We start from the raw sequence: 71,900 nt of genomic DNA, 5'->3' as shown, positions 1-71,900 counted from the left end.
CTGCCGCCGCCGCCATTCCAATAAAAGAAAAAAAAACACGCCCCCATGATAGGCTACGTGACGATTAACGTAGCCTATCATGGCTAGATCTGCAAAGTCAGCCGTGATAGGCTACGTTAATTGTCACGTAGCCTATCACGGGTGACTTAAAAAAAAAAAAAAGCGCGTACGGATAATGGCAGCCCCCATAGGGAGCCGCCATTCCCATTCCTTATTTGGTCACTGTAGTCTACGTAAATCTTTACGTAGACTACGGTGAAAATAAGGGCAATGCTATTTGTGTTGCCCTTATTTTCGCCGTAGTCTACGTAAAGATTTATGTAGACTAAAGCGACCAAATAAGGAACGCGAATGGCGGCTCCCTATGGGGGCTGCCATTAGCGTACGCGCTTTTTTTTTTTTAAAGTCACCCGTGATAGGCTACGTGACGATTAACGTAGCCTATCACGGCTGACTTTGCAGATCTAGCCGTGATACGCTACGTGAATCGTCACGTAGCCTATCACGGAGGCTTTTTTTTTTAAACTTTGGAGTTCACGGCCGGGCGAGGCGGGAAGCCTCCTCCCCGGCCTGAATTTCGGCCGGGCGAGGCGGGAAGCCTCCCCTCCCGTCCTGAACTTCGCGGGGGGAGCAGCAAAGCGGCTCCCCACCACCGCGAACAAGCTTCGACGACAGGTAAGTGACTTTCGTCCACCCCTAGCATATTGTCATCCTGCTTATTTAACTTATATGCAGAGTACATCATGAGAAACGCCATGTTGGATGAATTAGAAGTCGGAATTAAGATTGCCGGGAGAATTATCAACAACCTCCGATATGCAGACGATACCACCCTAATGGCAGAAAGCAAAGAGGATCGAAAGAGCCTCTTGATGAGGGTGAAAGAGGAGAGTACAAAAGCTGGTTTGAAACTCAACATTAAAAAAACGAAGATCATGGCATCTGGCCCCATCACTTCCTGGCATATAGAAGGGGAAGAAATGGAAGCAGTGACAGATGTTATTTTCTTGGGCCCCAAAATCACCGCAGACGGTGACTGTAGCCATGAAATTAAAAGACGCTTGCTCCTGGGGAGGAAAGCTATGGCCAACCTAGACAGCATAGTAAGAAGCAGAGACATCACCTTGCCGACAAAGGTCTGTCTATTCAAAGCTATGGTTTTCCCAGTAGTAATGTATGGCTGTGAGAGCTGGAGTATAAGGAAGGCTGAGTGCCAAGAATTGATGCTTTCAAACTGTGGTGCTGTAGAAGACTCTTACGAGTCCCCTGGACTGCAAGCAGGTCAAATCAGTCCATCCTAAAGGAAATCAACCCTGACTGCTCATTGGAAGGACAGATACTGAAGCTGAAGCTCCAATATTTTGGCCACCTAATGCGAAGAGAAAACTCTCTGGAAAAGACCCTGATGCTGGGAAAGATTGAAGGCAAAAGGAGAAGGGGACAGCAGAGGATGAGATGGCTAGATAGCATCACGGATGCAATGAATATGGACTTGAGCACACTCCGGGAGAGAGCGCAGGACAGGAAGGCCTGGCGTGCTATGGTCCATGGGGTCACGAAGAGTCGGACACGACTGAACGACTGAACAACAACAACAACAACTAGTGTACAAAGCCCTCAACAGCTTGGGAGCAGGATACTTGAGAGAGCACCTTCTCCCTTACCGCCCTGCCTGGTCACTGAGGTTATCAGAGGGCAAGATCCTGGTGGTTCCACATGGACCTCTGGACCGAGTGGAGCCCACCAAGGGAAGAGCCTTCAGTGTCAAGGCCCCCTCTATGGCATTCCCTGCCACTGGAGTTCAGGCAGGTGCCAACATGATGCAGTTTCTGACTCCACATGAAAACGTCTTTATTTCTGGAAGCCTTCCTTGACTGACCAGACAAGGATTTACCAGAATTCTGCATCTTTTTAGAAATAGTAATTATTTTAAGGTGATATTTTATGCTTTTACCCTATTTGTCTTTGTATTCTTCACTGCTCCAGAATCGTCTGGATATAGAGCGGTATACACACGTTGCAAATACGTAGTTAAATAAACGTGTCATGAGACACCTAGCAACACCCATGCAATGGATGCTCACCACCACCATCCATGCCACAGCAGCAAATTCTTCTCACAAAGGCCACAGTTCGAAATCTGCTGCTCCATTTTCCCAATTGGTTGTCATCCTTGGGTGCTGATGTCAATATTGTTACACGTTTTTTTCGACCCTTGATATTTGACCCTTTACAATCAGTGCCTGGGCATGGTAATGGACTGGATTGTGGCCAATAAACTGTAATTCAGTCCAGACGAGATGGAGATACTGTTATTGGGGGTTCATCTGCCCAGCTAGGTGATGTTCAACCTGTTCTGGGGGGGTTGTACTCCCCCTAAAGGATCAGGTTCATGGTTTGGGGGTGCTCTTGGACCCAGAACTGTCACTCGAGGCACAAGTGAACTCAGTGGCATGGAGCACCTTTCATCATCTTAGGATGATATACCAACAAGCCATTATCTGGACAGAGATAGCCTAGCTACAGTTATCCATGTTCTGATAACCTCTTGTCTGGATTACTACAGAGTATTATACATGGGGCTGCCTTTGAAAATGGTCCAGAAACGTCAGCTATTTCAGAACAGGGCAGCAAGAATGTTACCAGGGACTGGCCAATGAGATCACATTACACCTGTACATTTCCAGCTGCACTGGCTGCCAGTCCATTTCTAGGCCTGATACTAAGTGCTCGTATCAACATTCAAAGCCCTTAGTGGCTTCGGACCAGTTTAACTGAAGGATCACGTCCTCCCATATGTGCCTGCCTAGATCCTAAAATCATCCTCAGGGGTCCTTCTCCAGGAGCCCCTACCAAAAGAAGTGAGGCAGTTGTCTTCCAGGAGGAGAGCCTTTGCTGCTGTGGCACCTCTCTGTGGAATGATCTCCCTAGAGAGGTTAACCTGGCTCCTTCATTGTACTCCTTCCGGCACCAGGTGAAGACCTTGTTATTCTCCGACTATTTTAGTATTCTGATGTTTTAAACCACTTATGTTTTAAAGCTGTATTTTAAAGCTGTATTTTAAATCTCTGCATTGCTGCTAGGTTTTATTCTGGTTGTACTGTTCTCTTGTGGTTTTAAGTAGGGCTGTGAACCACTTCGGTCCAAAGCCCAAATAACGAGTCAAAGTGTCATGTTTTGGAGGTGCCTCCATGTGTTACAAAGCAGAGCAGAATAGCAATGAAGCACCCTGGAGCGAAGCAGCTTGTAGACGAAGTGCCTTGTCTGACTCAGTGATTCATACTGAGCAACCCAGGCAACCTGCCTGGTGGGGGGTGGCTGAATCGGTCCGAGTAAAAGGGGTGCTGATTAGGAGCATCTGAAGTGGCATCCATAGTGAAGTGGGGGACCATGCACAGCCCTAGTCTCAAGCTTTCATATTTTATATTGTTTCATGCTGCGCTTTGTGTTTTTAATTTTGTGTACCACCCAGAGAGCTTCGGCTATTGGGCAGTATAGAAATAAATAAAACAAATGAAAGATATAAAATTTTACTGTAATTTTATTGTTATAATTTTAGGGTTATATGTTAACTGCTTTGATATTTCACTGGAAAACAGCATATAAACTTTGGTGGTAAAAACAACAACAACAACAACAACAACAACAACAACAACAACATGATTAAGGTGGCAAGGAGAAGCAAAAGAGGACAAAGGCTTATAGTAACCTGCATCAGAATGAGGGAATCCCAAGGACTTCACTTGGTTGATTAAAAAGAGTTGGAAAGATGTTATGGGCATCGACTGTGCTCAGGGCATAGCAGTGCCTATGGCCTCAGAAGTGGGAATCCACCATGTTCTGTGGTCACCGGGATCCTCTCCCAGTGACCATAGGATTGCTTTGTTAGTGTGATAAAATCCTCTGTCCCAGTTCAAGCCACAAGAGATAGAATTGAAGTTCTCAGTTAATTGTAACTTGGGGGCTCTTGTTCTACTCTCTGTCTGAAGTTTGCATGCTCCAGTATGGCCACTTCAATTCAGTGACAGAGTGAGAGGTGGGGGTGTTATTTCCGATGATGGGGAGACTGAATGGACACTCAGCCATTGTTAGGCAGCCTGGATCCACACAGGTCAGTTTGAAGACAGAGTTTTTTAACATTGTGATCCTTCAAATGGGGCTTCTCCTTAGATCCGGACCACACCAAAGGAAATAAATAAATATGGAGAGAGGGCAGGGGAACGTGAGTGTAGGAGGCTGGCAAAAAGGGAACAGCGCATGATTCAGGAGATTTGGAGTCAAAGAAGAGACAAAGATCAGCTCTTCACACAGACAAGTGGTGGGCTGGCTTCATTGCTGTCAGATGTTTACGTGGGGGGTGGCCGTCTTCTTCTTCCTCCCCCAGCCAGCTCTGCACTTGCTTTCAGCCTTTCCTAGCCCAGCTGGAAAACTCTCCTCCCAGCCCAGGTCGACAGGCCGACGTGCTGGAGGAGGGGAGGGGGGAGAACAGGTGTGATTCTCCTGTTCTTTGCAATGGCTTCTTCTTCCCGGGCTGTGGTTATTGCATAGCCACAAATTAAAACACAGCCATTAACATGGATTTACATTTAAAGAGTGGATTATCTCAGCAGATTTCTTCAGTGGGATAAAGATCAAATGCAGCTGGATGTGCCCTGGAGGTTGACTGAGTCATGGAAATGATCCAAAAACATCCTTGAGTGACCGATCACAAGTGCACTATAAATGCCTCAAATAACGACAGCCTTAGGCAAGCCTTAGGTTTCTTCAGGAAGTCTTCTTTTCTCCAAGACCTTCCTCGACACTGCTCAACCATGCTTTGGATGTGGTTCGATTAGATTGTATCTGTGTTATACACTGTAGCTGGGCTTCTCTTATTGTGGTTTTGAGTAAACTTTGGAGGGACCTAACCCTCTTGACCCCCATTTAACTTCTTGTTTTTACTCTTTCCCTCATGGTTGAGCAGTTGTTTTTTTTTTAAGTCAAATATATTGGACTTCATTTATCAAATGAGGTACCGGGCAGTACCACTGAATATTAAGTCCAGAGTCACGTCCCCTCTGGCCAGTGCTGTGACCAAAGGTTCTAGACCAGGGTCACTTAGGAAATGAAGAGATGCGACATCTTTGTCTTGAAAATAGCACACATTTCTCCAGTCTATGGGTGTCTCTACATTAGCAAAAAACCCCCACCCATAATCTTACCAGGGCTCTCTGCTTTTGGTTTCTTTGCAGGACTAGGATGGGCTGCTTTCCACAGCAGACATATTGTTTGAATCAAAGGAGCAGCTCCCTCCCTCCCTGGCATGTGTGAAAGAGTCTGAATTTCATTCCTCCACTTGTGGTATACTGTTTCTTTGCAGCCCCCAGGAAAACTACGACTTCCTTCTGAGTAGACATAAGATCGTGCTGTGTAAGTCCGCAACCCTCGGCACACTTACTTCGAAGGAAGCCTCACTGAACTCCATGGGATCAGTAGAGGATGCTGATTCTGAGCTTGGTGGGGTGGGGAATCAGATCTGTCTCCTTTCATGGCAGGGTGGCAGTTCCCTCATATCTCTCTAATTGAGAATTGTGCTCAAGCATTCCTGTTCTCGCGCCTGTGAAATCTGCTTGGGCCGCTTCAGTGCAAGGAATCCCTCCACCCGTTCTTCCTTCCTTGTCAAGAGGATACCCGCTCAGGATCTCCTGGGTGCAGCACACCATGCAGCCCATCCTCAATGACTTCGTCAGACTGACCGCACCCCCAATGACCGAAAATCAATGCCCACAGGGGCCCAGACACACCGGTTTCTTCAGATATAGGAGAATTTCACGGGGAGGTCATGGTGCCCCTGTTCCATGTGCTGGAAAAAATACCCGCACTTTATGGTTAAGAGAGCAGGCCTTGAACACAGCCTGGCAATTCACAGGCTGCCTGGAAGCTGCTTATGCCAGCTCAGTTATGTCATCCTGAAGGAAGAGATCACGGTGAATGACCTTGAGTCTCCCAGATGAGTGGGAAGATTCCCCCACCCCAAAGGCAAGCAGTGCCCCAGGCGAAACGTTTCGAGCAGCTTTTGGGGGAAGGGAGAAGCCCCCCTTCTCTTGTGTATGTGTCAGCCTGTTGGTGTGAGAGAGGGGGGGAGAGGCAGTGGTCATGGGCTAGAAAGAGGCATCTCACAGAGAAGCTTGTAAGATCCAGCTTGCTGGCTCCTTTGGTCGTGCTCTAAGGAGGAAAAGGCAAGCTACTGGCCTAGAGAATCTTGTGCTCCTGGGACCCAGACATACATTCAGGGTGTGGCAACTGCTTTGTCACCTGAAGGGAGGTGTGGATGGGGATGTCGGAGAATTCTGCCATGGATCTCAGTGAGGCCGAATGCCAGTGCATTCGGCCCCCCAAAATCCATGGCAGAACGAAGCCCCTGCCCCCCCAACCCATGAAAGGTGTGCGGGACGGAGTCCCCAACCCCCGAAAGGCGCGTGAAACGGAGCACTTCCCTGCTGCCGTCCACACTGATTTGCGAATGGCGGCCGCCCTGCGGCCACCATTCGCTTCTTCATCCTAGCTGTGATAGGGTACGTAAATACTTACATAGCCTATCACGGCTAATACAGGGACGCTGTCAGGGTGGACACTGAGCCCTTAGAATCCCAGAGTAGTTCTGATGCTGAGGAAGAGCAGTCGCTCCTGGGAGAGGAGCACGCTCCTCTTTCCCAGGACCAACAGCTGACAGAGATTCCTCCCACCCGCATTCCTAGTTTAGTTAGCAGTCCAGGGAGTGACCGAGCACAGATAGCAGAGTTAGTGGATGCGCGACGCAGAGAGCGGCACCAGATGGAGGGCGCGGAAAGGAGCGTAGGGCCCGGTTGGTGCGCACACAATGGCTGCACCCCGAGGATCGAAGGGAAAACGGGAGGGACTCTCCCTAGTCCTTACGTTCAGGGGTCTGCCAGTAATTCCCTTTCAAACGGGGATCAACTGTTCCAACTTAGGGCATAGGGATGCTGCTGCTCAGATCTAGTTGCTACCTGTAGAGTTGTTAAGTTGTAAAAGAAGAATAAAGCTTTGAAAAGATTCCCTTTGTCTGTGTCTGGACTTGGCTACTGCATGAGACTGAGAGAGGCCTCCAAGGAGCCCTTGACAGATGCCTTTTGCGTCCCTGCGGAGGCCATGATAGGCTACGTAAGAATTTACATAGCCTATCACGGCAAGCAAAAATTAAACAAAACCACGTACGCAAATGGCGGTGGCTACAGCAGCTGCCATTTGCATTCTTTCCCCCCCCCCTGTTTTAGCCTACATAAATATTTACGTAGGCTATTACGGTCAAAAAGAAAAGGGGAATGCAAATAGCGTAGTGGGCGTTATTTGCGTTCCTTTTCCCCCCCGCCGTAATAGCCTACGTAAATATTTACGTAGGCTAAAATGGCGAAAAAAAGGGAACGCAAATGGCGGCCACCATAGCTGCCACCATTTGTGAATGCGGTTGTTTTCTTCCTGCTGTGATAGGCTACGTAAATATTTACATAGCCTATCATGGTTAAATACAGGGACGCAAACGACGACGGCTACGGCAGCCGCCATTTGCATCCCTGCTGCCCAGCGGGCGGATGTCCAACTGTGGGCGGAGCCAGCTGGCGGCTCTGCGGAATCCTCGCAGAGTGGAACTGGCTGGGCAGGATTCTGGGGGGAGGGACGGAGCTCCTCCCACCCCACCGCGAAGCAGATCCGTGAAATGGTAACTCATCTTTTGCACACGTGGCTTGGTTGATCTTGACAACCAAAAGACTCTGAAGACTGGAACTGACAGGATCAGGACTCCAGATCAATTCAGCACACCCATTTATTTATTTTTTATTTTTATTCATTAAATTTATTAATCGCCCATCTGGCCAGTCACCCAGCCACTCTGGGCGATGTACAACAATAAAAACAGTTTACACAATAAAATTCAACATCAAAAACATCACATTTCTAAAATTACCCTAGCCCATCCCAAATGTCTGCCTGAACAACCATGTTTTTAATGCATGGCGGAAGCTCATTAAAGAAGGGGCATGGTGGAGTTCCCTAGGGAGGGAGTTCCACAGAGTGGGGGCCACCACAGAGAAGGCCCTCTCCCTTATCCTCACCAGCCTAGCTGTCCTGGCTGATGGGACAGAGAGAAGGCCATCCGAGGCTGATCTTGTTGAGCAGCCTATCTGGTGTTGCTGGAGGCGCTCCTTGAGATAGGCTGGGCCAGAGCCCTATAGGGTTTTAAAGGTCAAAACCAACACCTTGAATTTGGCCCAGAAATCAACTGGTAGCCAGTGCAGCTCCTTCAGCACCAAGTGATGTGATCTCGCCGGCGGCTGCCTTTAATCTGGTGAGCCACCACCACGTTCTGTACTAGCTGCAGCTTCCGCACCATCCTCAGGGGTAACCCCACGTAGAGCGCATTACAGTAGCCTAAACGAGAGGAGACCAGGGCATGTACTACCAATGGGAGCAGATGGTTGGGAAGGAAGGGGCGCAGCTGCCGTATCAGATGGAGTTGGTAAAGCACTGTCCGATTCACAGCTGACACCTGAGCCTCTAAGATGACCCCCAAGCCACGGACCTGGTCAAGGGTAACCGTACCCCATTCAACACCAGGTCAACAGCTTATTCTTGTCAGCTTATTCCTCCCCGTCCAGCAGCCACTCACCATCTCCAGACATTTGGACAGGGAATCTACAGCCAACCTTGGTGAAGATTTGAACGAGAGGTAGAGCTGTGTGTCATCCGCATACTGATGACATCACACCCCAAACCTCCTGATGATAGCCCCCAGCAGCTTCACATAGATGTTAAATAGCATTGGTGGGAGGATGGAACCCTGTGGCACCCCACAAGTGAGTGGCCATGGATCTGAAACCTCCTCTCCCAGTGCTACCCTCTTGTACCTGCTGGAGAGGAAGGACTGGAACCACCAAAATATGGTGTCTCCAATGCCCAACCCCTCCAGGTGGTCCAGGAAGATACCGTAGTCAATGGCATCAAAAGCCGCTGAGGGGTTGAGGAGAAGAAGGAAGAAGCATTCACCCCTATCCAGAGCCCTCCTCATATCATCCACGAAGGTGACCAAGGCTGTTTCTTTCCCATGCCCAGGCCTGAAGCCCCACTGAAATGGATCTAGATAACTGGCTTCTTCCAAGTGTGCCTTCAACTGCATCGCCACCACCCACTCAATCACCTTGTCCAAAAACGGCAGATTCGAGACTGGGCGAAAGTTGTTCAGAACTTGGGGATCCAAGGAAGGCTTTTAAAAGCGGTCTTATCACTGCCTCCTTGAGGGCTGATGGCATCACTCCCTCCTCAAGGGAGGTGTTCACCACCACCCTGATCCCCTCACCCAGTCTCTCTCTGCAGCTCATAATGAGCCAAGATGGGCAAGGATCAAGTAAGCAGGTGGTCGGCCTTACAGATGAAAGCACCTTGTCCACTTCATCAGAAGGAAGAAGCTGGAACCAATCCCACAAAACCAGTGTGCCACAGACCACCTCCTGCTCACTAACTGTATCCATAGCGCACGGAATAACACTCCTAATCTGATCAATTTTATCTGCCAAGTGCCTTGCCAAGGCCTCACAGGAGGCCTTAGAATGCTCCAGCGATTCCGGAGCAACTGGACCGACCAGGCTTTGGACCACTTGGAACAGCCTCCTGGGACAGCACTCTACAGATGCGATAGAGGCAGCATAATATTCCTTTTCTGCTGCCTTCACTGCCACGTGATAGGCTGAAGATACAGCTCTAGCCCGTGTCTGATCATCTTTGGAGCAATACTTCTGCCACCGGCACTCTAGCCGTCCCACCTCCTGTTTCAGAGCTCGTAACTGTGGATTGAACCATGGTGCAGTCCAAGCCCTGTTCAGGGGGAGAGGGCATTTCGGAGCCACCCAATCTAATGCCCCAGTGAATGCGGCATTCCAGCCATCCACCAGGATCTCGACTGAGTGGCTGTTGGCATGCCCCAGAGAATCCCCAAGCTCATTCAGGAATCCATTCGGATCCATAAGACACCTGGGGCGGACCATTTTAATGGGTCCTCCACCCCTGCGGAGGGGTTGTGGGTCTGAGAAGTCTAACGTCACCAGATAGTGATCTGACCATGACAAGGGGGTGGTGGATATACCCCCGACTTCCAGTTCACTCCCCGCTTCTCCAGAAACAAACACAAGCTCTGCTCACAAGTTGATCTCCCGGCCAGTAATAATGGATGGATCATCAGTGAAATCATTGCAGGTCAGCCGGCTTGCTCTACCTCCCTTCTGACTGCTCCTCTGAACTCGAGAGCCAGGTAACCAGAAGAAGGCCAAAGAATAAATTACCACCCACCCACCCCCACTAGGGATGGATGGAAGACTTACCTTCCATTCAGTTCTGTTTCTGCTGGGGGAAGGAGGCACTCTGTCCCTCCTCCCGGAATCCTCGACAGGGGGGGGGGAGGTGATCTGGTCCTCCTCCCCCGGAATCCTGCCTGGCCGGATCCACTCCGCAGCCAAGCCACGGTGCCGCCGGACGGCTCCAGCCACCCGCAGCCAGACATCCGGCTGCTGGGCAGCCCTGCAGGGACTCAAATGGCAGCTGTCGTAGCCGCTGCCATTTGTGTCCCTGTATTTAGCCATCATTGGCTACGTAAATATTTACGTAGCCTATCACGGCAGGGAGGAAAAAAAACCAGCGTATGGAAATGGCGGTAGCTGCCACCATTTGCGTACACTGGGTTCCCCCCCCCCCTGATGTGATAGGCTATGTAAATACTTTTGTAGCCTATCATGGCCTTGGCAGGGACCCAAATGGTGTCCCTGCATTAGCTGTGATAGGCTACGTAAGTATTTATGTAGCCTATCATGGTTATGAAGAGGAAGCTAATGGCGGCCGCAGGACGGCCGCCATTCGCAAAGCAGCGCAGATGGGAGCAGGTAAGTGCTCCATTTTGTGCGCCTTTTGTGGGTTGGGGGCAGCAGGGACTTCATCCCCTGTGCCATTCGTGAGTTGGGGGGGGCAGGGGCTTCATTCCACGATGGATTTTGGGGGGCCGAATAAGCTGGCATTTGGCCTCACCGAGATCCGTCACGGAATTCTCTGACATCCCTAACCCCCGCAAGACTGGTGCTGCAGGATCTTTACAACCACCGATGGTGCCCAGCTCTGGCTTCAGACTACGGGGAATCTGACTGAACCTCACACAGACAGAGTCACCTTAGCAGCCTGCCCTACAGCCCAAGCTCTCAGTGGTACTGAGATATTTGTGGCACCAAATGTTGCAGGCAAGAAGTTACCCCACATTTTCTTTGATTCTGAGGGTTATCTGAATGGTCTCAATTGCAGTCTCCAGAAGGATCTCTTGAGCTTTGGCAAGAATACGAATAAATTTATTTATTTATTTTTTATTTATTTACATTTATTAATCACCTATTTGGCTGGTCACCCAGCCGCTCTGGGCGATGTACAAGCATATAATAAAACAGTTTAAAACAATAAAATTCTACAATAAAAACATTTTTCTAAAATACCCTAACCCACTCCAAATGCCTGCCTGAACAACCACGTTTTTAATGCACTGCAGAAGCTCATTAAAGAGGGGGCATGGCAGAGTTCCCTAGGGAGGGAGTTCCACAGAGTGGGGGCCACCACAGAAAAGGCCCTTCCCTCATCCCCACCAGTCTAGCTGTCCTGGCTGATGGGAAAGAGAGAAGGCCATCCGAGGCTGATCTTCTAAGTGGCCTGTCTGGTGTTGCTGGAGGCGCTCTATAAATCACTATGATTTTAAGAATTCTCAGGGGAAGGAGTATTGCCCATGCCACTCTCTGCTGCTCCATTTTCCCAGTCTGTTGTCATCCTTGGGTGCAGATGACAATTTTTTGTATAGGGTTTCCCCCCCCCTTGATTATTTTATTGTAATTTTATTCATAGAATTTTATGGTTATGTGGTAAGCGCTTTGATATTTCACTAGAAAGCAGCATATCAAGTTTTGTAATAAATTAGTAAATGATTAAGGAGGCAAGGAGAAGGAATCGAGTCCAAGGGGTTCTAGTAACCTGGCATCAGAATGAGGGAATCCCAAGGACGTCACTTGCTTGATTAAAAAGAGAGAGAAAAAAGCTATGGCACAGGCTGTGCTCAGGGCATAGCAGTGTCTATGGCCTCAGAAGTGGGAATCCACCATGTTCTATGGTCCCTGAGATGCTTTCCCAGGGACCATAGGATTGAATTCTTACTATGAAAGAAGCCTCTATCCCAGTTCAAGCCACAAGAGATAGAGTTGAACTTCTCAATTAACTGAAACTCAGGGGTCTGTTGTTCTACTCTCCCTTTTTAAGTTTCCATGCTTCAATACAGCCACTTTAAGTCAGTGACAAAGAGTCCCGAGAGGCTGAGGTGTTCTCCCGCTAGTTTTCCAGCAATGAAATTCTGATGATGGGGAGACTGAATGGAGGCTTAGTCATCATTAGGGAGCCTGGATCCGCCACAATTCAGTTTAAAAGTAGTATTTAAAACACAGATCCTTAGAACGGGGCTTCTCCTTAGTTCTGGACCACACAAAAGGAAATAACAAACATCGATGGAGGCCACAGGGAAGAGAGGCAAGGAGGCTTGCCCAAAAGGAGCAGTGCGTGTTTCAGGAGATTTGGAGTCAATTTAGTGTGTCGTATTGTAGGAGGAAGGATAAGATCATTTGAAGGGATGTCTGCTTTAGAGGATATAGGCGGCGATGTTTTCGGATAAAATGCATGATACTTTGTGTGAAATATCAAGGAAGGACTTGGTGAGGCTCCCTTCCCGGGAACGTCAGTTCAGACAAAGGTATCTGTCCAACATCTTCTGCAGTACAAAGAGATGGAAAGACACTATTCAGCTTCCCTGCAAGCTCTTCATCCTCCCTTAGTCCTCCTTTTAATTCCCATCATTTAGGCAAGACTTCCAGTTTCTTCAGGAAGTCTACTTTTCTCTAATAGCTTCCTTGACACTGCTCAACCATTCTTTGCATGTGGGGTGACTTTATCTGTGGTATACATTGTAGCTGAGCTTCTCTTATTGTGGTTTTGAGGAACCTTTGGAAAGATTTAACCGCCTTAACCCCCTCCCAATTTCAACTTCTTTTTTGTATCATTTTCCCCATTTTAGAAGAGGTTTTTTTTCCCATTCGAAGTCAAAGATATTGGATTTCATTGGCAATTCTCCACTTCCTGTTCACTCTAGTGCAGATCTTGAGTGTCTCTACCTCGTGTTGAGTATCCGGGATGGATTAGGGATTCTGCTGGTGTACCACCCACCCCGCTGCCCATCAGACTCGCTGCCTGAGCTGATGGAGGTGGTCTCGGACTTGGGGTTGAGGACCCCTAGGACGATGTTCCTGGGGAAACCGGACTTCCATGCCAGAGCCACTGTATCCAGTGATGATCCTGATGGATTCCAGAGGGCTCTGGGGGATTTTCCTGCTGGTATGGCTTGTGATCCTGTCGAAGCCCAGGTCGCTCTGTGGAATGCAGAGATGACTCGGGCGGTTGACACGATCATGCCCAAGCACCCTCTCCATCTGAGCAGAGCCTCACCAGCTCCTTGGTGTACACCCGAGCTGAGGGCAAGGAAGCAAGAGGGGAGATGGCTAGAATGCAGGCAGAGGAAAACTCGTGCTGAGTCTGACCAAACACAGGTTAGAGCTATTATTGAGCCTAAACTGTGGCAGTGAGGGTGGCAAAGAGACAGTTCTTATCAACCAGCAGTGCATCTCCTCAGTGTCATCCAGCGGAGGTTTTCCGAGTTGTTCATGGCTGTTACATTCTGGGCCAAGGAGAGAGATTGTGGAACCCTCGGTAGCACACTGTGATGAGTTTGCATGACACTGTGAAAATAAAGCTGCTCAGATTCATCAGGAATTGGACACCACGATTCATGCATTTCCATGAGCAGAGGTGTCCAGAGCACCATCTGGTCCAGTTTTGGGGGATGAATTCCAGCTATTGAGGCCTAAGGATGCAGACAAGGTCCTTGGCCAAGTCCAGTCGATCACCTGCATGCTCAACCCTTGCCCTTCATGGCTTATGACATCAAACCAGGAGGGGATGTCTGGCTGGATCCCAGGAGGTTGTAAATTCCTCCTGGAGAGGGGGAGTGATGCCGGCCTCTTTGAAAGAGGCCGTAAACAGCACACACCTGAAAAACCCTACCTTGGACCTGGAGGACTTTAACAATTTTAGGCCAGTCCTGGGCAAGGTTTCAGAAGGTTTCAATTCCGATTCCAGAAGGTGTTGCTGGGGGATTATTGCTCTGTGCCTTGGCAACTATGCCATGGAGTTCCACGGGGCTCTATTTTGTCCCTCATGCTGTTCAACTTCTACATGAAACTACTGGGGGAAGGTTATCCAGAGGTGTGGGCTGAGCTGCCATCAATATGCAGATGACACCCAGCTCTACCTCTCTTTCTCATCAAACCCAGATGAGGCAGCGGCTGTTCTGAATCAGTGCCTGGGCATGGGAATGGACTGGATGAGGGCCAATAAACCGAGACTCATTCAGTCAAGACAGAGGTACTGTTAGTGCGTGGTTCATCAGCCCATTGAGGTGATGTTCAGCCTATTATGGAGGGGGTTGCACTCCCCCTAAAGGGTCAGGTTCGTAGTTTGGGGGTGCTCTTGGAACCAGAACTGTCACTTGAGGCACAGATGAACTCAGTGGCATGGGGCACTTTTGATCAGCTTAGGCTGGTATAGCAACTATGCCTTTATCTGCACAGAGATAGCGTCGCCACAGTTATCCATGCCCTGATAACCTCCCACCTGGATTACTGCAGTGCATTATATGTGGGTCTGGAAACTTCAGCTAGTCCAAAAGAGAGCAGCAAGATTGTTAACAGGGACTGGCCAATGAGATCACATTATGCCGCCGGTACTTTTCCAGCTGCACTGGCTACCACTCCATTTCTGGGCCTGATTCAAAGTGCTCGTATTAACATTCAAAGCCCTTAACAGCTTGTGGCCGGGTAATCTGAAGTATCGCCTCCTTCCATATGAGCCTGCCTGGACCCTAAGATCATCTTCCATGGTACTTCTCCATGAGCCCCTGCAAAAGGAAGTGAGGTGGGTGGCTACCAGGATCACAGTCTTTTCTGCTGTGACACCCCTGCTGTGGAATGAACTCCCTAGAGAGACTCGCCTGGCACCGACGTTGTACTCCTCCTGGCGCCAGGTGAAGACCTTTTTATTCTCCCAGTATTTAGGCTTTTAGCTTCATAGTCATTTAACTTTGGTGTTTTAAATCTGTATTTTAACATCTCTGCATTGCTGAAAGGTTTCATTCTGTTTGTACTGTTCCATTGTGGTTTCAAGCTTTCCTATTTTATATTGTTTCATGCTGCGCTTCGTGGTTTTAATTTTTGTGAACCGCCCAGAGAGCTTCAGCTATCGGGTGGCATAGAAATGAAATCAATAAGTACATCGAAGGCTTCTAGCACTGGCCTATGTAGTGAGCTGGTTAGTGAGCAGAAGATGTGGACTCCACAGAGTTCCCAACATGCCTAGAGCCCAGTGTAGTTTAACTGAACCAGTCGTTTATGATTAACAAAGCAGGTCTTGAACCCTGGCTGGCATTTCACAGGCTGCCTTGAAGTTGTATATGCCAGCTCAGTTATGTCAACCTCAAGGAAGAGGTCAGGGTGAGTCATCCTGAGTGTCACAGTAGGGTTGGGTGACCCCTCACCCCAAGGTCAATGAGATTCCCAGGCTCAATGTCTTGAGCACCTGTTGGGAAATGGAGAAGCCCCCCTACTCTTGTGTGTGTGTCAGCCTGGTGGTGTGAGAGCGGAGGGGAGAGGCGTTGCTCATGGGTAGAAGCAGGCATCTCACAGAGAAGCTTGTAAAATCCGGCTTGCTGGCTCTTTTGGTCGTGCTCTAAGGAGGAAGAGGCAAGCTACCGGCCGAGAGGAACTTGTGGTCCTGAAGAAGGGCCTTCATCTCACTTGGGGACCCAGACAGACATCCAGGGGTGGAAATGGCTTTGTCACCTGAAGGGAGGTGTGGACCTTTTATGTAGATACATCTTCTGCATCCATTTTCTATCCATGAACTGTCATCTTTGGCCCAGTGGCTTGTTTCAGCTTGATAGCCAAAAGACTCTGATGACTGGAACTGACAGGATCAGGACTCCAGATCAATACAGCCTAGAAACACTCATCCATTGTATCCCCCTCCAGAAGTGTCTTGTGGGTTCATTTTTTCCTAGGGCCCTTTGGATTTTTGTCTGGCCATCAGAGTTTACAGTCTGCTCATGCCCTGGAACAGCTAGGGCACTGCCGATGGGCAGAGTTCTTGTCCTCCACAGCCCTCTGGGCCCCCAAAGGCAGGATCCCTTCCCCCAGTAAAAGGAAACATTTCATGTGCTCATAATGGTCAGCAGCAACAATGGTGCTGTTTGTGCCCATTCATGTACAGATACATCCAAAAGTGTTGTCTTGATCCTGGTTCTTATGACTGCATCCTTACGACAATGTCAGTGTTGGCCTGACTTTGTCAAGTTCAAGTCAGACCATGCTCACTTTTCTCCCTGCTTGACCTCTGTCAGGTACTGGAGCTATCAGTCAGATCTCACAAACATGTTTTTCTCTTGCTCTCTTCCTGCACGAAAAGCCCTACAGAGAGAGTGGCACAGGCAATACTCCTCCCCTGAGAAGTTTCCAAATCATAGTGATTTATTTGTATTCTTGCCAAAGCTCCAGAGGTTTTTCTGGAGATTGCCTTGGAGACCATTATGATAAACATCAGAAGAGAGAAAACATGGGGTAACTTCTTGCCTGCAACATTTGGTGCCAATATATTTCTGGTCCCACTGAGAGCTTGGGCTTTGGGGCAGGCTGCTAAGGCAACTCTGCCTGTGAGAGGTTCAATGGAAGTCCCCTTAGGGTCCTTAGTCAGAGCTGGACCCCATCTCTATTTGTAAAGATCCTGCAGCTTCAGTCTTGCTGGGCAGGGGGTTAATTTCTTTCTTTCCCACCTTCTGGTTACCTGGCCCTCGAGCTCAGAGGAGCAGCCAGAAGGGAGATACAGCAAGTCGTCTGACCCGCAATGATATCACTGCTCCTGCTGCTGTGGCTGCCCTGTGCAGCCTGCGGGAGGCAGAAGGCAAAGTGCCCCTTGAACCTGATCAGAGATCAAGATGTACCGATAAATTATTACCGGCCCGGAGATCAGCTTTTGAGCGGAGTCGTTTCTGCACAATATGTACGTGACCAAGAGCCATACGTCTTTTGCAAACCACCATTCATCAGTAAGTAAAGATGTCTTCATAAGATGTCATGTTTCCCTACCTGCATTCTGATTGCTCCCATTTCCTGGAGACCACCCATACATCCTGGTACCACTGGTCATCCCAAGTAATTTGCTCTCCTTACTTTCCCCTGTTGTGCTTTATGAAAGTGGATTTGGAGTATTAGGAATATCAAGGCACCATTTATTTCATATGATGACATGTTGTTGTTCAGTCGTTCAGTCGTGTTCGACTCTTCGTGACCCCATGGACCATAGCACGCCAGGCCTTCCTGTCCTCCGCTCTCTCCTGGAGCGTGCTCAAGTTCATATTCATTGCATCCGTGATGCTGTCTAGCCATCTCATCCTCTGCCGTCCCCTTCTCCTTTTGCCTTCAGTCTTTCCCAGCATCAGGGTCTTTTCCAGGGAGTTTTCTCTTCGCATTAGGTGGCCAAAATATTGGAGCTTCAGCTTCATTATTTGTCCTTCCAATGAGCAGTCAGGGTTGATTTCCTTTAGGATGGACTGATTTGACCTGCTTGCAGTCCAGGGGACTCGAAAGAGTCTTCTCCAGCACCACAGTTCGAAAGCATCAATTCTTCGGCGCTCAGCCTTCCTTATAGTCCAGCTCTCACAACCATACATTACTACTGGGAAAACCATAGCTTTGATTAGACGGACCTTTGTCGGCAAGATGATGTCTCTGCTTCTTACTATGCTGTCTAGGTTTGCCATGGCTTTCCTCCCCAGTAGCAAGCCTCTTTTATTTTCATGGCTACAGTCACCGTCTGTGGTGATCTTGGAGCCCAAGAAAGTAAAATCTGTCACTGCTTCCATTTCTTCCCCTTCTATATGCCAGGAAGTGATGGGGCCAGATGCCATGATCTTCGTTTTTTGAATGTTGAGTTTCAAACCAGCTTTTGCACTCTCCTCTTTCACCCTCAACAAGAGGCTCTTTGGATCCTCTTCGCTTTCTGCCATTAGGGTGGTATCGTCTGCATATCGGAGGTTGTTGATAATTCTCCCAGCAATCTTAATTCCGACCTCTGATTCATCCAACCCGGCGTTTCTCATGATGTACTCTGCATATAAGTTAAATAAGCAGGGTGACAATATGCAGCCTTGTCGTACTCCTTTCCCAATTTTGAACCAATCGGTTGTTCCATGTCTGGTTCTGACTGTTGCTTCTTGACCCTCGTACAGGTTTCTCAGGAGACAGGTAAGGTGGTCTGGTACTCCCATCACTTTCAGAATTTGCCACAGTTTGTTGTGATCCACACAATCAAAGGCTTTAGCGTAGTCAATGAAGCAGAAATAGACGTTTTTCTGGAATTCTCTTGCTTTCTCCATGATGCAGCGAATGTTGGCGATTTGATTGGAACCATTGTTCCTCTGCCTCTTCGAAACCCAGCTTGTATTATGATGACATATGACTGGATAAATAAGCTTCCCTGTCATAGTTTCAAGCAAAAGAAGAAACAACTCTTTGCTTTTCAACTTTGTGATTAGACACAGGCTGCATTCTGTTGTTTCAGGTGTTCCTGATCCATTAGTGATGGATCTCCTCTGATTCCATGGCTGCTAAGTTTGCTTAGGAGTCTTTGGTGTGGGACTTTGTCAAAAGCCTTTTGGAAGTCCAAGTCAACCACGTCTACCACATCACCCCTGTCCACTTGGTTATTGACACTCTCAAAGAACTCTAAAACGATAGAGGGGCAGGACTAACCTTTGCGTAAGCCACATTGATTCTTTTTCAGTAGGGTTTCTCCTTCTACATGCATACTACAATTCATTCAGCTTCTCTGCCATCTCCTTGTCTTCCTCCAGTACTTCTTGAACTCCTTTATTATCCAGTGGTCCCACTGCCTCCCTAGCTGGTTTTCTGCTTCTGATATATTTAAAGAATTCTGTATTGTTGGCCTTGATGTTGTTAGCAATGTGCTCTTCACAATGCTTTTTTGCATCTCTTATTGCCTCCTTGAATCACCTTTGTACATGCTTGTGCTCCCTGTTGTTTTCCCCACGTGGGAAGATTTGCATTTTCTGAAGGAAGCTCTCTTTCTCTCATAGCTCCCATACGTAACACTTCTCATTAACCATGCTGGCCAACTTTTGGACTTTCCTAATCTACCTACTGTATCTACTGTTATTTCAAGAGTGTGGACTTCCCACTCATGGGATGGGGCATCTCCTCATGTCTTTTTAGTGTTAAATGAATATCCAACTTGTAAGAAGTTTTTGCTCCCCCACCCCATAATCTTCTGGTCCTCTGGTATAGAGGCTGATCTTAGAGACATGATGCATATTCTGGTTAGAAAATCAACTATGTCATCTTTAAGTTCTTTGAGAACTGTAGGATGGATACCAACTGGGCCTGGTGATTTATTAACTTCATCTTTTGTCACCACTATTTGCCTCAGTTTCTCATACTCACTCTCTGAAAACATCAGTTGAGGCACAGGTAGGGGTGGGCGGATCACTTACCTGGCTTCGTTTCCAGGATCCGCAGTGGTGGGGAGGTGATCCGTCCCTCCCCCCGGAATGCCCCCTGGCTGGCTCTGCTCCATGGCCGCCATTTGCATCCCTGCGTTGCCATGATAGGCAACATATATATTTACGTAGCCTATCACAAAAAGAGCAGGGATGCAAATGGCGTAGTGGATGCTATTTGTGTCACTGCTCTTTGCTGTGATAGGCTATGTAAATACTTATGTAGGCTATCTCGGCTAACGGAACAAGGGAAATGGCAGCTGCAGACCGGGGCCGCCATTCACACCCATGGCCAGCTGACAAAAGGTAGGTTCCGTCCCGGGGAGGTTTCGCAGTGTGGCAGGGGGGACTGTTCCATTCTGCCACAGACTCACTGGAGTCGATGGAGGAATTCCCCGCCATCCCTAGGCACAGGCATCTTTGCTGTATCGTCTGCAGTGAAGGCCACTGAGAAGAATTCATTCAGATTCTCTGCAATCTTCTGGTCCTCCTTTAATGCTCCTTTAATGACCTCCATTGTCATCCAACAGTCCAACTGCTTCCCTAGCTGTTTTTCTGCTTCTGAGAAGTGTAAAGCATCATAATTGTTGGCCTTGATAGTATTAGCGGCATGCTCTTTGAAATGCTTTTTTTTGTCTCTTATTGTCTCCTGGCATCACCTTTCTGCAAGTTTGTGCTCCCTCTTGTTTTCCTCAGTTGGGCAAGACTTCCATTTTCTGAAAGAAGACTTCTTTTCTCTAACAGCTTCCTTGACATTGGTCATTAGCCATATTTGTGACCTCTTGGACTTCGTGCTACATTTCCTGTATTATACATTCTAACTGAGCTTCTGTGATGGTGTTTTTCTGTAACTTCCAAGCATTTTGAAGGGATTTCACCCTCTTGTCTTCCCCTTTCAACTTCCTTCTTACCAGTTCCATCATTTGAGAGAAGTCAAGTGATGTGACTGTGTTGGACTTCCTTGGCAATTTCCCCCTTAAATATATGTTAAATCTGATAGCACTGTGGTCACTGTTGCCAGTTGAATCAGGAACGTTTATGTGTTGTACAAGGTCCTGGGCGACACCAGTTAGGATTCCATCTAGAGTCACCTCCCTTCTTGTCAATTCCATAACCAACTGTTCTAGAGCACAGTTGTTTCAGGCATCACGAAATTTAACCTCTTTCTCATTATTGGAACATGCACCTATTTATTTATTTATTTATTATTACATTTTTATACCACCCCATAGGTAAAGCTCCTTGAGCACTTTACAAAAGTTAAAGCATAAATACAATATACAAAGTTTAAACTCCATTTACATAAAATATATGGAGAATATATACAAACAACAAAAACTAAAAATATCTTTGACGTAAAAACATTTTTTTAAAAAATCCTGTAATAAAACACAGCTACAAACAACACTGCTTAGATAAGGGAGACAAAAGTCAGGAAAAGTAACAAGGGTCCTAAAAAGGGAAGGCCTGTTGGAATAATAGGGTCCTTAATGCCTGCATCAAACCTTCAACGAGGTCAATGGGCACAGGGCACATGACCTTGATTTATCCAGTCAACATGAGTGTTAAATGAAGTCACCCATTATTACAACACTTCCTTCTTCGATTTCACTCTTTGATTTCATTTTCCATTTCAAGATCACCCTGAGCATTCTGGTCTTGGGGATGAATCGATAGCATGTTCCTATTACGAAATTAGTTGTGGGCCCGGTATTTTCATCCGCACTACTTCTGTGGAAGAGACTGCTATGTACAAAAGCCAATTCAACCGGTAGTTGAATTTTCCTTTTACATTGACAATGGGAGAGCATCCTCCACCACAACCGAAGACAAAAGGCTAGCTTCAGGAGCGAAACCTGTGTCACCTATCCCACAGCTCTCTCTCCTCTAACCCCGTGCTGCCACCTCCCAGCATCAACCTTTGTAGTAAATAATTCCCCAACATTCATAGTTTAAGTCTGTGCTGTGTGAAGAGCAACTTCCTTTTGCCTGTCCTGAGTCTCCCACCCATCAGCTTCATGGGATGACCCCAGGTTCTAGCATCTCCACTCCATGTTTAATTTTATGCCCCTCTATGTTGTGATACTTGCACTTTTCTAAGCTAAACAGGGGATCAGGTCTTCTGAGGCCCTTAGATGTATAATGCAAAGAACACGACACTGTATTTTCATTGAACATCATCATCATCATCATCATCTTGCCCAACATCACCCTGGGCTACAACATCTGTAAGACCCTTTTCCATGGTAGAATGACCTGGGGACTCTCAGGCCCAGCCTAGCTAAAGAGGCTTTACCCATTCCTAATGTCCAACTCAGCCTGATCCAGGGGACTGTCAGACCCTGCAGGACACCCTAGACAATCAGGGAAGAAGGGGTTCAAACCACCACACCTGTCTCCAGGACTGAAAGTTTCAACAGTAGCAACAACCAAGAGGGACGCTCTGTACTTAGAACCAACGCTTTACTGGAACAAAACACACACATTCTATGGAGAGAGGTGGTACTTTATTTGCCAAATGGAAAGGGGAAAGGTACAACACACAGCAGAACAGAACAGTCTCTTTGGAGATGTCACTTCAAGGTAAAAATAAAATAACAAAGCTACCTGAGCCTGCGCTTTAACTAGACGTAGGCCTTCAAATTTGACATGGCCCAGTCTGATCCTGGGCATTACAGGGAGAAAGATTAACACACATCTCATACAATTAGCAGGAGCACTCTTTTGATTAGGGGAAAGGCTACCTTTGGCTCCAATGGGGGAAAGGACACAGCCTTTGGGATGCTTTCTTTTGGAAAGTGTCTAAGGTAAGGACCCCACAGCAGTTGCAGTGTACCTCTCTGAGCAACCTACTTATTTTATTTATTTATTTATTTATTTATTTATTTATTTCACTTCAGTACCTCCCAATAACTGAAGCTCTCTGGGAGGCTCACAAATTTAAAACGTACCTCTTTGAGCAACTCAGCCAAAGTGAAGGTACACTGCAAATGGTCCTTGAGATCTTTTGGCACCTCTCCTGTCCACTACATACATAACTAACCCATCGTAATGACCAGCCCTTGGCTGGATATTGAAAATGTCAGGCTGATAAGTATCTGAACTTTACGCTGAAAGCAAAACAAAACACCGGTCTCCTCCTTTCCTCACCAGTCTAGATCACTTATGGCTTTGCTGCTCATGTCCTGAATGCCAAAACTCAGTTCCCTTTTATCTAACGGATGGCCCCAAAGGAAAAAACTCAATACATGGGGGTTGTCCAACTGCTCCTGTATTTTAGATGGACATGGATCTCTTTGCACCAGACAATGACAATGGAGAGACGATCATCAGTGCTTTGACACCCCTGTTGCTCAGCCATGGGATTTGCGTTGCATTCTCCAGAAGAGTACGACAAAGGCATCTACTACAGCAAATATTTCAGCAGAATGTATCCTCTGTCTGGAGTACACAAGTCACTGTATGTCTTTACTATTGTGACTCATTCAACACACCTGTTCCAGTGATTGTACCATGACATTGGGACAAAGGTCTGGATCACAAAAGCTTCTCAGGATGTTAACAAGCACCTTACTTAAGACTCTCATTTGTTCAAGAACTTCCATGGCTCGTTCTCCTTTACAATGAAGACCAAAACAAGATTAAAATATGACTACCATCAACCATTTTCCTCTTCTCTTGGAGAGTTTTTTGGTAAAGCATTTCATTGTTTCTATTAGAAGCATGCTGCCTTGTCTGTAAAAACCTGGACAAAATGCATGGAGAGAGAAACTGGAGACCCAGGAGAAGACTGAGAGAGCCCTGTCTCAAGATGGCTACAGTAAATATGCAAGCTGTGGCCCATGCCTTAGATGCTGCATAATCCTTGAGATTGAAGTGGATGTTGAGGGTGGGTGGAGGAGACAGGCTGCAACTTCAAATGTTACAACCATGGCAGGTATTCCTCTTTATTTTCCCTGCACATCCACAGCAAATAGCCATCCGTTATCCAAGTCTGAAATCATTATCCTAGATCCAGACTCAAATATAGTCCTCACTACTCATCCCCAAATTTATTTATTTATTTAATTGCTATACTGGCCAACAGCCAAAGCTCTCTGTCTCTGCTGAGTCCCATTCCACAGGATCGCCCCACCACCACTTGAGGGAGGGCCCATCTTCACAGGAGTCTTCTAAGACATGAGAGCTCTCTCTGTCTCTACGTGTCCTGTTCTATCTCCTGGCTGAGGTTAACCTTGGGACAGAAGCCAGAGCTGTATTATATTATTTCTCATTTATTGAGTTCTGGCGCAAGTCTCCTCCTAGTAAATCCTGGAACTTCAGTTTGGATATCTGGGAAGCTACAACCCTCCCCACCCACAACACACCCACCCCCACGCACACATGCACACACACACACACACACACACACACCTGTAATGATGACACAACATATTTCTGCTGAAGCTTATCTCTCCTCTCTAGAACAGAAAGAGAACAGAATTTCTATAGAACTATAGAATAGTAGGGTTGGAAGGGCCTATAAAACCAGTGAGTCCAACCCCCTACTCAATGCAGGAATCTAAGTCAAAGCATGTCTGACAGATAGCTTTCCAACTTCTCCTGGAATGCCTCCAGTGTGGGAGAGCATCTCACCTGCCTAGGTCATTGGTTCCATTGTCGTATTGCTCTAACAGTCAGGAAGTTTTTCTGGCTTCCTGTCACATGAGCCCATTCTTCCATGTCCTGCACTCTGGGATGATTGAGAAGAGATCCTGGCCTTCCTCTTTGTGACAACCTTTCAGCTACTTGAAGAGTGCTATCCTGTCTCCCCTCAGTCTTCTCTTCTCAAAGCTAAATATGCCCAGTTCTTTCAGTCTCTCCTCAGAAGCTTTGTTTCCAGTCCCATGATCATCTTTGTGGACCTCTTGGACTTCCTACTACCTTTCCTAATATATGATGTGGTAGACATTAAGAGAGGAAAGATCTTAATGTCTTAATGTCCTTGATAGCCATGATAGTAATGTCCTTGATAGCCATGATAGTGCGGTCACTGAACTTGAGCCGGACATCCTCAAGAGTGAAGTCAAGTGGGCCTTAGGAAGCATTAGTAACAACAAAGCTAGCGGAGATGACAGTATTCCAGCTGAGCTATTTAAAATCCTAAAAGATGATGCTGTGAAAGTGCTGCATTCAATATGCCAACAAATTTGGAACACTCAACAATGGCCGCAAGACTGGAAAAGGTCAGTTTACATTCCAATTCCAAAGAAGGGCAACGCCAAGGAGGGTTCAAACTACCGCACAATTGCGCTCATTTCACATGCCAGCAAGGTGATGCTCAAAATCCTACAAGCTAGGCTTCAGCAGTATGCGAACCGAGAACTACCGGAAGTTCAAGCTGGGTTTCGAAGAGGCAGAGGAACTAGAGATCAAATCGCCAACATTCGCTGCATCATGGAGAAATCAAGAGAATTCCAGAAAAACGTCTATTTCTGCTTCATTGTCTACGCTAAAGCCTTTGATTGTGTGGATCACAACAAACTGTGGCAAATTCTTAAAGTGATGGGAGTACCAGACCACCTTACCTGTCTCCTGAGAAACCTGTACGAGGGTCAAGAAGCAACAGTCAGAACCAGAGATGGAACAACCGATTGGTTCAAAATTGGGAAAGGAGTACGACAAGGCTGCATATTGTCACCCTGCTTATTTAACTTATATGCAGAGTACATCATGAGAAACGCCGGGTTGGATGAATCACAGGTCGGAATTAAGATTGCTGGGAGAATTATCAACAACCTCCGATATGCAGACGATACCACCCTAATGGCAGAAAGCGAAGAGGATCCAAAGAGCCTCTTGTTGAGGGTGAAAGAGGAGAGTGCAAAAGCTGGTTTGAAACTCAACATTAACAAAACGAAGATCATGGCATCTGGCCCTATCACTTCCTGGCATATAGAAGGGGAAGAGATGGAAGCAGTGACAGATTTTAGTTTCTTGGGCTCCAAGATCACCGCAGACGGTGACTGTAGCCATGAAATTAAAAGACGCTTGCTCCTTGGGAGGAAAGCTATGGCACACCTAGACAGCACAGTAAGAAGCAGAGACATCACCTTGCCAACAAAGGTCCGTCTAATCAAAGCTATGGTTTTCCCAGTAGTAATGTATGGCTGTGAGAGCTGGACTATAAGGAAGGCTGAGCGCCGAAGAACTGATGCTTTCGAACTGTGGTGCTGGAGAAGACTCTTTCGAGTCCCCTGGACTGCAAGGAGGTCAAATCAGTCCATCCTAAAGGAAATCAACCCTGAGTGCTCCTTGGAAGGACAGATACTGAAGCTGAAGTTCAAATATTTGGGCCACCTAATGCGAAGAGAAAACTCTCTGGAAAAGACCCTGATGCTGGGAAAGACTGAAGGCAAAAGGAGAAGGGGACGGCAGAGGATGAGATGCCTAGATAGCAATGAATATGAACTTGAGCACGCTCCGGGAGAGTGCACAGGACAGGAAGGCCTGGCTTGCTATGGTCCATGGGGTCACGAAGAGTCGGACATGACTGAATGACTGAACAACAACAAAAGACATTCTAACTCAGCTTCTGTTATTGTGGTTTTGAGTAATTTCCAAACATTTTTAAGGGTTTTAATCCTCTTGTCCTCCCCTTTCAACTTCCTTTTTACCACTTCTGTCATTTTAGAGAAGTCCAATGATGTGGTTGTGTTGGACTTCCTTGGCAATTTCCCACTTAAATATATATTAAATCTAATAGCACTGTGGTCACTGTTGCCAATTAATTCAACAACATTTATATCTTGTACGAGGTCCTGGGTGACACCAGTTAGGATTCCATCTAGGGTCACCTCCCTTCTGTTGCTTTCCATGACCTTCTGTTCTAGAATGCAGTCATTTAGGGGATCAAGAAATTTAATCGCTTTGTCATGACTGGAACTAAAATAAATTTATCTATTTATTATTTATTTATTCATTACATTTCTATACCGCCCCATAGCCGAAGTACCTTGGGCAGTTTACAAAAGTAAAAACTGCCCAAGACACTATACAAAGTTTAAAAACCATTGACATAAAATCATACAAACATATGCAAACAACATATAATTAAAAAGAACTTTGAACTAAAAACAATTTTTAAAAAACACAACAATAAAACAGCTTAAAACAACACTGCTTAAAATCAGGATACAAAAGTCAGCTAAAGGAACCAGAGTACTAAAAAGGGAAGGCCTACAAGAATAACAGCCTCCTTACCACCTGCTTCAAAACCTTCAGTGATGTCAGTGGGCTCATGACCTCAATTTATCCAGTCAATATGAGGGTTAATTGCAGTCCCTCATAATTACAACACTTCCTTGTTTGATTTCACTCTTGGATTTCTCTTCTCCAGAAGAGACTGCTATGCACCAAAGCCAACTGGACTGGCAGTTGAATTTTCCTTTTACATTGGGAATGAGAGAGAGCATCCTCCATCACAACTGAAAGCAAAAGGCTAGCTTAGGGAGCGAAAGCTGGGCCACATGGCCCACAGCTCTCTCCTTTAACACCATGCTGCCACCTCCCAGCAACAACCTTTGTAGTATGTCCCCAACATTCATGAGTGGGGATCAGCTCTTCTGAGAGACGAATGGCCTGAGTGCCCACCACCCTCCCACTCATGTTCCCCAGCAACTGGTTTTTAGAGGCACCCTGCCTCTGACACAGAGGTAACTTATAGCCACAAGGAGTCGTAGCTAGGAATGGGCAGATTCCCTACCTTTCGTCCTGGCAAGGAATCTCCTCGAGGTGGCGGGCAGTGATCCGTCCTTCCCACCCGAATCCTCTTCTGCCGGCTCTGCTCCATGCTGATTCCATGGAGCCAGCCGCCAGCTGCGTATTGCTGGCGATACGGCTGGCTGCCATTGCCATGCCGTATCGCTGGCTGAATGAGGGCTGACTCCGGATGCAAATGGTGTCCGCTACCCCATTTGCGGCTGTAAAGCCCTCCGGTTAAGCTAATAGCAGCCACTTGCGTCTGGAGTCAGCCCTCACTCAGCAAGCGATCCAGGACAGCAATGGGGGCCGGCCGTATTGCCAGTGATATGGAGCCAGTGGTAGGCTCTGTGGGATCAACGAGGGCAGGATCTGACTGCGGGCAGTTCCAGAAGGAGGTGGAGGTGAGTGGTGCCATTCTGCCACAGACCTGAAGGACAGATTCTTTGGAATCTGGCCTCACTGGGGTCCATGGTGGAATTCTCCATCATCCCTATTCGTAGCCAAGGGCAGCCTTATCCTCCATGGATTTGACTAATCCCTGCTTTAAATCCAAGCTGACTGCTGTCATGACAACTCACAACAACTTTGTCATGCCAGCAAATGCCATAGTTTCACTCTGTGCTGTGTGAAGAGGTTCTAGCATTTCCTCTCCATGTATAATTTTATACACCTCTATCATGTCTTACCTGCACTTTTCTAAGCTAAACAGAGGATCAGGTCTTCTGAGGCCCTTAGATGTATAATGCAAAGAACATGACACTGTATTTTTATTGAACATCATCATCACCTGCAGTGTAGGAGGTTTCAGATACTGGCACATCCTGTCCTTCCTGTTTGCCATTCATGAGATCAATCAGAATCCCGGGCTCCTGCCGAATATCACCCTGGGCTACAATATCTATGAGACCCATTTCCATGGGAGAATGACCTCGGATGCCATGCTAGACCTGCTTGCTGGTGGAGCAATCAACGTTCCAAACTACAGCTGCGGAGGACAGAATAACCTGCTGGCCATTCTGGAAGGGGCTGAATCTGACACCTCCACCCAGATTTCAACCATGTCGGCTGTCTACAAGATCCCACAGGTATGTCAGGAGGAAGTAGGTCAACAAACAACCTCCAGGAAGAAGAGCTGGGACCATCCTGGTCTCTGCTGGTGGTGACAGAGTGGGTCTCCCTAAAGCACTAGTGGGAAGGGAGGGTGGAAGTTGTTCTACAACCCAGCAGTGAAGGGGGGAATGAGAGGTTTGTCATGCTGAACACTAGCCTAGCTAAAGAGGTTGCCCCCATCCCTTATGTCCACTTTAGCCTGAGCCAGGGGACTCTCAGGCCCTGCAGGACACCCTTGAGGCTCAGGGAATAAGGGGTTCAAGCCAACACATCCTGTCTCCAAACCTGAAATTTTAAACTGTAGCAACAACTGAGAGGAAAGCTCTGGAATCTTAACTGGAATGGAGCATATGCGTTCTGTGGAGAGAGGTGATAGTTTATTGCCAAAGGGAAAGGGGAAAGGAACAACGCACAGCAAAACACAACAGTCTTTGGAAACAACACTTTGAGGTAAACAAACAAATAAATAAATAAATAACAACGCTACCTGAACCTGCCCTTTACCGAAGCATGGGTCTTCAAATAGGTCAGGGCCCAGTCGGATCCAGGCCGTTACAAGGATCCCACAGGGGTTGCAACGTCCTTATTTTATTTATTTCATTTCCATACCTCCCTATAGCCGAAGATCTCTGGGAGGCTCACCCACTTAAAACTCTGGCAAATCAGCCAAAGGGTAGCTACATTGCAAATGGACCTTGAGATGTTCTGGTACCTCTCCTTCACAATTTCAGGCTAATAAGTATCTGGATTTTACACTGAAAACAAAACAAAGCACCGGTCTCCTCCTTTCCTCACTAGATCAGTTATGGCTTTGCTGCTCATGTTCTGAAGGCCAGAACTCAGTTCCCGTTTATCTACCGGATGGCCCCAAAGGAAGAAGCCCAGTACGAGGGGGTTGTCCAACTGCTCCTGTATTTTGGATGGACCTGGATCAGTCTCTTTGCTCCAGACAGTGACAATGGAGAGAGGTTCTTGAGTGCTTTGACACCCCTGTTACTCAGCAGTGGGATTTGCATTGCCTTCTCAAGAAGAGTACCACCAAGGCCCCCACCGGAAATGTTCCATCAGGAAGTATTCTCTGTCTGGAGTACAAAAGTCACTGTATTTCTTTACTATACTGACTCATTCAATTCACCTGTTCCACTGATTGTACCACATGACATTGGGACAAAGGTCTGGATCACAACAACTTGTCAGGACATTAACATGCACCTTACTTATGACTCTCATTTGTTCAAGAACTTCCACGGCTCATTCGCCTTTGCAATAAAGACCAAAAGAAAATTAAAATATGACTACCATCAACCATTTTCCTCTTCTCTTGGAGAGTTTTTTGGTAAAGCATTTCATTGTTTCTATTCCAAGCATGCCTTGTCCGTAAAAGCCTGGACAAAATGCATAGAGATAGAGAAACTGGAGACGCTGCCCCAGGAGGAGACTGAGAGAGCCCTGACTCAAGATGGCTACAGTACATACAACAGTGTGCAAGCTGTGGCCCATGCCTTAGATGCTGCATATTCCTCGAGATCGAAGCGGATGTTGAGGGTTCGTGGAGGAGACAGGCTGCAACTTCAAATGCTGCAACCATGGCAGGTATTCCTCTTTATTTTCACTGCACGTCCACAGCATATAGCAGCCCATGGTTGAACTCTGAAATCATTATCCTGGATCCAGACTCAAATACAGGAGTGAGGTCAAATTTTGCCCAATTCTGAGGGAAATCTGGTTTGTGGGCTCCTGGTGGAGGTCTATAATTTTGCGCACTACGGTGACATCAGAACAATCCCCCATGCAGTGGTTGATCCTTTGTGCCCTGAGAGAGATCCATCCTTCTTAGTTGTAGTTGGACTTGGCTCATTCCCAAATCTGTCTCTGCTGTGTCCTATTCCACAGGATCGCCACGCCCCCACTTCAGGGAGGGCCCAACTTCACAGGAGTCCTCTCAGACAGGGGAGCTCTCTCTGTCTCTGCCTATCCTGTTCTATCTGCTGGCTCAGATAACCCTTGGGACAGAAGCCAGAACTGTGTTATATTATTGCTCTGTTGTTGAGAGGCCCAAGTCTCTGCCTAGAAAAAACTGGGGCCTCAGTCTGGATGTCTGGGTCGCTGCACAATTGCCCGCCCTTAACACACAAATGCCTATTATGATGAAGCAATGTATTTTGGCTAATTTTATCTCTCCTTGCTAGAACACCAAGAGAACAGAACTGTTCTGGTACATGTCTTTGTGTTTGGATTTATTTATTTTGGATTGCAACGATTTTACCATCCCTTTATTCTTCCTGTACTGAGCCTTACACAGCCTCCTTGTGTAGTTTGGATCAGTGCTTGCTACTTCTTTGGGAGAGTTTATTGCCCCCTGATCAAAATGGTTTGTTGCAACATTTAGCTGATTCAGTGTGGTGCGACACTTGGGTCCTTCGTGATGGATGAACGCCAATCTGCAGCAACCCTGCTGCCTCCCTGTGGAAAAGGCACATTTTAGGTAGAGATGTCAGAGAATTCTGCCATGGATCTCAGTGAGGCCGAATGCCGGTGCATTCGCCCCCCCCAAATCCGTGATGGAACGAAGCCCCCCTGCCTCCCCACCCTTGAAATGAGCCTGGAATGGAGCACCTACCTACTGCTGTCTGTGCGAACTTGCGAATGGCGGCCGCTTCTTCCATATAGCCATGATAGGCTACGTGAATACTTACGTAGCCTATCACTGCTAACACAGGGACGCCATTTACGTTTCTGTGGAAGCCGTGATAGGCTACTTAAGTATTTATGTAGCCTATCATGGCAAAACTAAGGGAACACAAATGGCGGTGGCTATGGCAGCCACCATTTGTGTTCCCCCTTTTTTCTTTTTTTTTTGTCGTAATAGGCTACGTAAATATTTATGTAACCTATCACGGCAAAACTAAGGGAACGCAAATGGCGGCCGCTGTAGCCACTGCCATTTGCATTCACTGTTTGTTTGTTTGTTTTTGCTGTGATAGGCTATGTAAATATTTATGTAGCCTATTATGGCAAAATACAGGTACACAAATGGTGGCGGCTATGGCAGCCGCCATTTGCGTCCCTGAAGGCTGCCCAGCGGCCAGATGTCCGGCTGTGGGCAGCCCCGGCCAGCGGCTCCGCGGAATATCCATGGAGCGGAGCCAGCTGGGGAGAATTTCGGGGGGAGGGATGGAGCACCTCCCCCCCACCGCGAATGTCACCCTTCGGTAAGGTAAGGGACTTTCGTACATCCCTAATATTAGGACAGTCCTTTCAGTGACTCTTTCTTCCTTAAACGCATGTCTCATGCGATTCTGCTGCATAGTCCCAATCCCCTCCCCCTGACACCCCAGGCAGGCCTGCTTCTGTGCCCCGGCTGTGCCCTGGCAAGGATCTGGCCAAGGAGTGGGGCGACCCCTCCCCCCTTCCCTCTTTTCCCCATCCATGGCCTGTAGGCCTTCTGTCCCCTCCAGAATGGCACAGTAGCGCTGCTTCCAGCATCCACAATCTTTGTGTTTGGATTTATGTATTTGGATGGCAACGATTTTACCATGGCTTTATTCTTCCTGTGCTGAGCTGTCGAAAGACTCCTCATGTCATTCAGATCAGTGCTTGCTACTTCTTTGGGGAGAGTTTATTCCCCCCTGATCAAAACAGTTTGTTGCAACATTTAGCTGATGCAGTGTGGAGCGACTCTATGGAGCTTTGTGACGGATGAACTTTTTCACTCCTGAAAAAGCCTAACCTGGACCCAGAGGATGTTAACAATTATAGGCCAGTGGCCAACATCCCCTTCCTGGGCAAGGTGCTTGAGCGAGTGGTTGTAGGACAGCTCCAGGCACTCTTGAATGAAACGGATTATCTAGATCCATTTCAATCGGGCTTCAGGCCTGGTTTTGGAACGGAAACTGCCTTGGTCGCCCTGTGGGATGACCTCTGCCGGGAGAGGGACAGGGGGAGTGCGACCCTGTTGATTCTCCTGGACCTCTCAGCGGCTTTCGATACCATCGACCATGGTATCCTTCTGGATAGGTTGTCTGGGTTGGGAGTTGGAGGCACTGTACTACAGTGGTTCCGCTCCTACTTGGATGGCCGATTCCAGAAGGTGGTGCTGGGGGATTACTGCTCTGTGCCATGGCAATTGTGCCATGGGGTTCCACAGGGCTCTATTTTATCCCCCATGCTGTTTAACATCTACATGAAACCGCTGGGGGAGGTTATCCGGAGGTGTGGGCTGAGGTGCCATCAATATGCGGATGACACCCAGCTCTACCTCTCTTTTTCATCAAAACCAGGTGAGGCAGTGGCTGTTCTGAACCACTGCCTGGGCACGGTAATGGACTGGATGAGGGCTAATAAACTGAAACTCAATCCAGACAAGACAGAGGTACTGTTAGTGGGTGGTTCGTCTGCCCGGCTAGGTGATATTCAACCTGTTCTGGAGGGGGTTGCACTCCCCCTAAAGGATCAGGTTCGTAGTTTGGGGGTGCTCTTGGATCCAGAAATGTCACTTGAGGCACAGGTGAACTCAGTGGCACGGAGCACTTTTTATCAGCTTAGGCTGGTATACCAACTACGCCCTTATCTGGACAGAGATAGCCTAGCTACAGTTATCCATGCTCTGATAACTTCTCGTCTGGATTACTGCAATGCGTTATACATGGGGCTGCCTTTGAAAACGGTCCGGAAACTTAAGCTGGTCCAAAATAGGGCAGCAAGATTGTTAACAGGGACTGGCCTGCGAGCTCATATTATGCCAGTACTTTTCCAGCTGCACAGGCTGCCAGTCCATTTCCAGGCCCGATTCAAAGTGCTGGTGTTAACATTCAAAGCCCTTAACGGCTTGGGGCCAGGTTACCTGAAGGATCGCCTCCTCCCATATGTGCCTGCCCGGACCTTAAGGTCATCATCAGCAGCCCTTCCCCGTGAGCCCCTGCCAAAGGAAGTGAGGCGGGTGGCTACTAGGAGGAGGGCTTTTTCTGTTGTGGCACCCCGGCTCTGGAATGAGCTCCCTAGTGAGGTTCGCCTGGCGCCTACATTGTACTCCTTTCGGCGCCAGGTGAAGACCTTTTTATTTTCCCAGGCATTTTAGCTTTCTAAATTTTTATCTTTGCTGTTTTAAATCTGTATTTTAAACTCCTGTACTGCTGCTAGGTTTTATTGTGGTTGTATTGTTATATTGTGGTTTTAATGATCTATATATTTTAAATTGTTTTATTGTGTGTTGTTTGGTTTTAGTTTTTGTGAACCGCCCAGAGAGCTTCGGCTATTGGGCGGTATAGAAATGAAATAAATAAATAAATAAATAAATGAACGCCAATCTGCAGCAACCCTGCTGCCTCCCTGTGGAAAAGGCGCATTTTAGGACAGTCCTTTCAGTGACTCTTTCTTCCTTAAATGCATTGCTAATGCGATCCTGCTGCAGAGCACCCCATTCCCTACCCCAGACATCCTGGAAAGGCCTGCTTCTGTGCCCCAGCTGTGACCTGGCAGTGATCTGGCCAAGGAGTGGGGCAACCCCTCCCTGCTCCCTCTTTTCCCTATTCACAATATCGCAGCTGCGCCGTTCCAGGCATTCATGGTAGCACAAAAGCTGCTTTCCCTGTCACAACTTGTAGTCCTTTGGTCCCCTCCAGAATGGCGCAGTAGCACTGCTTCCAGCATCCGCAATATCCCCATAGTGTAGGGGAGGAGAGAGGTGTGGGGGAAACTACGGGTGCTCAATTCGGTGCTCCCATTAAACTTCCCCGAGCAGGGGAGCATGACCCGGGAAAGCGGGTTTTTAGGTAGTGTCTTATGTGCTTGCTTTATGTGCCCTGAGGGACCAAAATCAGGATATGACCAGAAAGTGCCTTTCATTCTGTTTCCATTTAAATTGGGCCCTGGGCTAGATGTTCTGGGTCATGGATAGCTTTCAGTAAATGAGCCTTCCTAGGTTTTGCTTCCTTTCTGGGTGTTTCCTCTGTCATTCTAGCTTCATGTTTTCCTGGACAAGTTTTATAATGCTTCGCTGGACCGACTGTCTTTGGAAGAGAACGCAGAGCTGGCAGCTGACTTTGACCTCGTGAACTGGGTGCAGTTTCCCAACCAGACTCATGCCAGGGTTACAGTGGGGAGTCTAGAGGGACAGGCGCCGCCTGACATAAAGCTCACCATAAACCCCAACGCCGTGGTGTGGCCCTCTCAGCTTTCCAAGGTAAGGGGAAGGACTAGTTTCGTTTGATTGCCTGTGACATCAATTAAGCATGAATAATTCACTGAATAATGGCTGTACTCTTAGGACACTGATGTGGCAGTAAATACCATTGAGCTTAATGGGATTGACCATTGAGCAAACTGGTGCAGAATTGCCCTGTAAAACAGAGCTTTCTCATAGCACCGCGGGCTGGTGAGACTTCATCTCTCCCCATCTGCCTGTTTTCTGATTCTAGTGCAGAGTCAAGGGGAGGTTTTGGGAGGAGGTCTTCCGCATCTGTTCCATAGAGCAATGGCATGATGGCATTCAAACAGGGATGTCAGAGAATTCTGCCATGGATGTCGGTGAGGCTGAATGCCAGTGCATTCGGCCCCCCGAACTCTGTGGCGGAATGGCCTGCCACCCCCCGCCCCCCTGCAGATCCCCCCCCGGGACGAGACTCACCTGGGGCGGATCTTCCGGGTGGCGGTGGCTTCGGCGGTGGCGGCGGCGGCCAGTCTTCTGACCGGCTGCTGCCGCCACCATTTCCAGGCTTGTGTAAAAAAAAAAAGACCTTATAGGCTACGTAAAGATTTACATAGCCTATCAGGGCTAGGTTTTTTTAAAAAAGAAAAAAGACATGATAGGCTATGTAAATCTTTATGTAGCCTATCATGGTTGGGTGGGTTTAAAAAAAAAAACCATGTACGCAAATGGCGGCTATGGCCGCCACCATTTGCGTTCCTTCTTTTTGCCGCGGAGCACAGCCGGCCGTTCGAGGATTCCGGGGGGAGGAACGGAGCGCCTCCCCCCCGGCCAGGAATCCGGGGGGAGGGATGGAATGCCTCCCCCCCCACCATCAACATAATCCGCGAAAGGTAAGTCACTTTCGTACATCCCTACATTCAAGCATTCTGGTCCTGAGCTCCCTGTCCAGGTTGTTCCATGGACGTCCCAATATCTTCCCATAGGAGCAAGGATTGGAGAGGGATTCCCACTGCCACTTCAGAGAACATAGTTCCAGGTGGGGTGTGGGGGTTGGAGTGAACATCATCTGACTAGTAGGGGCTGTTCAATAATAATAGACCCACCCCCAGGCTCTCCCTCCCCTTTCTCCTGCAATACAATAACTGGGAGGTTTCCTCCTATGTCTTCACAGAAATCACTCTTCTTTTCTCTCCCCCCTCCCCGTATTAATTTCTTAACAGCAATCATTATCACAACACAGTGTTCCCCCTGTCCTGTTGCAATCCACTGAAGCTCCAAAGCTTGGAAACTTTGACATTCAGGCTCTTAAATGTGATATTTTAATTCACTGGAATCTCAGTAACGTCGGGAGTACACATTTCAGGAACAAGCCTCATTGACCACAATGGGAGCTACTTCTGAGTAGACACACATATGTTCGTGCTGGGAAACACAGGGACAGGAAACAACTCTTGACTGGTGTCATGGTGAAAGGCCAGGGCCAGGGCCAGGGCCAGGGCCAGCATACCCGACTAGCATACCCGATGTAAGTGCAGGGGTTCAGACACACAACAACTATACCACAGGGAACCTGACTTAAGGAAAAGAATCAGGCTATAAGCATTCTCAAGAAATCCAGTTTTTTGGGCGATAAAATCAAGGCTGACTGCTGGATGGCACAACTTCAATTATCCCTAAAAACCTCCAGATATAGTCACCTTAGAGTAAATTGCTCATGGAGATCCCCCCCACACACACACACACACTCACACAAACACCCTACTTTGCGGACAGAGAGAGATTTCAATCCCTCCAGAGACAAACAGAGACACTGCTTCCAAGCCTAGCACCAGCACAGGATCCAGTTCCGCTATCCACAGGGACACATCCTGGATCCATTCTAATTCTCTTCCCCTACCCAAGCTTCCACATTTATTCTTCACCAGTTTCCGATCCTCAGCTAAAGACCCACAACAGCTGATGGACTTCACTGACAAGAGAGTTTTTAATATATTACACAAAAAACCTATAAAAAAGGTTACTATAGTCAGCAGATTGCTGTGATAAAGGAGAGAGAGAGAGAGAGAGAGAGAGAGAGAGAGAGAGAGAGAGAGTTTCACTGGTTCCCAGTCAGCCTCAGGGTGCAAATCAAGGTGCTGGTACATTTCAACCCCTACCCAGAATAGGCATGAGGTACCAGACAGAACCCCCTTCATGGATCACTGCCTTGTTGTGGCGAAGGGGCTTGCGTAACTCAGTGAAGTCATAAGCTATGCCGTGCAGGGCCACCCAAGACAGACAGGTCATGGCAGAGAGTTCTGACAAAATGTGGTCCACCAGAGAAGGAAATGGCAACCCACTCCAGTATTCTTGCCAAGAAAACCCCATGGAACGTATCACAAGGCTAAAAGATATGATGCCGGAAGATGAGCCCCTCAGGTCGGAAGGTGTCCAATATACTACTGGGGAAGAGCAGAGGGTATTTCCAAGTAGCGCCAGAAAGAGTGAAGTGGCTGGGCCAAAGCCGAAAGGACACTCAGCTGTGGATGTGTCTGCTGGTGAAGAGAAAGACAGATGCTGTAAAGAACAATATTGTTTAGGAACCTGGAATGTAAGATCCATGAATCAAGGTAAGCTGGAGGTGGTCAGACATGAGATGGCAAGATTGAACATCGACATCTTGGGAATCAGCGAACTAAAATGGACAAGCATGGGTGAATTAAATTCAGGTGACCATCATATCTACTACTGTGGGCACGAATCCCTGAGAAGAAATGGAGTAGCACTCATAGTCAACAAAAGGGTGGGAAAAGCAGTACTGGGGTAAAATCTCAAAAATGACAGAATGATCTTAGTACGAATCCAAGGCAAGCCATTCAACATCACAGTAATTCAAGTCTGGGCCCCAACCACTGAGGCCAAAGAAGCTGAGGTTGATCGGTTCTATGAAGGCCTACAACACCTTCTAGAACTAACACCAAAAAAAATGTTCTTTTCATCATAGGGGATTGGAATGCCAAAGTAGGAAGTCAAGAAATCACCAGGATGACAGGCAAGCATGGCCTTGGTGTACAAAATGAAACAGGACAAAGGTTAATAGAGTTTTGCCAAGAGAACACGCTGTTTATAGCAAACACTCTTTTCCAACAGCACAAGAGACAACTCTACACTAGGGATGGCGGAGAATTTCTCCCCGAAACTTCGGGGGGCCGAGCGCCAACATGTTCGGCCCCCCGAACAAGTTTCAGGAGAAATCCTCCGAACCCCCCCACCCCCCGCACCCCCCCCGGGACGGGACTTACCTTCCCTGAATGTCCCTCCCGGAGGCGGGTCCGGCTGGCGGTTTGTCGGGTGTTCGAGCGGGGCGGGAGCGGCAGCCGGTCTTTCGACCGGGTGCCGCCGCCGCCATTGCAATAAAAGAAAAAAAAAAAAAGTCCCCTGATAGGCTACGTGATGATTCACGTAGCCTATCACGGCTAGATTTGCAAAGTCAGCCATGATAGGCTACGTCAATCGTCACGTAGCCTATCACGGGTGACTTAAAAAAAAAAAGTGTGTACGGATAATGGCAGCCCCCATAGGGAGCCGCCATTCCCGTTCCTTATTTGGTCGCTGTAGTCTACGTAAATGTTTACGTAGACTACGGCGAAAATAAGGGCAACGCTATTTGCGTTGCCCTTATTTTCGCCGTAGTCTACGTAAACATTTACGTAGACTACAGCAACTAAATAAGGAACGTGAATGGCGGCTCCCTATGGGGGCCGCCATTCGCATACGCGCTTTTTTTTTTTTTTAAGTCACCCGTGATAGGCTACATGACGATTGACGTAGCCTATCACGGCTGACTTTGCTGATCTAGCCGTGATAGGCTACGTGAATCGTCACGTAGCCTATCAGGGGGCGTTTTTTTTTTTTTTAAACTTTCGCGTTCACGGCCGGGCGAGGCGGCAAGCCTCCTCCCCGGCCTGAATTTCGGCCGGGCGAGGCGGGAAGCCTCCCCCCCGGCCTGAATTTCGGCTGGGCGAGGCGGGAAGCCTCCCCCCCCCGGCCTGAACTTCGCGGGGGGAGCAGCGAAGCGCTCCCCCCCACCGCGAACAAGCTGCGAGAAAAGGTAAGTGACTTTCGTCCACCCCTACTCTACACATGGACATCGCCAGATGGTCAATATCGAAATCAGATTAATTATGTCCTTTGCAGCCAAAGATGGAGAAGCTCCATACAGTCAGTCAAAACAAGACCTGGAGCTGACTGTGGCTCAGATCATGAGCTGCTTCTTGCAAATTTTCGGCTTAAATTGAAGAATGTAGGGAAAACCACTAAACCATTCAGGTATGACCTAAATCATATCCCTTATGAATATACCGTGGAGGTGAGGAATAGATTTCAGGGATTAGACCTGATAGACAGAGTGCCCGAGGAACTATAGACGGAGGTCCGTAACATTGTTCAGGAGGCAGCAACGAAATCCGTCCTAAAGAAAAAGAAATGCAAGAAAGCCAAGTGGCTGTCTGATGAGGCTTTACAAGTAGCTGAGGAATGAAGGGAAGCGAAAAGCAAGGGAGAAAGGGGAAGATATATCCAACTGAATGCAGAGTTCCAGAGAATAGCAAGGAGAGACAAGAAGGCCTTCTTAAATGAACAATGCAAAGAAATGGAGGAAAACAACAGAATGGGAAAGACTAGAGATCTCTTCAAGAAAACTGGAGATCTCAAAGTAACATTTTGTACAAAGACAGGCATGATAAAGGACAAAGAAGGAAAACCTAAAGGACAAACCTGACAGAAGCAGATGAGATTAAGAAGAGGTGGCAAGAATACACAGAAGAACTATACAGGAAAGATCTGAATGTCCCTGATAACCATGATAGTGCGGTCACTGAACTTGAGCCGGACATCCTCGAGAGTGAAGTCAAGTGGGATTTTAAAATCCTAAAAGATGATGCTGTGAAAGTGCTGCATTCAATATGAAACAAATTTGGAGCACTCAGCAATGGCCGCAAGACTGGAAAAGGTCAGTTTACATTCCAATTCCAAAGAAGGGCAACGCCAAGGAGGGTTCAAACTACCGCACAATTGCGCTCATTTCACATGCCAGCAAGGTGATGCTCAAAATCCTACAAGCTAGGCTTCAGCAGTATGCGAACCGAGAACTACCGGAAGTACAAGCTGGGTTGTGCTCGGTTGTACGAACCGCCGCCGAACTCCCGCCGGGACCCGCTGCCGAGAGGGACATTCAAGGGAGGTAAGTCCCATCCTGGGGGGTAGGCGGGGGGGGCAGAGAATTTCACCAACAATTTTGGGGCCTCCCCGAGATTCGTGGAGATATTCTCCGCTCTTACGTAAGTGTTTACGTAGCCTATCACAGCAAAACTAAGGGAACGCAAAGGGTGGTGGCTACGGCGTTCTGTTTGCGTTCCGTTTTTTTTGGCCCTGATAGGTTACGTAAATATTTAAGTAGCCTATTACGGCAAAAATAAAAAAAAAGGGAACGCAAATGGCATAGTGGCCGCCGTTTACGTTCCCTTCCCCCCCCCATAATAGGCTACGTAAATCTTTACGTTACTTGTCAGGGCAAAAAAAATCGGAACGCAAATTGCAGCTGCCGTAGCCTCCGCCATTCGCGTTCGCTGTTTTTTGTAGGTTTTTTTGTCATGATTGGCTACGTAAAGATTTACATCGCTTATCATGGCAAAATACAGGGATTCATATACATCCCTGCAGGCTGCTCAGCGGCTGGATGTCCGGCTACAGGCGGCCCCGTCTGGTGGCTCCGCAGAATCTCCATGGAGTGCAGCGGGCCGGGGGAGAATTTCAGGGGGAGGGACGGAGTGCCTCCCCCCCACCAAGAATGTCACCCTTCGAAAAGGTAAGTGACTTTCATACATCCCTAATTTTACGACAGTCCTTTCAGTGACTCTTTCTTCCTTAAACACATGTCTCATGTGATCCTGCTGCATAAAAGCTGCATTCCCCATTCAAAGCTTGTAGCCCTTGGTTCCCCTCCAGAATGGCACAGTAGTCCTGCTTCCAGCATCCACAATATCCCCATAGTGGAGGGGAGGAGAGAGGTGTGGGGGAAACTACGGGTGCTCAATTTAGTGCTCCCATTAAACTTCCCCGAGCAGGGGAGCATGAACCGGGAAAGCGGGTTTTTAGGTAGTGTCTTACGTGCTTGCTTTATGCTCCCTGAGGGACCAAAATCAGGATATGACCAGAAAGTGCCTTTCATTCTGTTTCCATTTAAACTGGGCCCTGGGCTAGATGTTCTGGGTCACAGCTTTATCACGGCTTTTATCACGGCTGACTTTGGAGATCTAGCCGTGATAGGCTACGTTAATCGTTACGTAGCCTATAACGGGTTTGTTTGTTTTTTACTTCACTTTTAATGGCAGCGGCAGCAGCCGGTCCAAAGACCGGCTGCTGCCCCCACCCCTGACGAAAACCCGCCGAACCGCCGCCGGGACCCACCGCCGGGAGGGACAATCGTCAAAGGTAAGTCCCATCCCGGGGGGGGCGGGGGGGGTGGAGAATTTCACTGCCAATTTCGGGGGGCCGAATGCGTTGGCACTCGGCCCCCCGAAGTTTCGGGGAGAAATTCTCCCCCATCCCTACTAGAGATCAAATCACCAACATTCGCTGGATCATGGAGAAAGCAAGAGAATTCCAGAAAAACGTCTATTTCTGCTTCATTGAGTACTCTAAAGCCTTTGATTTTGTGGATCACAACAAACTGTGGCAAATTCTTAAAGAGATGGGAGTACCAGACCACCTTACCTGTCTCCTGAGAAACCTGTACGAGGGTCAAGAAGCAACAGTCAGAACCAGAGATGGAACAACCGATTGGTTCAAAATTGGGAAAGGAGTACAACAAGGCTGCATATTGTCACCCTGCTTATTTAACTTATATGCAGAGTACATCATGAGAAATGCTGTGTTGGATGAATCACAGGTTGGAATTAAGATTGCTGGGAGAATTATTAACAACCTCCGATATGCAGACGATACCACCCTAATAGCAGAAAGTGAAGAGGATCTCAAGAGCCTCTTGTTGAGGGTGAAAGAGGAGAGTGCAAAAGCTGGTTTGAAACTCAACATTCAAAAAACGAAGATCATGGCATCTGGCCCCATCACTTCCTGGCATATAGAAGGGGAAGAAATGGAAGCAGTGACAGATTTTACTTTCTTGGGCTCCAAGATCACCGCAGACGGTGACTGTAGCCATGAAATTAAAAGACGCTTGCTCCTGGCGAGGAAAGCTATGGCAAACCTAGACAGCATAGTAAGAAGCAGAGACATCACCTTGCCGACAATGGTCCGTCTAATCAAAGCTATGGTTTTCCCAGTAGTAATGTATGGCTGTGAGAGCTGGACTATAAGGAAGGCTGAGCGCTGAAGAATTAATGCTTTTGAACTGTGGTGCTGGAGAAGACTCTTACGAGTCCCCTGGACTGCAAGGAGGTCAAATCAGTCCATCCTAAAGGAAATCAACCCTGAGTGCTCATTGGAAGGACAGATACTCAAACTGAAGCTCCAATATTTTGGCCACCTAATGCGAAGAGAAAACTCTCTGGAAAAGACCCTGATGCTGGGAAAGACTGAAGGCAAAAGGAGAAGGGGATGGCAGAGGATGAGATGGCTAGATAGCATCACCGATGCAATGAATATGAACTTGAGCACACTCCGGGAAAGAGCGCAGGACAGGAAGGCCTGGCGTGCTATGGTCCATGGGGTCACGAAGAGTCGGACACGACTGAACGACAGAACAACAACAACAACAACAACCAGACAGAACAATTCCTTCCCCAGGTCAGGACTCCCCCCCAAAGTGCACTCTTACAATATCTGAGCAGGCCTTGCTCTCACTGAGGCAACCACTGAGGTTAGGCAGATGAAAGTAAGGGGGAAAGGCAGCAGAAGTGAGCAGTTGAACCAAACGTGCTTCCCACAGAATAAGAGCCTGGAGTCTCTGGGACCAGGCAGGGTTCCTCCTGGGTTTGTCTCCTTCTCAAAACCACGAATCCTTTCCACAGAGACAAATGCACCTAATAATTGTTCCTTGGTGCTCCTTCTCTTTGTTGCTAGACTGTGCCTCGTTCCAGGTGCGTCAAGAGCTGTCGCCCTGGGCATGCCAAGGAGGTCAAGGAAGGAGAGCCGCCTTGCTGCTATGCCTGTGCGCCATGTGCAGAAGGGTCAATCTCCATGCAGGAAGGTGGGTGACCTCACAAGAAACGGAAATGGGGGCAATTTTGGAGCTTGCCAAACATTATGCTTATAAAGGAAGGATCTCTTCCAGTTCTCCCTACCATCTAAAATTAGGTATGTTTCCCCCTCAGAGAGCGGGGCTTTTTGGTCGTGGCACCCTGTCCTTGGAATGGAGGCTTGCATAAAGCATTCTCATTTGTTCAGCCATTCCAGCCTGTAAAATGAGTCTGGTTTTAATGATGGTTTGACCCATCCTGCTAAATGCCTTGTATATGTGATTATTTTTATTTAGTCTTTCAACTAATTATGATGACCCACATGCAAATAACTGTAGGACTTGGATTATGTTAGTGTGTCATCACCATGAGAAGGGACTGAAGTGTCATAAAAACTGTTCTCATGCGGACAAGCTCTAAATCCTTGCAGAGCATCTCTGGACTCTTGAATCACATGGTTCCAAGGGACACAGACTTAGGGTGAAGCTTCACCTCCTTAACAGAGTGTGAGAATATTAAAAGCCAACCTCTTCACCAAGACAGATTTTTCAGGCGGCCACTGGAAATAGACTCACCATTGATGATGTTAGGCAGGCAACCAGAAAGATATTTCGAGGATGCTTCCACCGCCTTAATGATTCTGAAACTGAATTACAAAACAACTAGCCAGGTCCACCTACTTGGGTTATTGTAAAGAAAAAAAGTGGGGCTTATTGACATGGAAATGTGAATTTCGAAATAAACCCCAAGATCTGTGTCTATTCGGGACCTTCAGAGGGGTGCCCCATTGCAGACACTCAAGCTGCTACATCAAAATATTGGGGTCCATCAGGGGGTATGGTAAGTTTCTCTGAAAATGGCTATTTCTGGCATGGAACTGCCTCACCTATGAGGTCTCTCAGAACTAGCCAGGCTGATGACAAGTGTCAGATTTGAAATGGTGAGGCCTGAGTTCAAATCCTTCCTCAGAGTGGGGGCTTACTGCCTTGGGCCATTCACTGCCACACATCCCAACCTAACTCACAGGATTATTGTGAGCACAACATAGGATATTTGTGTCATATTATTTTATTTACACACATTGGAATACACCACTATTGAGCCTACTCTCAGGGTAGTGTACAATTTATTTATATTTTTGTAAAGTTATTTATTTACAACATTTTTATCCCTACCTTTCCCAAAATTACTCTCTCCCAACAGGCTCAGATCAATAAAAAGAGGGAGGGGGAGAAAGACATCCTGTCACAAGGTTGGCACACTAAATTTTGAAGACAAGGAAGGGAAGGGGAGTGGTGGGAAGGCCTCTCTTCATCCCTCCTAAACATTTTGTCTCCCATCTTGCCATCTTTCGTCCACATAATAAAATAGAAAAGAGACTGCTGTGGATGTATATTGATGTGAGTGAAAACGAACTCACTCTTCTTCTCAGATGCAGACCATTGCAGCAAGTGCCCAGTGCATCAGCAGCCTAGCCAGGACAGAGATCATTGTGTCCCCAAGATTATAATCTTCCTGTCCTATGAAGAACCTTTGGGGATCACCCTGGCTTCCTTTGCTCTATTCTTCTGCTTAACCACAGGAGTCATGTTGGGAATCTTCATTAAATACTTTGAAACTCCTCTAGTCAAAGCCAACAACCGGGACCTCTCCTACCTTCTCCTTGTCTCCCTCTTCATGTCCTTTGCATCCTCTTTCCTATTCATTGGCCAGCCAAGAAAAGTGACATGCCTGCTCCAACAAACAACATTCAGCATCATCTTCTCAGTTGCTGTCTCTTCTGTTTTGGCCAAAACGATCACTGTGGTGCTGGCCTTCCTGGCCACTAAGCCAGGGACTGGGGTGAGAAGATGGCTGGGAAAGAGTTTGGCCAATGTCATCATCCTTTCTTGTTCTGGTGTCCAAGTTGTCCTCTGCATTATCTGGCTGGCCGTCTCTCCACCCTTCCCTGACTCTGACATGCACTCCCAGCCTGGACAGATTATCCTGCAATGCAACGAAGGTTCCGTCACCATGTTTTACACTGCCCTTGGCTACATGGGCTTCTTGGCTGCCATCTGCTTCACATTGACTTTCCTAGCAAGGAAGCTGCCTGGGGCTTTCAATGAAGCCAAACTGATCCCTTTCAGCATGCTGGTCTTTTGCAGTGTTTGGCTGTCCTTTGTGCCCACCTACCTGAGCACCAAGGGGAAATACATGGTGGCGGTGCAGGTCTTCTCCATCTTGGCCTCCAGTGCTGGCTTGCTGGGCTGCATCTTTCTTCCCAAATGCTACATTATTTTATGGAGGCCTGACCTGAATACAAAAGAGCATCTCGTAATCAAAACAAAAGATGACCCTGAGTGCTAAGAATGGGGAATGATTCTTCTCCTGCCAGAATCTTGTTCTAAACCATAGTTCCTGTGGTGGCAGGAAACTAATCTAGAATGGATGAAGGGCTGGTTAATTTTTAGGATGTCAGAGAATTCTGCTGCAGACTCAAATGAGGCCGGATTCCAGAGAATCTGACCTCCGGATTCCGCAGTGGAATGGCATCACTGACCTCCAGTTCTGGACGATTTCGTGCGGAGCAGCTAGGGATGTTAGAAAATTCCTCCATGGCTCTCAGTGAGGCCGAATGCCAGTGCATTTTGCCCCCCGATATCTGTGGTGGAATGAAGCCACTGTCCCACCCACAAAAGGTGCACGAAACAGAGCACGTACCTCCTGCCATCCGTGCTGACTTGCCAATGGCTGCTGCTCTGCAGCCGCCATTCTCTTCCTCATCATAACCAATAATTACGTAGATAATTACCTATCACGGCTAATGCAGGGACACCATTTGTGTCCCTGTGGAGGCCGTGATAGGCTACGTAAGTATTTACATAGCCTATCACGGCAAGCAAAAAAACCCCAAACAACAGCGTACGCAAATGGTGCCGGCTACAGCGGCCGCCATTTGCGTTCCCTTTTTTCGCCTTTTTAGCCTACGTAAATATTTACGTAAGCTATTACGGCGAAAAAAAGGGGAACGCAAATAGCGTAGTGGATTCAATACACTTTCTCAAATCACAGTGGATGACGGAAGGAAAGATCCCTAACAAGCTATGAAAAAGAAACGGAACGGATTTCATAACATTTGTACATCACTAGTTAATTTCAAGTGGGCTCCAGGCTGATCTAGAAAGGGGAGGTCCAACTGCCTTCCTCTTTATCTCCCCATAGTCTTGCTCCTGGAGGCATATTGGGGCTCAGTCTATCTTGGAGCATCTCAGTAGCGCCACTACTCAGGAGTGCTGCAGAGTAGCACTGCAGTCTCCAGCCCATCGAACATGACAAAAAGAGACAACCCTAAGGAACAATCTCAACTTCCATATTTCCGTTGTATTACATTGTAGGCCATCAAAATCTTGTGGATCCCTGGGGAGTATCTATTTCCTGAAATGTGTTTAATTTACAAAATATAAACGTTGATAGCACACTTGCAGTTTCTTTTCCCCCCTTGAGATTATCCGGACAAGCTTTTTTATTCAATGGATAAAGAAGACACACCAATCTGAAAGTCAGGCAGGTAATGCTAGACCCACCATACAAGCATTTGGATTAAAAACGACTGGGGTCCCAAACCCACCAGAGACAAATGGGTCCTCTCCTGGTTGTCCTTTCCTCCTTTCAGGTTGCTATCTAGCCAAAGAAGCCACGGTGTCTGCTTTTTCATTGCAGGTTGGTTGTGCAGAGGAGTGACGGGTGCCGTTCATATGTTTCTTCTTCTTCTTCTTCTTCTTCTTCTTCTTCTTCTTCTTCTTCTTCTTCTTCTTCTTCTTCTTCTTCCTCTTCCTCTTCTTCCTCTTCCTCTTCTTCTTCTTCTCCTCCTCCTCCTCCTCCTCCTCCTCCTTCTCCCCGCTCTTCTGCTTTCAAAAAGGGAATTTGAATTCTCTTCTCCGCAGTCCACGCCCAATGCTCTTCACCAGTCTGCCTATTTATGAGGGACGTCACAGGTCCCTCCTTTCACTGGTGAAATAGAAATCCTTTCCCAGCACACACCAATTTCCACCTGAATTCCATACTTAGAGCAGCTCATAGGAGATCATATGTTCTGGCGCTGGCTGCCACAGCATGTCCAACAGGAGGTTCTGCACCCCGGGGAGAGAGAGAGAAAGAGAGGGAGAGAGAGAGAGAGATCCTGACTCAAGAAGATTTCTTCTTCCGAAGATTCAGCAAGCACCTTTGCCCCAGCACTTAAAGCTCGCTACAGCATATTCAGAAATGCCATGCTGGATCGGACCAAGGGTCCATCTCGTCCAGCATTTTGTTCAAGGCATTCTGTTCATATTTGGCAAGGCACAGCTCCAACACAGAGATTATAATGAATAATCTCTTACAAAATACCATTTTTTTTTTGTATTTTAATGAGACAGCTTCAGCTATTGGGTGGTATAGAAAGGTAATAAAATAAATAAACTGACCAACCCACCACCAAACAAACAAACAAAATTATAGATAAAGTCTTACTAACAATGCAAGTTACATTGCATATTCCATCACAATTGGAACCAGGAGATTCAATGACCAAGAAAAACGAGGACAGGGGAAGAGATGTGAGGAAGGGTCCCTTGAGACTAAGAGTGGAAGTATAGTAGAAGAACGTAAGCAGAACCCTGCTTGTTCAGTCCACAAGCCTTGTGCAGTATCACATTTCTTACCAGGGCAAATGGGAAACCCACAAACACGCCATGAAGGAAGTGGCCCTCTCCCACTATGAAAACGGAAAGAAAACATGTAATGGTGGGCAGATTAGATTACGTGAGCAGAAAAATTGAGAACAGGGGAAGAGTTTTGAGAGAGTAGCAGTGAGACCATGTAATAAATGTAAGAAATAAATGTAAGAAACAAATAAATGACAATGGATCAAGCCCTTTAGATCTGGAACAAGGACAATTCTTAGGACCAGGAGTGTGGTTCATGGAAGAGATACATTCATATCAAAGCTTTGACTGAGGGAAATGTTTTAGTGAGCGCAACTGATTTATCTGCAATGTAATTAACTGTTCCCCCGCCAAGTGAAAGGGCCTGAAGGAGGGAGAGAAACAGAAGTCCAAGTGGGTATATTTCCCTTGTTCCAGAGTAAGGGGGATGCAAAGGACCTCCCTTCCTGGATGGCAGCAGATACTTTGAAACTCACAGCAGGCACTGGATTTCCTCTGGGCTTCAAACTTCTCACAGTATATACCGATGTGACAAGATTGCTAAGAGTTGTGGGAGTCAGCCCTTAATCTATGTGCTTCAAAGGGAGTGAAAACAGAGCTAATCAGAAAGAAATTAGATTTAGGACGTTAGCTTGGGAAAGAGGTTTAAGTTGCTCCTTATCTTATGATCTCCCCGCCCCCATGAAATCATGGATTTTATGTTAGAAATCCATTGTACACACAGGCTGAAAGATCATGGGGTGCTTAACTCTCTAAACGGTGATTTTCACACCTTCATCACAGCCATCTGTCCCCCTGTTACAGCGCTGCAGGACGCAGAGAGACCCCTTTAGCTTGTGTCCCTGGAAAAGGCAGGGTCTTTTTTCTCTGGCCATTCAGACACAACTTAAAATGTCAGCTAGAAAGAAGGGTCTTTAGAGAGGAACCTGGCATGTTTACTTGAGAGTAAGCCCTATTGAACCTGCTGGGATTTACTTCTGAGTAAACAGGCTTTCTGTTTTGGATCAAGGCTCTCAGTGCCGTGTTCCTGGCCAGGGATCGCTTGGCAATGGTGGTGCAAGTGTTAGTAACCTCAAGACTGGAGTACTCCAATATGCGCTCTCTGTGGGGCCGGGAGCCGCCACCGCCAGGGACATTCGCCGAAGGTAAGTCCCATCCCGGGGGGGGCAGGGGGCGGACGGTTTCTCCACCAATTTCGGGGGGCTGAATGCGTTGGCATTCGGCCTCCCGGAGATTCGTGGAGAAATTCTCCGACATCCCTACCTGAGAGAGCACCTTCTCCTTTACTGCCCTGCCTGGTCACTGAGGTTATCAGAGGGCAAGATCCTGGTGGTTCCACATGGACCGCTGGACCAAATGGAGTCCACCTGGGGAAGAGCCTTCAGTGTGGTGGCCCTCTTTCTATGGCACTCACTGCCTCTGGAGGCGAGAGAGGTGCCAACATTACGCTGTTTCTGACTCCTCATGAAAACGTCTTTATTTCAGGAAGCCTTCCTTGACTGACCGGACACGGATTTACCAGAATTCTGCATCTTTTTAGAAATAATAATCATTTTAAGGTGAGGTTTTATTCCTTTAACATATTCTGTCTTTGTATTCTTCACTGCTCCTTAATTGTCTGGATGTAGAGCGGTGTGCACATGTTGCAAATACACAGTTAAATAAACGTGTCATTAGACACCTAGCATCACCCGTGCAATGGACGCTCACCACCACCATCCATGCCATAGCTGCAGATTCTTCTCACAAAGGCCACAGTTCAAAATCTGCTGCTCCATTTTCCCAATCGGTTGTCATCCTTGGGTGCTGACGACAATATTGGTACAGGTTTTTTTCGACCCTTGATATTTGGCCAGTGCCTAGGCATGGTAATGGACTGGATTATGGCCAATAAACTGAAACTCAATCCAGACGAGTTGGAGGTACTGTTATTGGGGGTTCATCTGCCCAGCTAGGTGATGTTCAACCTGTTCTGGAGGGGGCTGAACTCCTGCTAAAGGATCAGGTTCGTAGTTTGGGGGTGGTCTTGGATCCCGAACTGTCACTCGAGGGTCGAGGCACAGGTGAACTCAGTGGCACGGAGCACCTTTTATCATCTTAGGCTGACATACCAACTGAGCAACCCAGACAACCTGGCATCAAAAGTATCACCTTCAGAATGTTCCACACAGGGCTGAAGAGGAGGAGGAGGAGAAGGAGGGAGGGAGGGAGATTTGGGGAATGCCACATCAGGGCTGAACATAACCAAGCAATCTCCAATCAGCAACAGTGATGGAGGAGGGGGAAAGATTGAATAACTGGAGAACAAGGATAACAGTCCTTGGGGGTGTTTCCACCAGCGATTTACACCCTCAATCAACAAGGCACAGTGCTTTTTTGTCATAGAGATCCGGAGGGTTAAAATGGAGGCTGGTTTCTTTCGTTGTGTTGCAAGACAGGAAAACAAAAATCCATGAAATCAAAAAGGGATCCTCAAGCTTTCACATGATTTGTAAAGGGGAGACTCCGCAAACCACCATCCAGTCACAGAGCACATCTGCCTCCACGGATTGAAGCAGGAAAATGATGGAAAACTCGCAGTTCAGCTGCACCTACCACAAAGAGTACCGGGCCAAACTGTCTGCGATTTGGCAAGTAGGTTCCCCTCCATGTCGGCAGTATAGAAATAAATAAAACAAATACAAATATAAAATTTTATTGTAATTTTATTGTTATAATTTTAGAGTTATATGTTAACCGATTTGATATTTCACTGGAAAACAGCATATAAACGTTGGTGAGTTCATGCTGTGAGTTCAGTTAGGTGGAGTGAAAGTGACTGGAACAACGCAGTGATCCCTGGTTCTGAGCAAGAATTCAAATTCTGCTCTCCGCAGTCCAAGCCCTATGCTCTTCACCAGTCTGCCTATTTATGAGGGACTACACAGGTACCCCATTTCATTGGTGAAACACAGAAATCCTTTCCCAACCCACACCAATTACCACCTGAATGAATTCCATACTTAGAGCAGCTCATAGCAGATCATACAGTCCTCTGGCACTGGCTGCCACAGCATGTCCTACATGAGGTTCTGAACCCTGGAGAGAGAGGGGGGGGAGGGAGAGGGAGAGGGAGAGGGATAATGTAAATCAAGAAGATATTTCTTCCAAAGATTCAGCAAGCACCTTTGATGCAGCACATAAAGCTCGTTATAGCATATTAAAAAATGCCATGCTGGATCAGACCAAGGGTCCATCTCATCCAGCATTTTGTTCACGGCATTCTGTTCATATTGACAAGGCACAGCTACAACACAGAGATTATAATGAATAATCACTTACAAAATACCATTTTTTTTGTATTTTATTGAGATAGATTCAGCTATTGGGTGGTATAGAAAGGTAATAAAATAAACCAACCAACCCACCAACCACCAAACAAACAAATAAACAAAATAATAGTTTAAGTCTTATTAACAATACAAGTTATATTGCATATTCCATGACAATTTGTCCCAGGAGATTCAATGACCAAGAAAAACGAGGACAAGGGAAGAGATTTGTGGAAGGGTGCCTTGAGACTAGGAGTGGAAGTATAGTAGAAGAACATAAGCAGAACCCTGCTTGTTCAGTCCACAAGCCTTGTGCAGTATCACATCGGTGATGCTATCTAGCCATCTCATCCTCTGCCGTCCCCTTCTCCTTTTGCCTTCAGTCTTTCCCAGCATCAGGGTCTTTTCCAGAGAGCTTTCTCTTCGCATTAGGTGGCCAAAATATTTGAGCTTCAGCTTCAGTTAGGGATGTCAGAGAATTTCTCCACGAATCTCCGGGAGGCCGAATGCCAACGCATTTAGCCCCCCGAAATTGGTGGAGAAATGATAAGCCCCCACCGGGATGGGACTTACCTTGTGCGAATGTCCCTTATGGTGGCGGCGGATGTTCGGCGGCGGTTCGTCGGTGGCAGCGGCGGCAGCCGGTCTTCCGATCGGCCGCCGCCATTTCCAAGTAAAAACAACAACAACAACAACATTAAACGTGATGGGCTACGTAAAGATTTACGTAGCCTATCACAGCTAGATTTTCAAAAAACACCATGATAGGCTACGTAAATATTTACGTAGCCTATCACGGCTGACTTTGGGAAAAAAAAAAAAAGCGCGTACACAAATGGACGTGCCCATGGATGCCGCCATTTCCGTTCCTTATTTTGGCACGGGTAGCCTATTTGTGTTGCCCTTATTTTCGCCATAGTCTACGTAAATATTTATGTAGACTACCCGTGCCAAAATAAGGAAGGCAAATGGCGGCGTCCATGGGCGCTGCCATTTGCGTACGCGCTTTCCCCCCCCCCAAAGTCAGCCGTGATAGGCTACGTAAACATTTACGTAACCTATCACGGCTGACTGCAGGCCAGGGACGGAAATGGTGGTGGCTACGGCCACCACCATTTGCGTCCTGGCAGGAGAAGAATTTTCGTGGTCGGACAGGCGGGGCACACCCCCCTGCCCAAATTTTGGTGGGGAGGGTCGGGGAGCCTCCCCCTGCCCAGAATTTTGGGGGGAGGGATGGAGCGCCTCCCCCCCCCCGCGAAGCAAGCTTCGGGATCAGGTAAGTGACTTTCGTCCATCCCTAGTATCTGTCCTTCCAATGAGCAGGCAGGGTTGATTTCCTTTAGGATTGACTGATTTGACCTCCTTGCAGTCCAGGGGACTCGTAATAGTCTTCTCCAGCACCACAGTTCGAAGGCATCAATTCTTCGGCACTCAGCCTTCCTTATAGTCCAGCTCTCACAGTGATACATTGCTACTGGGAAAACCATAGCTTTGATTAGACGGACCTTTGTCGGCAAGGTGATGTCTCTGCTTCTTGCTGCCTAGGTTTGCCATAGCTTTCCTCCCAAGGAGCAAGCGTCTTTTAATTTCATGGCTACATTCACCATCTGCAGTGATCTTGGAGGCCAAGATAATAAAATCTGTCACTGCTTCCATTTCTTCCCCTTCTATATGCCAGGAAGTGATGGGGCCAGAGGCCATGATGTTAGTTTTTTTTAATGTTGAGTTTCAAACCAGCTTTTGCACTATTTTCTTTCACCCTCAACAAGAGGCTTTTTAGATCTATGATTCTATGATCCTTTTCACTTTCTGCCATTAGGCTTGTATCATCTGCGTATCTGAGGTTGTTGATAATTCTCCCAACAATCTTAATTCCGACCTGTGTTAGGGATGTACAAAAGTCACTTACCTGTTTGAGGATTATGCTGATGCTGGGGGGGAGGCGCTCTGTCCCTTACCCCCCGAATCCTGGCTGGCCGGCTCCGCTCCGCAGGGATTCTGCGGAGCCGCCGGCCGGCTCCGCCAGCGGCCAGACATCCTGCCACTGGCTAGCAGGGATGCAAATGGTGGCGGCCATAGCCGCCGCCATTTTCGTCCCTGCAGTCAGCCGTGATAGGCTACGTAAATCTTTACGTAGCCTATCACAGCTGAGTAAAAAAAAAAAGCACGTACACAAATGGCAGCGCCCATGGGCACCGCCATTTGCGTTCCTTATTTTGGCACGTCTTAGTCTATGTAAACATTTACGTAGACTACAGAGAAAATAAGGGGAACTCAAATAGCGTAGCATCTACGCCATTTGCTTATGCGCGTGTTTTTTTTTTTTTAATCAGCCGTGATAGGCTATGTAAACATTTACATAGCCTATCACGTTTTTTTTTAAAAAAATTAGCCATGATAGGCTATGTAAATCTTTACGTAGCCTATCACTTTTCTTTTTTTTTTAAACTTGGAAATGGCGGCGGCGGCAGCTGGTCGGAAGACCGGCCGCCGCCGCCGCTGCTGCCGAATTTCCCCCGAACCGCCGCTGGAGCCGCCGCCGCAAGGAAGATCCGCCCCAGGTAAGTCCCGTCCCGGGGGGTGGGGGGGCGGTCCGTTCCGCCTCCGATTTCGTGGGACCTAAAGCGCTGGCATTTGGCCTCCCCAAGATCCTTGGTGGAACTTTCGTACATCCCTACCTATGATTCATCCAACCCGGCATTTCTCATGATGTACTCTGCATATAAGATAAATAAGCAGGGTGACAATATGCAGCCTTGTCGTCCTCCTTCCCCAATTTTGAACCACTTGGTTGTTCCATGTCTGGTTCTGACTGTTGCTTCTTGACCCTCATACAGTTTTCTCAGGAGACAGGCAAGATGGTCTGGTACTCCCATCTCTTTCAGAATTTGCCAGAGTTTGTTGTGATCCACACAATCAAAGGCTTTAGCATAGTCAGTGAAGCAGAAATAGACAGTTTTCTGGAATTCTCTTGCTTTCTCCATGATCCAGAGAATGTTGGAGATTTGAGCTCTTGTTCCTCTGCCTCTTCGAAACCCATTCTTTCCCATTCTATTCTTTTTCTCAATATCTTTGCATTGTTCATTTAAGAAGGCCTTCTTGTCTCTCCTTGCTATTCTCTGGAACTCTGCATTCAGTTGGGCATATCTTCCCCTTTCTCCCTTGCTTTTCGCTTCCCTTCTTTCGTCAACTACTTGTAAAGCCTCATCAGACAGCCACTTGGCTTTCTTGCATTTCTTTTTCTTTGGGATGGATTGAGTTGCTGCCTCTTGAACAATGTTACAGACCTACGTCCATAGATCCTCAGTCACTCTGTCTATCAGGTCTAATCCCTGAAATCTATTCCTCACCTCCATGGTATATTCATAAGGGATATGATTTAGGTCATACCTGAATGGTTTAGCAGTTTTCCCATGTCCTTTAATTTAAGCCGAAATTTTGCAACAAGCAGCTCATGATATGAGCCACAGTCAGCTCCAGGTCTTGTTTTTACTGACTGTATAGAGCTTCTCCATCTTTGGATGCAAAGTACATAATCAATCTGATTTCAGTACTGACCATCTTGTGATGTCCATGTGTAGAGTCGCCTCTTGTGCTGTTGGAAAAGAGTGTTTGCTATGATCAGCGTGTTCTCTTGGCAAAACTCTATTAACCTTTGTCCTGTTTCATTTTGTACACCAAGGCCATGCTTGCCTGTCATCCTGGTGATTTCTTGACTTCCTACTTTGGCATTCCAATCCCCTATGATGAAAAGAACATTTTTTTTGGTGTTAGTTCTAGAAGGTGTTGTAGGGCTTCATAGAACCGATCAACCTCAGCTTCTTTGGCCTCAGTGGTTGGGGCCCAGACTTGAATTACTGTGATGTTGAATGGCTTGCCTTGGATTCGTACTAAGATCATTCTGTCATTTTTGAGATTTTACCCCAGTACTGCTTTTCCCACCCTTTTGTTGACTATGAGTGCTACTCCATTTCTTCTAAGGGATTCTTGCCCACAATAGTAGATATAATGGTCACCTGAATTAAATTAGCCCATGCTTGTACATTTTAGTTCGCTGATTCCCAAGATGTCGATGTTCAATCTTGCCATCTCATGTTTGACCACCTCCAGCTTACCTTGATTCATTGATCTTACATTCCAGGTAACTAAACAATATTGTTCTTTACAGCATCGGATTTTCTTCCCTTCCTGGATGGCAGCAGATACTTTGAAACTCACAGAAGGCACTGGACTTCCTCTGGGCTTCAAACTTCTCACAGTATATACCGATGTGACAGGATTTCTAAGAGTTGTTGGAGTCAGCCCGTAATCTATGTAGTTCAAAGGGAGTGAAAATAAATCTAATCAGAAAGAAATTACATTTAGGGCTTTATGTTGGGAAAGAGATTTAAGTTGCTCCTTATCTTATGATCTCCCCCCCCCCACCCCACAAAATCATGGATTTTATGTTAGAAATCCATTGTACACACAGGCGGAAAGATCGTGGGGTGCTTAACTCTCTAAACAGTGATTTCCACACCCTCATCACAGCCTTCTGTCCCCCTGTTTCAGCACTGCAGGACGCAGAGAGACGCCTTTAGCTTGTGTCCCTGGAAAAGGCAGGGTCTTTTTTCTCTGGTGATTCAGATACAACTCAAAATGTCAGATAGAAAGAAGGATCTGAAGAGAGGAAACATCGGCATGTTTACTTGAGAGTAAGCCCCATTGAACCTGCTGGGATCTACTTCTGAGTAAACAGGCTTTCTGTTTTGGATCAAGGCTCTCAGTGCCGTCTTCCTGGACAGGGATCACTTGGCCATGGTGGTGCAGGTGTTAGTAACCTCAAACCTGGAGTACTCCAATATGCCTTCTCTGTGGGGCTGCCCTTAAGGCTGCTCTGGAAGCTGGAGCTATTGCAGAACACAGCAGCTCGGCTGAGTCGGGAGCTGCCCCCTTTCAGTATGCAGTGCCTTTGCTGAGGGAGCTGCACTGACTGCCTGTTTGCTACCAGGCCAGGTTTAAGGTCTCTGTACTAGTGTACAAAGCCCTAAACAGCTTGGGAGCAGGATACCTGAGAGAGCTCCTTGTCCCTTACCGCCCTGCCTGGTCACTGAGGTCATCAGAGGGCAAGCTCATGGGGGTTCCACATGGACCTCTGTCCCGAGTGGAGTCCACCAGGAGAAGAGCCTTCAGTGTGGTGGCCCCCTTCCTATGGCACTCCTTGGCACTCCCGGCCTCTGGAGGCTAAGCAGGCGCCAACATTATGCTGTTTCTGACTCCTCATGAAATGTCTTTATTTCAGGAAGCCTTCCTTGACTGACCAGACAGGGATTTACCAGAATTCTGCATCTTTTTAGAAATAGTAATTATTTTATGTTGATGTTTTATTCTTTTACCCTATTTGTCTTTGTATTGTTCACTGCTCCAGAATTGTCTGGATGTGGAGCAGTATACACACATTGCAAATACATAGTTAAATAAACTGTCATTAGATGATGTTCAACCTGTTCTGGAGGGGGTTGTACTCCCCCTAAAGGATCAGGTTCGTGGTTTCTGGGTGTCTCTCGAGGCACAGCTGAACTCAGTGGCATGGAGCACCTTCTATCTTGGGATGGCGGAGAATTTCTTCCCGAATCTTCTGGGGGCCGAGCGCCAACGCATTCGGCCCCCCCGAAATCGGTGGTGAAATTCTCCGCCACCCCCCCAGGATGGGACTTTCCGTGGCTGAATGTCCCTCCTGGCGGCGGGTCCCGGCAGCGGTTTGGCGGGCTTTTGGCGGGGGAGGGGGCAGCAGCCAGTCTTTTGACCGGCTGCTGCCGCCGCCATTACAGCTGAAGTAAACAAAAAACAAAAAACCCGCGATAGGCTATGTAACGATTAGCGTAGCCTATCACGGCTAGATCTCCAAAGTCAGATGTTTGTCATAGAGATCCTGAGGGTTAAAATGGAGGCTGGTTTCTTTTGTTGTGTTGCAAGACAGGACAACAAAAATCCATGAAATCAAAAAGGGATCCTCAAGCTTTCACCTGATTTTTAAAGGGGAGACTCCGCAAACCACCATCCAGTCACAGAGCACATCTGCCTCCATGGACTGAAGCAGGAAAATGATGCCCCCGCTCTCTGCTTCCTCCCTTGTCCTCCTGCACAGAAGCCAATTACATCGAACTCAAATCAATTCCTAGCCATAAATCCTGGTTTCTTTGGTCTTGACAGGAAGCAACAGTAAACCTACCCATCAGTGACTTCCTTCCACTTAATAAAAAGCAAGGCTTAATGCTGAAAACCCAGTGAGCACTGTTTATTCCACTGCGAGAAATGCCCCTACCTCTGTAGAGTCACAGTCCACAATGGCATTTGAGAGTTTGGGTACCACTGTAAGAGCAAGCTCACAGTTCAGCTGCACGCACCTATCACAAAGAGTACTCAGCCAACTAGGGATGTACGTAGGGATGGCGGAGAATTTCTCCCCGAAACTTCGGGGGGCCGAGCGCCAACGTGTTCGGCCCCCCGAACAAGTTTCGGGGAGAAATCCTCCGCACCCCCCCGCCCCCCGCACCCCCCCGGGATGGGACTTACCTTCCCTGAATGTCCCTCCCGGCGGCGGGTCTGGCTGGCGGTTCGTCCGGTGTTCGAGAGGGGCGGGAGCGTTGCCCTTATTTTCGCCGTAGACTATGTAAACATTTACGTAGACTACAGCAACTAAATAAGGAACGCGAATGGCGGCTCCCTATGGGGGCCGCCATTCGCGTACGCGCTTTTTTTTTTTTTTTTTAAAGTCACCCGTGATAGGCTACGTGACGATTCACGTAGCCTATCACGGCTGACTTTCCAGATCTAGCCGTGATAGGCTACGTGAATCGTCACGTAGCCTATCAGGGGATGTTGTGTTTTTTTTTTTTTTACTTTCGTGTTCGCGGCCGGGCGAGGCGGGAAGCCTCCTCCCCGGCCTGAATTTCGGCCGGGCGAGGCGGGAAGCCTCCCCCCCCGGCCTGAATTTCGGCCGGGCGAGGCGGGAAGCCTCCCCCCCCGGCCTGAACTTCGCGGGGGGAGCAGCGAAGCGCTCCCCCCCACCGCGAACAAGCTGCGAGAAAAGGTAAGTGACTTTCGTCCACCCCTAGATGTACGAAAGTCACTTACCTTTTCGAAGGGTGACATTCGTGGGGGGGGGGGAGGCTCTCCGTCCCTCCCCCCGAAATTCTGGCTGGGGGGGAGGCGCTCCGTCCCTCCCCTGAAATTCTGGCCGGGGGGGAGGCGCTCCGTCCCTCCCCCCCCCCGAATCCTGGCCGGCCGGCTCTGCAAATGGCGGCGGCTGTAGCCAGCGCCGTTTGCATCCCTGCAGTCAGCCGTGATAGGCTACATAAATGTTTACGTAGCCTAACATGGCTGATTTAAAAGAAAAAAAAAACCCTGCGCGTACGCAAATGGTGGCGCCATGGGCGCCGCCATTTGCGTTCCTTATTTTGACACGTCTTAGTCTACGTAAACGTTTATGTAGACTAAGACGGCGAAAATAAGGGGAACGCAAATAGCATAGACGCTACGCTATTTGCGTTCCGCTTATTTTCGCCGTCTTAGTCTACGTAAATGTTTACGTAGACTAAAACGTGACAAAATAAGGAACGCAAAAGGTGGCGCCCATGGGCGCCGCCATTTGCGTATGCATGTTTTTTTTCCTTTTAAATCAGCCATGATCTTTACGTAGCCTATCACTTTTTTTGTGTTTTGGTTTTTTTTACTGGAAATGGCAGTGGCGGCAACCCGTCGAAAGACCGGCCGCCGCCGCTACACCACCGCTGCACCGCCACCGGAGCCGCCAGAGCCAGGAAGATTCGCCTAAGGTACGTCCCATCCTGGGGGGGGTGGGGGGCAGACCGTTTTGCCACCGATTTCGGGGGGCCGAATGCGCTGGCATTCGGCCTCCCTGAGATTCGTGGCAAAATTCTCTGACAACCCCAGGCCAAACTGTCTGCAATTTGGCAGGTGGGTTCCCCTCCATGTCGGCAGAGAGGCCCCCAAGTTCCATGTATTTACCCTGAAAACAGAAGACGTTATGGCTATTTGTGCTTCCCATGCAAGTCAATGGGAAAAGGCCAAACCGAGTGGTCTGGATATCCAAATCTCACTTTGGAAATGGAACCGAGTTGAAGTGGGGGGTGGCTGAATTGGTCCGAGTAAAAGGGGCACTATTTAGGAGGGTCTGAAGTGGCATCCAAAGTGAAGTGGGAGACCATAAACAACCGTAGTCTTAAGCTTTCATATTTTATGATGTTTTATGCTGCGCTTTGTGGTTTTAATTTTGTGAACAACCCAGAGAGCTTTGGAAAACAGTATATAGACCTTGGTGGTGGTGGTAATATAATAATAATAGTAATAATAATAATAGTAATAATAATAATAGTAGTAATAATAATAAATGATTCAGGTGGCAAGGAGAAGGAAAAGAGGACAAAGGCTTATAGTAACCTGCATCAGAATGAGGGAATCCCGAGGACATCACTTGGTTGATTAAAAGGAGATGTTATGGGCATCGACTGTGCTCAGGGCGTAGCAGTGCCTATGGCCTCAGAAGTGGGAATCCACCATGTTCTGTGGTCACCGGGATCCTCTCCCAGTGACCATAGGATTGCTTTGGTAGTGTGATAAAATCATCTGTCCCAGTTCAAGCCACAAGAGATAGAGTTGAAGTTCTCCTTTAATTGTAACTCGGGAGCTCTTGTTCTACTCTCTCTTTGAAGTTTGCATGCTCCAGTATGGCCATTTCAAGTCAGTGACAGCGTGAGAGGTGGGGGTGTTATTTCTGATGATGGGGAGACTGAATGGAGGCTTAGCCAGTGTTAGGCAGCCTGGATCCACCACAGTTCCGTTTAAAGATAGAATTTAACATTGTGATCCTTCGAACGGGGCTTCTCCTTAGATCCGGACCACACCAAAGGAAAGAACCAACATGGAGGGAGGGCAGGGGGACGTGAGAGAAGGAGGCTGGCAAAAAAGGAGCCGTGCATGATTCAGGAGATTTGGAGTCAATGTTGAGATGAAGATCAGCTCTACACACAGACAAGTGGTGGGCTGGCTTCATTGCTGTCAGACGTTTACGTGCGGGGTCGCTGTCTTCTTCTTCCTCTCCCGGCCAGCTCTGCACTAGCTTTGAACCTTTCCTAGCCCACCTAGAAAACTCTCCCCCCAGCCCAGGTCAACAGGCCGACATGCTGGAGGAGGGGAGGGGGGAGAACAGGTGTGATTCTCCTGTCCTTGGCAATGGCTTCTCATTCCCAGGCTGTGGTTCTTGCGTAGCCACAAGTTAACAAACAGCCATTAACATGGATTTACATTTAAAGAGTGGATTATCTCAGCAGATTTCTTCAGGGGGATAAAGATCAAATGCATCTGGATGTGCCCTGGAGGTTGACTGCATCATGGAAATGATCCAAAAACGTCCTTGAGTGACCAATCACAAGTGCACTATAAATGCCTCAAATAACGACAGCCTTAGGCAAGAGTTCCAGTTTCTTAAGGAGTCTTAAGTCTTCTTTTCTCCAAGACCTTCCTCGACACTGCTCAACCATGCTTCGGACGTGGTGCTACTAGATTTTATCTGTGGTATACACTGTAGCTGAGCTTCTCCTATTGTGGTTTTGAGTAAACTTCGGGGAGACCTAGCTCTCTTGACCCCACCCCCATTTAACTTCTTGTTTTTACTCTTTCCCTCATTGTTGAACAGTGGTTTTTTTTTTAAGTCAAATATATTGGACTTCATTTATCAAATGAGGTACCGGGCAGTACCACTGAATATTAAGTCCAGAGTCACGTCCCCTCTGGCCAGTGCTGTGACCAAAAGTTCTAGACCATGGTCACTTAGGAAATGAAGAAATGCTATATCTTTGTCTTGAAAATAGCACAAATTTGTTCAGGCTATGGGTGTCTCTACATTAGCAAAAAACAACAACAACAAACCCACCCACAATCTTAACAGGGCTCTCTGCTTTTGGTTTCTTTGCAGGGCTAGGATGGGATCCTTTCCACAGCAGACATATTGATTGAATCAAAGGAGCAGCTCCCTCCCTTTCATGTGTAAAACTGGAGGGGGGGGAAGTCTGGTTTTCATCCCTCCACTTGTGGTATACTGTTTCTTTGCAGCCCCCAGGAAAGCTTCGACTTCCTTCTGAGTAGACATAAGATCATGCTGTGTAAGTCCACAACCCTCGGCACACTTACTCGGAAGGAAGCCTCACTGAACTCCATAGGGTGCTCTGAATCAGCAGAGGATGCTGATTCTGAGCTTGGTGGGATGTCTCCTTTCACGGCAGGGCGGCAGTTACCCTCTTCTCTCTCCAGCTGAGAAATGTGCTCAAGCATTCCTGTTCTCATGCCTGTGAAATCTGCTTGGGCTGCTCCAGTGATCTTACATTCCAGGTTCCTAAACAATATTGTTCTTTACAGCATCGGATTTTCTTTTCACCATCAGACACATCCACAGCTGAGTGTCCTTTCAGCTTTGGCCCAGCCGCTTCGCTCTTTCTGGCACTACTTGGAAATACCCTCTGCTCTTCCCCAGTAGTATATTGGACACCTTCCGACCTGAGGGGCTCATCTTCCGGCATCATATCTTTTAGCTTTGTGATACGTTCCATGGGGTTTTCTTGGCAAGAATACTGGAGTGGGTTGCCATTTCCTTCTCCAGTGGACCACATTTCACCAGAACTCTCCGCCATGACCTGTCCGTCTTGGGTGGCCCTGCACGGCATAGCTTACGGCTTCACTGAGTTACGCAAGCCCCTTCGCCTCAACAAGGCAGTGATCCATGAAGGGGATTGCATGTATATCCTGCCTTTTTTCCTCCAAGGAAACCAAGACAGCTTACATGGTCCTCCTCCTCTCCATTTTATCCTCACAACAACAACCCTGTGAGGTAGGTTGGGCTGAGAGGCTGTGACTGGCCCCAAGTCACCCAGTGAGCTTCCATGGCCGAGTGGGGACCAGAACCCGGATCTCCCGACTCCCAGTCCATCACTCTAGCCTCTGCACCACACTGGCTCCTGAGTATGTGAGTAGACACACACATGCTTATGCTGGGAAATTGGGGGGGGCAGGGAAGGCAAACCAGCCCCCACAGGATCTCTATAGCATTTCAGGTGTTTCTATGTTTTCGAGGGGATGTGGTTTTTAACGTCACCAGTCCAGAATTGATCAGAATTAGGAGAATGTTTCTGCTTGAGGAAAAGGACAAAATGGAGCCCCTTCACATCTGAACATCAGAAGAGCCAGATTAGACCAAGGGTCCATCTAGTCCACTATTCTGTTCACACACAATTCTGTTCAACAGCACTCTCCTACCAAGGTGGATCCGATTTCAGTGGGGTGGAGATTCCATTGTGGGTTTGAGTTACAACCAGCCAGATGTCTCAAGGATCTGTCCAAGGTCCTGGACCCTATCCCCCAAATGGGTGCAGCATCTTGGATAGCTCCTTGAGACTTCTGGCTGGTTGTAAGCCAAACACAGAATGGAATTTCTGCCCCACCAAAACTTGATACATCACTCCCCCCCCCGCTCCAACCTATGTTCCCCAGCAACTGGCATACCTAGGCACACTTCTTCTGAAACTGGAGGTAGCCTATAGCCTTCTGGACCATGGATAGCCTTATCCTCCATTAATTTGCCCAACCCCTTTTTGAAGCCATCCAAATTGGTGGGCCTCACTGCATCTTGTGGTAGAGAAATCCATAGTTTAACCATGTGCTGTGTGAAGAAGCCCTTCCTCTTTATCTGCCTTCAGTCTGCTCCCCATCAGCTTCAGGGGATGACCCCATTCGGGTTCTAGTATTAGGAGAGAGGGAGAACAATGTCTCCCTATCCACATTCTCTACACTGGACATCATTTTGGACACCTGTATCATGTCCCCCTGTATAAACACTCCCAGCTGTTGTAGCCTTCTCTCCTAGGGGAGTTCCTGCAGCCCCTTTCATCATTTTAGTTGACCTCCTCTGCTCTTTCTCCAGCTCGACAATATCTTTTTTTAGGTCTGGTGACCAGAACTGTACACAATATTCTAAATGTGGTTGCACCCTAGACTTGTAGAAAGGCAGTATGATATTGGTCGTTTTCTTCTCCATTCCTTTTCTAATTCTGCCTAACATGGAGTTGGCCTTTTTTACAGTGGCTGCACACTGAGATGACATTTTCATTGAGTTCTCCACCAAAACCCCAAATCTCTTTCTTGATCAGACTCCCCTAGCTCAGATCCCATCAGCTTCTACTTGAAGTTGGATTTTTGTTGCATATTTTGGTAAGAAGATCAGCAATCGCATGTTTGAGTTCTTTGAGAACTCTAGGATGGATACCATCTGAGCCTGGTGATTCATTAACTTCATCTTTTGTCACCACAGTTTGCCTCAGTTGCTCAGACTTCCTTCCTGAAGACATCAGTTCAGGCACAGGTATCTGCCCTAAACTTCTGCAGAGAAGTCTGATGAGAAGAATTCATTCAGCTTCTCTGCAATCTCTTTGTCCTCTTTTAGTACGCCATTAACTCCATTGTCATCCAGCAGTCCCATTGCCTCCTTAGCTGGTTTCCTGCTTCTGATATATTTAAAGAATCCTTTATTGTTGGCTTTGATATTGTAAGTGAGATGCTCCTTGAAAGGCTTTTTTCCATCTCTTTTTGTCTGCTAGCATCACATTTGTGCAAGCTTGTGCTCCCTTTTGTTTTTCCCATTTGGGCAAGACTTCCGTTTTCTGAAGGAAGTGTTTTTTTCTCTGATAACTTCCTTGATGCTGGTCATTAGCCATGCTGGTGACTTAGAATCCTAGAATAGCAGGGTTGGAAGGGGCCTGCAAAACCCTTGGGTCCAACCCCCTGCTCAGTGCTGGAATCCAAGTCAAAGCATCCCTGACAAGTGGTTATCCAGCCTCTTCTTGAACGCCTCCCGTGTGGGAGATCCCACCACCTCCCAGGTAACTGGTTCCATTGCTGTATTGCTTTAACAATCAGGACGTTTTTCCTGACGTTCAGCCAGAATCTGGCTTGCTGTCACTTGAGCCCATTATTCTGTGTCCTGCATTGTGGGATGTTCGGAAAAGATCCTGGCCTTCATCTCTGTGACGGCCTTTCAAGTCCTTGAAGAGTGCTATCCCATCTCCTCTTCTCAAGGCAAAACATGCCCAGTTCTTTCTGTCTCTCCTCATACAGCTTTGTTTCCAGCCCCTTGATCATCTCTGTGGACTTCTGGGTCTTCCGACTATCTTTCCTACCTTTCCTACCACGTGGCAGACACTCTAATTGAGCTTCTGTTATTGTGGTTTTGAGGAACCTCCCAGCATTTTGAAGGGATGTGCCCCAAGCCCGGCGCTATCTTGTCTGGTGGGGGGGGGCATTGCGAGCAGGTGGGGAGAGAAGAGGTGGCTGCTGCCTACTGGGTGCCCCCCCCATGGCACCACCAGGCAGGGGAGGGGCCGGCAGAGCCCTCTTAACCCTGCGCCCCCTCCCAGTCCAGCTCTCTCGCTCGCACGGCTCTCCTGAGCGAGAGGCAACAGGAGCTCCACCTCTTCTCCTCCTCCATGAGGATCCCCTCTGCTGCCGGCCTCCGCTAGCCCATCCTCCTGGCCACCAGCACACAAGCTGAGGGGGAGCCTGCGCTAGGGATGTACGAAAGTCACTTACCTTTTCACAGATGTGATTCACGGTGGGGCGGAGGTGCTCCGTCCCTCCCACCGGAATCCTCCCTGGCCGGCTTCGCTCCACGGCGGCTCCGCAGAGCTGCCAGCCAGGGCTGTCCGTAGCCGGAATTCCGGCCACAGCCGGGCTTCTGCCGACGCAAATGGCAGCCGCCGTAGCGGCTGCCATTTGCATCCTGCAAAGCTGCCGTGAGAGGCTATGCAAGTATTTACATAGCCTATCATGGCAAGCCAAAAAACAAAACAGCGCACGCAAATGGCGGCGGCTACAGCGGCCGCCATTTGCTTTCCCTAGTTTTAGCCGGTTTAGCCTACGTAAATATTTACGTGGGCTATTATGGCAAAAAAAAAGGGGAATGCAAATAGCATAGTGGGCGCCATTTGCGTCCCCCCCATTTTATCCTACATAAATATTTACGTAGGCTAAAACGGGAGGGGGGGAAGGAACAAAAAGGCGCCCACTACGCTATTTGCGTTCCCCTTTTTTTTTCACCATAATAGCCTACGTAAATATTTACGTAGGCTAAAATGGCTAAAAATAGGGAAAGCAAATGGGGGGAATCTCCTTCAATCCAGCTGTTCCCTGGACCCCCCCCCCCATTCACCCAAGGGTCTTCTGAGATAACTAACAGGAGGTCTGATAATGAACTGGATGTGGAAATACAAAGCTGAGCAGAGAGGAGAACCAACTCTGTGCATGTCTACTCAGAAGTAAGTCTTACTGAGTTCAATGCAACTTACTCCTACACATGTCAGCACCCACTTGCCTTCAGCTCAGCTTTGTATTTCCACATTCAGCTCATTAGCAAACCTCCTGTTAGTCTGAGGGTCTCATCTTCCGGCGTCATATCTTTTAGCCTTGTGATACGTTCCATGGGGTTTTCTTGGCAAGAATACTGGAGTGGGTTGGCATTTCTTTCTCCAGTGGACCACATTTTGTCAGAACTCTCTGCCATGACCTGTCCATCTTGGGTGGCTCTGCATGGCATAGCATATGGCTTCATTGAGTTACGCAAGGCCCTTCGCCACAACAACAACAGTGATCCATGAAGTGACCCCTGGCCAAGAGCAATTCCATGGGTGATGCCCTGTCAGGGTTCTCACGAGTTTTTACTGGAATGATGCGGGTCTAGGAGAAACCCATTTAGGGATGTACGAAAGGGACTTTCCTTGTCCCGCAGCTTGCTTCGCGGTGGGGGGGAGGCGCTTCGCTTCTCCCCCCGAAATTCAGGCTAGGGGGGGAGGCGCCCTGCCTCGCCCGGCCGAAATTCAGGCTGGGGGGGGAGGCGCCCTGCCTCGCCCGGCCGAAATTCAGGCCGGGGAGAAGCGCCCCGTCTCCCCGGCCGTGAAAGACAAAAGTAAAAAACAAAACAAAACAAAACCCCGTGATAGGCTACGTAACGATTTACGCAGCCTATCACAGCTAGATTTCCAAAGTCAGCCGTGATAGGCTACGTAAATCATTACGTAGCCTATCACGGGTGACTTTGAAAGAAGAAAAAAAGCATGTACGCAAATGGCAGCGCCCATGGGGCACCGCCATTTGCGTTCCTTAGTTTGGCATGTCTAGTCTACGTAAATGTAGACTGTATGTAGACTACCGGGACTAAATAAGGAACGCAAATGGCGGCGCCCCATGGGCGCCGCCATTTGCGTACATGCTTTTTTTTTTTCTTCCCCAAAGTCACCCGTGATAGGCTACGTAACTATTTACGTAGCCTATCACGGCTGACTTTGGAAATCTAGCCATGATAGGCTACGTTAATCATTACATAGCCTATCACGTTTTGTTTTTTTTTTTTTTACTTTACTTTACTTGTAATGGCGGCGGCGGCAGCCAGTCAGAAGACCGGCTGTCGCCCCCGCCCCTGACGAAAAGCTGACGAACCGCCGTCGGGACCCACCGCCGGGAGGGACATTCGCCAAAGGTAAGTCCCATCCCGGGGTGGTGGCGGAGAATTTCACCACCGATTTCGGGGGGCCGAATGCGTTGGCACTCGGCCCCCCGAAGATTCGGGGATAAATTCTCCGCCATCCCTACCCATGTTTCGTCCCTCCATCATTGTCGAAATCTCAACCTGGGCATTCAACACATTAGCCCCAGCACGCTGGCCTAGGTAATTTTTGATTCGGACCCTCTCTTTCCGCATTGAAGAGGTCTCCACGGCAGCCGCTTCAGGTTCATTTCACAGGCGCATTGTGACGATGGGAAGGCTGCGCTGTGAGGTATCCCGGCCTTGCTTTCTCCACTTGGCTGCTTCCCCTGATATGTTTTCCCTTATCTTGCCCTAATGTTCTTATTCGTTAGACTGTCAGATTCGAGGTGCTCTTACATAGGCCTGGTATGGTGTTTTGGCTGCACTAAGGGCTTCTCTCTCGGCCTTTGGATCTCAGCTTCTGTTACCCCGACATGTTACAATCCAGTGGTTGGCAGACGGGGCTCACAGTGGGAGTTTCCAATCCACCCTGTTTCACCAAGGTTTTTGTCAGTCTTCCTCTGCAGGTACAGCTGTTGCACATTGGAGGGATTAACTTTGGCTGAAAGCCAGGCAAAGACCTGACCGGGCAGGCTTTGGCTGATGTGCACGTGGTCCGGCATGCTGGGTCAGAAGTAGCCCTATTGCAGTCCTCACTGCTCCCATGGATCAATCGGAAGGTTCAGAATGACGCTGCCTTGACAGGGCACGTTGGCGATGGACAGAGAAATGGCTTGACCTATGTATCGAGGTAGGGCCGCGGTGGCTTAGTGGTTAAGATGCTGAACTGCAGACTGGAAGGTCAGCAGGACAGCAGTTCAAGACCCGAGTGCCACGGGACGGAGTGAGCTCCCGTCTTCAGTTCCAGCTCCTGCCAACCTAGCAGTTTGAAAGCAAGAAATTGCAAGTACATAAATAGGTACTGCTTCGGTAGGAAAGGTAACAGCGTTCCGTGCACCTCAGTGTTCTGTCATGCCGGCCACATGACCATGGAAGCATCTTCGGAAAGCGCTGGCTCTTCGGCTCAGAAATGGAGATGAGCACCACACCCTGGAGTCGGACATGACTGGTTGGGGACACCTTTACCTCTTTTTATGTATCGAGGTGATGGATTCACCACCTGCTAGGGAAATCCATGGACAAGGAGGGAGCGTTACGGTGTCCACCTGTCTAATGTAGGGTATAACATATTTCCCTTCGGTCTGCAAAGGGGCCTGTGGGAAGTACTTCTACACAGGTGGGGGGAGTTTCACAAGCTCTAGGCTTATGACTCCTGGGGCGGCTAGGGCAGGCAAAAGCAGAAAGAGAGTAGGGATGGTGTGCATGCAGAGGCACCTTATGGTGACAGGAGTCACCTGAGGCCCCCCGAACGGGTTGTGCAGCTCGGCGGAGGGATAAGGGTTGCCTGGGAGACCAACCCTCCTCACTCACCCAGGTGTTTGGCGGCAACGGGAGGGGGGGACGGGAAGGTCTCCCTCCCCCAGAAGGGGCAGTCCGGAGGGGTGGCGAGATCGACGCCATCCCCCAGGCTAGGTCTGTTTTCGCCCATGAAGCACCAGCTACCTGTTGGCACAGTCAGCTGCCCGTCCTAGGTACCCCTTTGCAGATATATTTTCAATAAATGTGGCCCAATTTTCAACCCAAGCCTTGTTGTGTGACTCTTCTTTGACCCATCTCCGCTTGCAATTAACCCTCTTGTCTTCCCCTTTCAACTTCCTTTTTACCAGTTCCATCAGTTCAGAGATGTCAAATGGTGTGGCTGTGTTGGACTTCCTTGGCAATTTCCCACTTAAATATATATTAAAACTAACAGCGCTGTGGTCACTGTTGCCAATTGAATCAACAACATTTCTATCTTGTAGTAGGTCCCGGGTGATGCCACTTAGAATTTAATCCAGGCTCACCTCCCTTCTGGTCAGTTCCATGACCAACTGTTCTAGGGCACAATCGTTTAGGGGATCAAGAAATTTAATCCCTTCGTCATGACTGGAACATGCTTTTATTTACTTATTATTTATTTATTCATTACATTTCTATACCGCCCCATAGCCGAAGCTCTCTGGTCCATTTACAGAAGTTAAAACATTAAAATACAATATACAAAGTTTAAAAACCATTTACATAACATCATACAGATAATGTGTACAAACAACATATAACTAAAAAGAACATTGAACTAAAAACATTTTTTTTTTTAAATCCGACAATAAAACACAGCTTCAAACAACACTGCTTGAAAACAGGATACAAAAGTCTGCAAAAGGAACAAGAATCCTAAAAAGGGAAGGCCTGCCAGAATAATCGCATCCTTAATGCCTGCTTCAAAACCTGCTGGGGGATGATAGCATGTTGCTATTACTAAATCAGTTTGGGGGCCCAGTATGTTTATCTGCAGCGCTTCTGTGGGATAGACTGCTATGTACAAAAGCCAATTGGACTGGAAGATGAATTGTCCTTTTCCATTGGCAATGGGAGAGAGCATCCTCCACCACAGCTGAAGGTAAAAGGAGAGCTTGGGGGACGAAAGCTGGGTCATGTGGGCAACAGGTCTCTTCCCTAAGACGTTGCTGCCACCTCCCAGCATCAGCCCTTGTGGTAGGTTCCCAATGTTTCATGAACCGTATCTTGGAGGATCCAACTGTTCACCTCACTCCAATGCCATTTATTCCTGGGCTGTGTTTCCACCAGCGATTCACTCAAAGCTGGCTGCGTGGTGAGGTCTCTGTGTTTCCATGTCGTCGTGGCCATTCAGCACCAGCCCTTCATTTTATCACAGAAAACCCGCTTCTTCCGAGACTGGTCATAGTCCAACTTTTCCTGCTTGCTTCGGCTCCATTACTGAGCTGTTTCCACAACCGCACTGGGTTGGGTGTCATAGCCCTGCCCCTGGGGCATGTAGCCCGGCCCTTCTGGGTTTGTCGCTCAACTGCCCATGACCTCACCAGAAGCAGAGTGTGACGGAGAGGGGGAGATGATACTGGAGGGAACAGTCAGGCAGAGGTGAAGAGTAAGGATGGATGAAAGTCCCTTACCTGGTCCCGCAGCTGTTTTCGGTGGGGGGGGAGGTGCTCTGTTTCTCCCCCCGAAATTCAGGCCGGGGGGGAGGTGCCCCATCCCTACCCACCAAAATTCTGGCTGGTGGGGAGCGCCCCTTCTCCCTTGCTGCGAAATAAAAACGTAAATTATAAAAAAAAACAAAAACAAAAACGTGTTAGGCTACGTAACGATTTACATAGCCTATCACGGCAAGATTTTCAAAGTCAGCCGTGATAGGCTACGTAAATCTTTATGTAGCCTATCACGGCTGACTTTGGAAAAAAAAAAAGCGCATACGCAAATGGCGGCGCCCATGGGCGCAGCCATTTGCGTTCCTTATTTGGGCAGGGGTAGTCTACATAAAGATTTATGTAGACTACGACGAAAATAAGGGCAACGCAAATAGCGTTACCCTTATTTTTGCCATAGTCTGCGTAAATCTTTACGTAGACTACCCGTGCCCAAATAAGGAATACAAATGGTTGCGCCCATGGGCGCTGCCATTTGCGTGCGCACTTTTATTTTTCCAAAGTCAGCCGTGATAGGCTACGTAAAGATTTATGTAGCCTATCACGGCTGACTTTGAAAATCTAGCCATGATAGGCTACGTAAATTGTTACGTAGCCTATCACATTTTTTTATTTTTCTTTTACTTTACTGGGAAATGGCGGCGGCAGCCGGTCGGAAGACCGGCTGCCGCCGAAACGCTGCCGGGACCCGCCGCCGAGAGGGACATTCGACAGAGGTAAGTCCCATCCCGGGGGGGGGGGCGGGGGGCGGAGAATTTCCCCACCAATTTCGGAGATTCGTGGTGAAATTCTCTGACATCCCTAGTGAAGAGATGCACACAGAGGCTCCCGTGGGATACCAGTGCAGTGTCCGCCCACCCTGGGTGTCCCTATGAAGTTCCCAGTCAAGGTGGTGGCAGGGGAACCAGGAGAGCTGCAAAGACGGCTTCTCAGATCGTCGTTAAGGCACAAAGACGGCTTCATGGGGAGTTGTAAAGACATAAATTCGTTAAGGCGCATCCCCGGTTTAGGGGAAGAAAGGGTTTAAAAAGGGAGGGGGATGCTGCGCACACAACTGTGCTTTTACGCTCCTCCTTTTTAAAGTGAAAGTGTGCTTTAAAACTCACTTTTAAGGAATTAAAGAAAAAGGGCTGGAGTGGAGCAGAAGGGGGCAAGGGAGGCAGAGATGAAGAGATGCCCAACTAGCATATCAGCCACTGGCTCTCTTTGCCATTTCCGCCCTGTGTATTTCCCCTCAGCGCTTTGTCCCGCTTTGTGTGGGTGGGTGCTAGGGGGTGTTACTTCTGAGCATACACATTGGCTGTAAGGCTTTCCTTTCCTGGGAGTAAGCGCCATTGAAATCTGGTACCACGTGAAGACCTTTTCATTCTCCCAGTATGTTAGCATTTTACTTCCTAGTCTTTTAGCTTTGGTGTTTTAAATCTGCATTTGAACACGGTCTTTTCTGCTGTGTCACCCCTGCTGTGGAATGAACTCCCTAGAGAGATTCGCCTGGCACCTAAGTTGTACTCCTCCTGGTGCCAGGTGAAGACGTTTTTATTCCCCAATATTTTAGCCTTTTAGCTTCCTAGTCATTTAGCTTTGGTGTTTTAAATCTGTATTTTAACATCTCTGCATTGCTGAAAGGTTTTATTCTGGTTGTAGTGTTCTATTGTGGTTTCAAGCTTTCATATTTTATATTCTTTTATGCTGCGCTTTGTGGTTTTAATTTTAGCCCAGAGAGCTTCACCTACTGGGTGGCATAGAAATGAAATAAATAACAAAATTGGAGGCTTCTAGCACTGGCTTATGTAGTGAGCTGGTTACTGAGCAGAAAATGTGGACTCCACAGAGTTCCCAACATGCCTAGTGCCGTTTAACAGAACCAGTAGTTTATGGCTGACAAAGCAAGCCTTGAACACAGGCTGGCAATTCACAATTGGATTCCCAGGTCAATTGGATTCCCAGGCTAAATGTCTCAAGCACTTGTCGGGTAAGGGGGAAGCCCCCATACACTTGTGTGTGTGTCAGCCTGTTGGTGTGAGAGAGGAGGGAGGCATCTCACAGAGAAGCTTCTAAGATCCAGCTTGCTGGCTCCTTTGGTCATGCTCTAAGGAGGATAGGCAAGCAACCGGCCTAGAGAAAATTGTGGTCCCGAGAAACAGCCTTCGTCTATCCTGGGGACCCACACAGACATTCACGGTGTTGCAAATGCTTTGTCACTTGAAGGGAGGTATGGACCTTTTTTGTAGATACATAATCTGCATACAATTTCTATCCATAAACTGTCATCTTTTGCCCAGGTGGCTTGTTTCAGCTAGA

General features: G+C 47.9%; 1 protein-coding gene across 1 annotated transcript; it reads left to right on the top strand.

The window, feature by feature from the left end:
• Positions 1-27,777: 27,777 nt before the first annotated feature.
• On the top strand, positions 27,778-46,636 carry LOC146356463 (vomeronasal type-2 receptor 26-like). The gene is made up of 7 exons (XM_084830131.1): positions 27,778-27,879; positions 28,327-28,563; positions 29,387-29,620; positions 29,954-30,133; positions 34,548-34,769; positions 42,798-42,924; positions 46,569-46,636. Exons 1-7 carry the CDS (start codon positions 27,778-27,780, stop codon positions 46,634-46,636), a joined length of 1,170 nt encoding a protein of 389 aa, XP_084686257.1.
• The last annotated feature ends 25,264 nt before the right edge of the window (positions 46,637-71,900 follow it).

The sequence above is a fragment of the Heloderma suspectum genome, chromosome 2 (genome assembly GCF_057233095.1).
Source record: "Heloderma suspectum isolate Gila_16-S chromosome 2, 16-S_ref, whole genome shotgun sequence".
Lineage (NCBI taxonomy): Eukaryota > Metazoa > Chordata > Lepidosauria > Squamata > Helodermatidae > Heloderma > Heloderma suspectum.
The sequence above is the reverse complement of the archived record's forward strand: the minus strand, read 5'-3'. Positions and strand labels throughout refer to the sequence as shown.

Bases quoted from the DNA above. Each gene is read 5' to 3' on its own strand.
- LOC146356463 (XM_084830131.1), top strand. From the start codon at position 27,778: ATGGGGGCCGGCCGTATTGCCAGTGATATGGAGCCAGTGGTAGGCTCT. The intron at 28,564-29,386 runs GTATGTCAGGAG...TTTCCTCACTAG, and splicing joins CTGTCTACAAGATCCCACAG to ATCAGTTATGGCTTTGCTGC. The intron at 30,134-34,547 runs GTTCGTGGAGGA...CTGTCATTCTAG, and splicing joins GATCGAAGCGGATGTTGAGG to CTTCATGTTTTCCTGGACAA.